Source organism: Ambystoma mexicanum, chromosome 2p, assembly GCF_040938575.1.
Source record: "Ambystoma mexicanum isolate Mex_15411 chromosome 2p, UKY_AmexF1_1, whole genome shotgun sequence".
In the NCBI taxonomy this organism is placed as follows: Eukaryota; Metazoa; Chordata; class Amphibia; order Caudata; family Ambystomatidae; genus Ambystoma; species Ambystoma mexicanum.
The window spans coordinates 536565523-536637611 of NC_090923.1; positions in this window are offsets into that span (position 1 = coordinate 536565523).

Genomic DNA, 72089 nt, shown 5'->3' on the forward strand with positions numbered 1-72089 from the left:
AACATTTTTATCAAAATACGAGCAGACCGACTTCTGCCGTATATGCAGACGCTGGTCCTCCGGATCAGGTGGGCTTCATCACAGGTAGGTCCGCCCAGAATGTCAGGTGTATCGACCCACGTTCAAGTTATTATGCTGCAACATTTGGTGCTGTGGGCTTAGAAAATCCAAGATGGCTGAAAAACCCACATTTGCACCAGAACCCAGGAAAACCGTGCAGTTTTTGCGCACACCAAAATGGTCGCCTGACCTGCCACCCACCAGTGCGAGCGTGATGGGCCAGAAGCGCCATGAGCGAAATCAGTGCAAAGGAATATGGTGCTGTTCAAAATCTGTTTTAATTAATGTCAAAAATTGATAAAATCATGGGCACGAAACCACCAAACAAAAATCCAACTTCTGGTTGGGTGATCTACATTACTCCACTGCAGAATCCACATCAATGCAATGTTAGCAAGGATCATATGTAATCAAGTAAAATCCCGTTTTTGAACTGGATTAATTCAAGACAGCTCCCAAAAATGGGTGCAGTACCGGTGTTTGACACTAACCGGCGCTAGCGGTCTAAACTCTGACAGGAGGCCTGTATTTCAGGAGCTGACAAGGAACCTGAGTTAGCTGGAAACTTCAAAGCCTTGCTGGTTAATGAGAATTCTTAACAGCTACTGTTCCCAGGCCCCACATCAGAAGGCAGTCTGATCTAATTAAAAGTTCAAGAGGCCTCTGTTCATGGAAAGCATTCACACCTGCCCTTACCAGCAACATCACAAGGAAATCACAGGTTTCTGTTAACCAGATGCAGAGTGGCACCCTGCTCTGCTGACCTCAGTCAACACAGTAGAATCTTCAGGTGAATAGGATATGCTGATTTGAGGTGTAATTGTCAACAGTTGCTCTGGGGGAAGGAAGTCATTTGATCTCTGAGTCAAGCCAAGCTCCTGGGGGCGGACCCAGACTCAGATGTGAATTCCATTAAGGGCAAATGTATGTTTATTAAATTGCTTATAAAATATTGTATCTCCTATACAGAAATGTACAATTTGGAGATTCTTTATATGAAAAATGTACCTACAATTTGAGACTAACTTTAACTCTGTGTGATGTTCTGAGACCGAACCCTGCGATTTATTAATCTTGCAGACACTGGGTTTATGCTAGAGACATGATAACTTATATTAATATGCTCAGGGAGAGGGTGCAGGTCTGTGTAAATTTTGAGGAAAAACCAAAATGGCGAAAGTCACTAAAAAGCGCAAAATGTTGTTGTTTCTAAACCCAAACTCGTAGAATCATGTGCCTTGAACCAAACTGTACCTTAAGCAATCTGTGATGTGTACATGTAATTTCAACGACGTGTGTATCTGGGAAATCTGTTAGTTATGAAAAATTCATTTTCTAAGTAAAAGCAAAGGAGCGTTTCTTCAATAGATTGTAAAATGTAGCAACACTCTGACTCACAACTCTGTTCTCCAGTGAGAGCACAGAAAATCCTTTAACCTATCAGGATCCTCAGAGGGTTGGGTAGAAAGTCAGCCTTCCCACCCACTTTCAAAAGACATAAAAAGAGCCACTGAGACCCAGGTAGAGACATTCACTTCCCACTTCAAACTGATTTCTTGCGAAGGACTTTGATGGACAACTTCAAATTCAGGCAATATCCAGAGACCCAAACTTAGAAAACCAGACTCCAGACTTCAAATCCAGACAGATCCTGAAATCCAGAACTTAGACTCCAGAACTTAAAGCAGAGGGACCAATCCACAAGCTGAATCCTTTTCAGCAGGCCTCAAAATCTTTTGCAACCTGATATTCAACAGCTGTTTGATTCTGGCTAGAACCCTGTGCCAGAACCCAGAAAGCAGAGCTGTATCCAGACCGCCGTGCAGTGCCGATAGAAGACCAGACCCAGACCAGACCGCTGTGCAGTGCCAGAACTTTTGCCAGAACCAGAGATCCAGACCAGCAGAGCAGAGAGAACCACAGCTAAACCTGTTGACCAGATCTGTGACAAGGCCCATTCCTTCCAAAATTAGGAGTGAGTATCCAGCCAGAGCTGTGCAAACCAATCTCTTAGTTTAAAAAAATCTAATTCAAACCATTTCCACCAATTTAGAACTGCATAGAAATTGTGTGTCCATTCTGTGATTTCAAACCTGTGAAAGTGTAATTTGTCACTTGAATCTTACTTTATTTCTGAGAATCTACCTCCACTAAATTGTCCGTATCTTTTGAACCACACGTCCTAGGAAGGAGATTTAACTGTCATCTTAAAGCTAAGAATCTAAGCGTTCCAAAAAGCCGACTTTCTACTCCTTATAGTTTTTCCGTAATCGCACTCGACACACTCAGAAAAAGTGCCGCGAATTGCAATTTGACTCAAACGTCTTCACCTGTCAAAAATAGCTGTCTCTTGCTTGCATTGCTGAAATTCGTTTTCAACCTGATAATCCCTCATGAATCATTGCTAGTGTTGACCTGAACTGATTCAAAGTAACTGTCACCTACCCTGAATCTCCTATAGGGAATTAAAATCATTTTAGCATATTTTTCACTTCATTGCACATCACATTTAAAAGTATTTCTGCCTGTTTAAAAGCATACCGGTTGCTCTAGGCTTGCTAGGGGGGGAACCGGAAATTGTATTGCATTTGATTGTCTTCCTGAAAACTGTGTGCTCTTCTTCCATCTCTTTATATTGCATAGGGGAGGAGTGAATTGCCACAGGGGAAAAGTGATTGTATTATCTCTTGTTGAAATCATCTCAGTTTATTTCTGTGCTGCCTTCTTTTTCATCATTGCATTTCCTTGAAACCATAAAAGTATTCTCTGCTACCTTATCCTTTCTATATCAACTCCTAAGTAATTAAAGAAGTGTGCTAGGGTAATATTATCCATTGTTGATCACTGTCATATTCATAAGTGTGCTATCAAATAATAATTTATTTATAAAAGTGTGATATATATATATTGTTTAACTTTTCCAATAAACCTTTTTAATTTGCAAAACAAACCTACTTCTTGGCTCAGTGAGGTCAGGGGGATTCAAAGAGAGGGGCGTTATATAAGGGTTTATCATCCAGATCTATGAACTTGTCATATAAATATATGCCCTTGGGCATCCCAGACTAGGCATTGACTTAGTTGGAGTGCTGAATTGGAGTCACTTAACAGAGTGGGGGTTCGAGCCGGGACATCTGGATTAGAGCTACCACTTGTGCAGCTTAATAGAGTGTGCTAACTGACAGGATACATAAATCCTGTTGGATCACCACGCTGTGTTACACTGTAAAAGCATCCCTCAAAAGAAGGACGCCCTTAGGAGACGGTCTGTTTTGCATAATAAATTACTAACTTCTGTAAGTCAGGAAGAAAATCAATTTCCAGAATTGGTAGATATCAAAATAGCCAGAGAGCACCTCTTACATAAGATATTTGTGAGAGGCGAATGGACGGAACAGGACCAGACGGTGTGGTTGCAGGCAATCGCACCCCAGATCACTGCAACAGGGTCAGACAAATGGAGAGATCAGGGTCCATTACATGTGGCCCTGAGTGAACTATATATGGCCCCTGAAGCCAAAGATGAGCACGACAAGATTGTCAGGATAGCGGCATATTTATATTTATATATGGCAGCCATACAGGACAAATGTGCTGAAGGCCAAGATCTGGCGAATAGGCAACAGATGGCATTAGAGAAGGCCCAATCTGACCTGGTCTCTTCCGAGCAGAGGCTGCAGAGGAGCCAGGAGTCCGAAAATAATAGTAGGCAGTATATCATTAAAATAAAAGAGGATATGGGTATCCTGCAAGAGGAAAAGTCTGACCAGGATACCAGATTTCTGGCCTTGCAGAAGGAGTACCAAGAAGGTTTGGACGCCCTACTGCAGAACCAGAAAAAGCTGGAGCAACAACTGGACTTCAATAGGGCATGCGCAGAGCAGGTAGTCACCCTGAAAAGCCACCTAGATAGGGAGAAGGCAGAGAGCAACAAACTGATTCTGAAATACCTGGATACCCAGACAGAATTTGAGGAAGAGTGCCAGAAAGCTGGTGCCCTTAAAAGGCAGAGGGACGACCTGGCAGCACAGATGCAGGCTCTTAGTCAGGAAAGGGACACCTTAGGCCAGGAAGTCTCCCAATTAAAAGAAAAAATTGAAGAAAATCACTTGGCCCTCCAGGGACTGGGTGACCGCCAAAAAGAGCATCAGAACTTGTTAGAGCACACAAGGAGGGTGGAAGATGCTCTGGCAAGAAAGGAGCAGGCCAGTAGGGATGGGACTCAGGAGGTAAGCCTCCTGCAGCAAAGACTGGCCCAGTACTCCAAGACTAACCAGGAAGAACACAGAGAGAATGAGGCTCTCTGCCAGGACAATGATAGGCTCCAGCAACAGGTAGCCATGCAGGAGAGACTGATAGAGTCTAGTAAGGCCTTGACTGAGGAACTGAAAGCACAGGCTCTTGCATTGCAACAGGGAGCAGGGGCTGATAGAGATGAGGTTAGCTGGGAAAGGGAAATACCTGAGCATAACCTCAGGAGCCCTAGTACCAGAGGCCTTCATCTCTCCCGGTCCCTGGACTCTGCCACTCCCATGTCCCCTGGCGCACATAAGCACAAGGCCACAGGGATGGCAGATTACTATCCAGCCAAAAGTATGGGGCTCATAGGCCAGTACCACCCAGGAATGGATGGGCGGGCACCTAAGTACAGTGCAATTTAGTGGGGAACCCCAGGAGAGTAGGCCCACTAAGGGCATCCTGAAAACCTCTGCCCAGTTAGGTCAGTGGGGGGGTACCCATCAAATCCTGGCAGCAAGGAGGGATCTGAAGTCTACTCTGAGCATCACAGGACACAGGAGACCAGGTCCCCACATTCTGCTAGCCATTCCCAGGCTCGCAGAATCCGGGAAAACCTGGAAGATCAGACGGGCACCTCTGGGAGCAGTGCTTCTGAGTCAGAGGATGAATGGACCAGGGTTACCCGAACCAAAAAGGCCAATAAGGCAAAAAGGGCCTTGCTTAAGGACCCCTTAAAACAGATTAAGGCAATGAGGAGTGTCATCACCCCTTATCACAAGAACACCAAGTATTCTGTTTGGGAACACTTGGAGCTTTACAAGCAAATGATGGAGACTTTCCATTTGAAAGACAGCAGGAACTGCATTCAGTATGTAAAATGGACATTCTCCCCAGAATACTCCAGTTTCTTTACAGGGCTGGATGACCAAAACCATTCAAGATGGTCCACATATAGGGCGGCCATCTTGAAACATTTTTCTGTTCACAGAAATCCCCAAGAGGCTCGCAAGGCCGCCTACAATTTGCAATGTGGGAGGATCAGGCCCCACAAGAATCTGTGCAGGAATTGAAGTGTGCCTTTGCGCAGACTACCAGAAGGGTGCGCACAGACAGTAAAGAGTTTGTAAATACTTTTTTCCATGCTTTGCCCAAATACATCATGACCCAGCTAGTGAGAGATTTTCACGAGAAAAGATCACTAGACTGGGTCATTGAACAGGCCATCCGGATCTATGAGGTGCAGAAACCCATAGAAAATAAAAATAATGCCCAGAAAAGCCCAACCCGACCAGCACCGCTGCTGCTGCCTAGGTGGCAGAGGTAAAGGTTGCCCCCATTTTAGATATGGAGATGGGGGGCCTAAAAACCTGCCTGCACTGAATAATTCTAACCCCAGAAGGCCCTGGGGCCAGTCACAGACAGGGAGTCAAGGAGGTAGTCCCACAAATGGGGTCCCTAACTCCCCAGACTATGTAAGTCCCCATTACAAGGGAAACCGCCCCATCCTGGGTTATGTGTGGACTCCTCCGGCCCAAGGGGGGGGATCCAGCCAAGCACCTAACCCAGGGAACTCCCCTACTAACTTCCCACAAAAGGGCAGAAATTCACCAAACCCTGGTCAGAACTTTTTCCCCAGGTATCCACCCAACTTCCAGCCACAAAATCATCCATCCTTCTTTCCCCAATTCACTGAGCCCAGACCACCTAATCCGGGAGAGGGGAGGCCAAGGGTGGAGGGGTACCCAATTCTTCCCAACCCGGGGTACTACCAGAGAAGGGATAGCTACCCTTCCCACGATCAGCCCAGGGGAGAAAATAGAACCCCGTATCAGCCTGAGCGGGTTTCACAGTTAGAGCGCCAGGTCCAAAATATGGCACGGCATCTGGGTCACATGCTGAGGGCTCAACAAAACCCTCAGATGAGCATGCCGACGCAGAATGCCCCAAACTCTGGGCCTGGTGCTCCAGAACAGTGACGGGGGCAGCACCCCGATAACCCACCGGTTCCCAGGGAGGAGACACAAGGGGAAGGGGGGTGCAAAGCCTTGGAGGAAGCTTCTTTCCCCACTTGTAAACAGCCCCTGGAAACCCAGGAACCGGAAACAAAATCTCCTACCCCTGAAAGTCTGCCACCCAAGGAGCAGAGAGGAGGTAGGAGAAACAAAGGACCCAAACAGACCCATTTTGACCCATTTTGTGGAGGAGGTACATTTCTTCCAATTTGAGGGAGAGGGATCCTCAGAGGATCCTGGGAAAAGGATCTTCTCCTTCAGAGATGGGGGAACGCCTCCCAAAGAAAAATGGGTCCCAAGGGATCCAAATCCAGACTGGGTAGATGTGGGGACTGAGCTAGCGCCGCCCATCATCTCATCCCAGAACCAACAGCATCAAAATCCCCTGGTTCAAACCCATCCTGGTGACTGCCTCCAAAAAGGGGGGGAGGCCCAGAACCAGAATCAGGGGAAACCAAATCGGCTCTGATTTCCAGTTGCCAACTTTTTCTTGCAGATTCCCATGACTCTCCACAGAATTCTGCCCAGATCTCTTCTCTCGCAATTTCCAAAACTAAAAAATTAGCCCACCAGTTGTCCAAAAATGTGCATTATCTGTGCCCCCTTGAGGAGAAGGAGGGAAGATTCTATGCCCCGGTACAAGTACAGGGGCAGGGTACAATTTTGGCACTGGTGGACACTGGATTCCAAGCTACCCTTTTGTCCAAAAGGGCCTTTGATGAACTAAATGCAGGAAGGGGGAGAATTACCGTATTCCTCTCACCTCTCTTCCTGAACAACTTCAGAACTTTGACGGGAAGGAAATTCCCGTCGAGGGGACTGCAGATTTGGACATCAAAATTGGGCGACACAAGGTGAAACACCCGGTCATAGTAGTGACTCCAGATGGCACCCCTTGTTTACTAGGGAATGACCTCCTGAGAAGGTTGTCACCCCTAATAGATTGCGTAAACAAGGTCCTCTGGACCCAGACTAGCCGACCAATAAAATTAAAACAGAGTGTCAACCATGTTAGTTTAAACGGCACATGCCACATGGTTGAACAAATATCTGACCAAGTAGAATTTCACTTCCAGAACAACCAAATTCCAGACGTGACAGTAATAGCAGTAGGACAACAGACCGGTGATGGGGGGTTCTCTCTATTTCTGAAAATCAACCTTCCTTCCAGTTTAAGGTGGTATTCCACACTGGAAGGAAACACTCTGAAATTCTTTACTAATCCACAATCAGACATTCCCACTCCAATAGTTCCGAAAGATGTGAAATCAGCTCAGAGCCTGGCTGATATTCAGCAAATTGGAGAGCAGTTGTTCATCCCTGTTCAGTTAAATGATGGGAAGCACTCTGTTCTCGCCCGAGTCTGTGTGTACAACGGTAAGAGCTTCATCAGCGAAGCCATGCTCTGCCAACTCCCAAAAGATCCAGCCATTCCCACATTCAAATTGATAGAAAAATGTGAAATGGATCTGGAAACACCCAATTCCAAACATCTCCTGCCAAGCAGGTGTATGCTCAAAATCTCCATTGGCAACAAGATCATAGTCCATAATTGTTGGGTCGTGCGAGAGGTCCCTGCCGCCTTTTACTTAGGCAGTGACATTCTCAATCGCTTTGCCATGAGTTTGGACCTAATAAACTTCAAAGCTTGGTCCCGATTAGCGGATAATCCCATGGGCTTTGATGATCCAGAAAAAGCATTTAGGTCAGCTCAATTGCTACCTTATGCAGTTGAAATTCAGATTAAAGAGGAAGTCACCATCCCAGAAAGGACCCGACAATTCTCCCTGGAAGTGAAAGTTAAAAGAGGACAAAAATTGAAAAACCCTGATGCTTATATTCATCTAAATGCTTCTCTCCAACAGCAAGGGTTGGGGGTAAACCCAACACCATTAGTCAACATAGAACATGGCACCATTCCAATAGAGGTGGATAACAGCGACTTAAAGAGTATTACTCTAGCCGCAGGCATCATTATTGGAATGGCGGTTGATGACCGACATTTTTCCATTGATTTAGGAAATTAACTGTTAGGACCAATCCCCAAGGACTGTTTTGACGTGACAGTGATGACAACACAACACCAGACTGGATCTTTACCCGGCATGGGGGGAACTTCCTGGTGTACACTTCCTGCCCTTATGGTTAGGAAGATGTGACTTGTGACTTCAGAAGGGATGAGGTGATTTTCCAGGTCCATGAGGGCTGCCTTTCCCACCTGAAGCCTCCAGCACAAATCAGCACTCTGACCCGGGACTTCTCCACCCAGCTGGAGGAGGCCGCTGAGATAGCAAAACCAGAAGTCTTTCCGGTCTTCAGGCAGATGGTTGAAGAGAGGGTCAACCTAGCTGATGCCTGTGTGACTCTGGAACAGAAGCAAAAGTTGAAACAGGTTTTCTTGGATTTCCAAGATCTCTTTGCGGTAGACTCATATGACTGTGGTCCCACCGACATCCACACAACAACAATTCCCACGGACCCTGACATGACTCCAGTGTTTGTGAAGCAATATCGCTTGCCTCTCGCATCCATGGAGTCCCTTACTGAAATAATTAAGAACCTTGAGTCCCGGGGAATAATCCGTCCAGTACGCAGCACCTTCAATAATCCGGTGCTGGGAATATTGAAGCCAAACGGCCAGTGGAGACTCTGCGCCGACCTTAGGGAGCTCAACAAATGGGTCCATACTTCCCGATAGCCTCTTCCCTACATTGACCAAGGGCTGGCCCAGATCCAGGGGTCCCAGGTATTCACTGCAATAGACCTGACCAACGGATACCGGACCTTGCCTGTCAGTAGGGATGACCAATACAAACTGGCTTTTACCTTTGGGGGCCAGCAGTACACATGGACCCGGACTCCCTTCGGATACCTCAACTCCAGCAATGAATTCAACATTTTCCTACATATGGCCAGGCCCGACCTAGGTGCGAGGGATAACCTGGCTTATGTAGATGATGTCCTCATCAAAAGTTCATCTGTGGAGGAACACATAGCGGAGATCCGTTATGTTCTGACACAGTTGAGGGCCGCCGGAGTAAAAGTTTCCTTTCAGAAAGCACAGTGGTGTAGAACCCGTGTTAATTTCTTGGGGCATGAGATTACTCCTCAGGGTCTCTGTCCCCAGGAAAACAAAGTGGAAGCACTCCAGAAACTGAAAGACCCCACAACTCTGCGCGAACTAAGGAGCCTCCTTGGACTGACTAATTACAGCAGAAAGTTCATTGAGGGCTATGCAGAGATCACCAGACCCCTGATTCATCTCTTGAAGGGGGGGTCAAGTGGGAATGAGGTCCAGAACAATCTGAGGCAGTAAGACAGCTCAAAGGCAGCCTCTCACAAGCGCCCTGCCTAGCTTACCCTGTCAGAAACAAGGAGTTTTTCTTGGAGACAGGGTTCTCTAATACATGCTTGACTGCCGTATTATATCAAAAGCATGACAAGGTCAATAAAGTAATCTCCTGTGCGAGAAAAACTTTATCCCCTGTGGAGGAAAACTTCAACGATTGTGAGAAGGCACTCCTGGCAACGGTGTGGGCATTGAAGAATTACCGCCCGTATATCCAGGGGGAACACATCATAGTGGAGACTCCACACCAGTCTCTGCAATATCTCCAAAGTGACAGAATCCGGCCCGGAAATGTGAGTAATTCCTAAATTACTTCCTGGATTCTGTGAATGCAAGGCTTTCCTGTGGAGGTCAGATATGGCCAAAACAAGAAGAGTCCCCTCGCGCAAGGTCTGGCTGACTTGCATGATTGTGCCAGAGAAACCTGTCTTGAGGACGAAAGTCTAAAAATCAAGGACAACATGGAGTCATACCTTAATTCCCCCACAAATTCTTTGAAGATGACAAGTGTGAGGGAATGCCCACGGTCTATGTGGATGGATGCTCTTACCATGTTGACAACAACGGGGAAAAAGAACTTGTGGCCGGCGTGGGGAATGCATGGGTGAATGAGTCCCCAGAACCCTCCTCTGGGTACAAAATTGGTCCCCGAAGTAGTCAGGTGGCAGAGTTGATGGCTGTGCATCAAGCCATCCTCACTGCTGTCCGACATCAACTCCACGAACTGGTCATAATCACAGATTCAGATTATGTCCGGAACGGGTTCGTGGAGCACCTGGTTAATTGGAAAACCAGAGGCATGTTATGTGCTAATAACAAACCCTTGAAAAATGGGAAGTTAATTCAAAACATTGATGATCTGGTCACCGTGAATGGGATGACCATCTACTGGAAAAAGATCAAGGGTCATTCCAAATTAGAGGGACCAGACAAAACTGGAAATGACTTAGCTGATCAGCTGGGCAAAACCGGGGCCATCCAAGGGGATCTAATAGAGATTGAGTCCCTGTTGGGGGAAATCCAGGTAACTGCTATCACTAGGTCCCTGACAAATGCTCACAATGATCTTTCAACTGCGCAATGGAGTAAGTAGACACCAGATGCTGATTTGATTACGGCTCAGAAGGGGGATCCACTAATTGGTAAGTTTTACCAACACATTGAGGACCCTGAGAACTTTCCCCTGACGGATACCAATTACAACGGGAAAGGGGACCTTAGAGTGTTGATGAAATGTCCAAAAAATGTTCCGAATCCAAGACGGTTTGTTGGTAAGGAAATCCCAAGCTGGCCTTGATCAGTGGGTGGTTCCTACCTCATTCCGAAGCCTGATGTTAAGTCACGCCCATGATGCGGCCACCACCGGTCATAGGGGTTTCATACAACACTTGAGATTTTAAGAGAGGTTGCATACTGGCCACACATGGGGCAGGAGTTCGACCAATACTTGAAGGGGTTTCTTGTGTGTGCACAATTTCAGCCAACATCCCTCACACACCGTGCGTCTCTCCAAAAGAGGGGTATGACACTGCCATGGTCAGATTTGCAAGTTGACTTCATAGGCCCCGTGATTCGCTCCTCTAGGGGAAATAAGTACATGTTGACGGTGACATGTTTATTTACTAAATGGGTGGAATGTCTCCTGGCCCCAAACTGCAAGGCAGAAACAGCAGCTGCCCTGATGATCAATCACATCTTTTTGCGTTTTGGACTACCCCAAAGGATTGAGTCAGACAGAGGTAGCCATTTCACCAGCGAAGTAATGACAAAGATGTGGCAAATACTGGGGGTTAAAAGGAAGCTACACATTGCTTACCGACCAGCTTCTTCTGGTGCAGTAGAACGTTACAACCGAACCATTGTGAGCATCTTAAAAAAGTTTGTGGCAGATTCTGGGCCAAGTTGGGATATCCGATTACCTCTGGTCCTAATGGCCATCAGATCTACCCCTTCATCTGCAACTAAAATGTCACTGTTTGAGCTGATGACTGGACGCAGGATGGTGTTTCCCCAGCATTTGCTTTACAGGACCCAAGAGCAAACATTGATCAATGCCTCCATAACGCATGAGTATGTTGAAAATTTAAGGAAACACCTCCAACATGCTTTTGCCTATGCTCAGCGAAACCTAGAAAGATCAGCCGATGGCATGAAGACTCACTATGATTTGTAGACTACTAGGAAAGAATACACTGTAGCAGACCGGGTCTATCTGTACAATTTCCAAAGGAACCAGGCCAAACAGCAGAAATTTCTGCCTACATGGAAGGGACCTTTTGAAATTGTAGACAAGATCTTCCCAGTCGCCTACAAGATCTGCATCCCCAAAGGCAGTTTGGCGGAAGGGGAAGACAAGTGGGTCCATATAAATCAGTTAAAATGTTGCCATCCCAAGCACACTCAGCAGCAACTGGAGGAGTCCTCTGCAATCCCAGAGGGGGCAGCTCCAGATTAATACAAGTCCAACCCTAAAATATTCCACATATAGCCTATAAAATCCTATGATTCTTGAATGCAAAGGTCTCCTGATGTATAAAATGTATATGTTCGCCCCACCATTAATAGTGGTGGGGAAATGTCTACGAATATGTTTCTGCCGCTTTGCTTTGTCATCCTAGGAGAGATGAACCCATGTAGACTGACCAAGGAGGACGACCCGGGGACCGGGAGCAAAGATCCGAGGGGCCCAGGGTACCGCCCAATACTTCCATCGGGACCGGCAAGTAGAACTGATCGATCCACCCTGATGGAGGAAAAGATGCTGAACTGTTCCATCTGCCGAATTGGAAGAAGATGATGCGGACATCCCAGCGCGTGGATAAAAACATCCTTTGCACCCGACTCCCGCTCGACTCAAAATCAAAGTGCAGTTGGGCGGGGGGGCTTGTCAGGTGTATCGACCCACGTTCAAGTTATTATGCCGCAACATTTGGTGCTGTGGGCTTAGAAAATCCAAGATGGCTGAAAAACCCACATTTGCACCAGAACCCAGGAAAACTGCACAGTTTTTGCACACACCAAAATGGTCGCCTGACCTGCCACCCACCAGTGCGAGCGTGATGGGCCAGAAGTGCCATGAGCGAAATCAGTGCAAAGGAATATGGTGCTGTTCAAAATCTGTTTTAATTAATGTCAAAAATTGATAAAATCATGGGCACAAAACCACCAAACAAAAATCCAAATTCTGGTTGGGTGTTCTACATTACTCCACTGCAGAATCCACATAAATGCAATGTTAGCAAGGATCAGATCATATCTCATCAAGTAAAATCCCCTTTTTGAAATGGATTAATTCAAGACAGCTCCCAAAAATGGGTGCAGTACCGGTGCTTGACACTAACCAGCGCTAGCGGTCTAAACTCTGACAGGAGGCCTGTATTTCAGGAGCTGACAAGGAACCTGAGTTAGCTGGAAACTTCAAAGCCTTGCTGGTTAATGAGAATTCTTAACACCTACTGTTCCCAGGCCCCACATCAGAAGGCAGTCTGATCTAATTAAAAGTTCAAGAGGCCTCTGTCCATGGGAAGCATTCACACCTGCCCTTACCAGCAACAGCACAAGGAGATCACAGGTTTCTGTTAACCAGATGCAGAGTGGCACCCTGCTCTGCTGACCTCAGTCAACACAGTAGACTCTTCAGGTGAATGGGATATGCTGATTTGAGGTGTATGTGTCAACAGTTGCTCTGGGGGAAGGAAGTCATTTGATCTCTGAGTCAAGCCAAGCTCCTGGGAGCGGACCCAGACTCAGATGTGAATTCCATTAAGGGCAAATGTATGTTTATTAAATTGCTTATAAAATATTGTATCTCCTATACAGAAATGTACAATTTGGAGATTCTTTATATGAAAAATGTACCTACAATTTGAGACTAACTTCAACTCTGTGTGATGTTCTGAGACCGAACCCTGCGATTTATTAATCTTGCAGACACTGGGTTTATGCTAGAGACATGATAACTTATATTAATATGCTCAGGGAGAGGGTGCAGGTCTGTGTAAATTTTGAGGAAAAATCAATATGGCGAAAGTCACTAAAAAGCGCTAAATGTTGTTGTAACTAAACCCAAACTCGTAGAATCATGTGCCTTGAACCAAACTGTACCTTAAGCAATCTGTGATGTGTACATGTAATTTCAACGACGTGTGTATCTGGGAAACCTGTTAGTTATGAAAAATTCATTTTCTAAGTAAAACCAAAGGAGCGTTTCTTCAATAGATTGTAAAATGTAGCAACACTCTGACTCACAACTCTGTTCTCCCTCTCTCAGAGGGTTGGGCATAGAAAGTCACCCTTCCCACCCATTTCAAAAGACATAAAAAGAGCCACTGAGACCCAGGTAGAGACATTCACTTCCCACTTCAAACTGATTTCTTGCAAAGCACTTTGATGGACGACTTCAAATTCAGGCAATATCCAGAGACCCAAACTTAGAAAACCAGACTCCAGACTTCAAATCCAGACAGATCCTGAGATCCAGAACTTAGACTCCAGAACATAAAGCAGAGGGGCCAATCCACAAGCTGAATCCTTTTCAGCAGGCCTCAAAATCTTTTGCAACTTGATATTCAACAGCCGGGCAAGCTGTTTGATTCTGGCTAGAACCCTGTGCCAGAACCCAGAAAGCAGAGCTGTATCCAGACCGCCGTGCAGTGCCGATAGAAGACCAGACCCAGACCAGACCTCTGTGCAGTGCCAGAACTTCTGAAAGAACCAGAGATCCAGACCAGCAGAGCAGAGAGAACCGCAGCTAAACCTGTTGACCAGATCTGTGACAAGGCCCATTCCTTCCAAAATTAGGAGTGAGTATCCAGCCAGAGCTGTGCAAACCAATCTCTTAGTTTAAAATAATCTAATTCAAACCATTTCCACCAATTTAGAACTGCATAGAAATCGTGTGTCCATTCTCTGATTTCAAACCTGTGAAAGTGTAATTTGTCATTTGAATCTTACTTTATTTCTGAGAATCTACCTCCACTAAATTGTCTGTATCTTTTGAACCACACGTCCTAGGAACGAGATTTAACTGTCATCTTAAAGCTAAGAATCTAATCGTTCCAAAAAGCCGACTTTCTACTCCTTATAGTTTTTCCGTACTCGCACTCGACGCACTCAGAAAAAGTGCTGCGAATTGCAATTTGACTCAAACTTCTTCACCTGTCAAAAATAGCTGTCACTTGCTTGCATTGCTGAAATTCGTTTTCAACCTGATAATCCCTCATGAATCATTGCTAGTGTTGACCTGAACTAATTCAAAGTAACTGTCACCTACCCTGAATCTCGTATAGGGAATTAAAATCATTTTAACGTATTTTTCACTTCATTGCCCATCACATTTAAAAGTATTTCTGCCTGTTTAAAAGCATACCGGTTGCTCTAGGCTTTCTAGGGGGGGAACCAGAAATTGTATTGCATTTGAGTGTATCCCTGAAAACTGTGTGCTCTTCTTCCATCTCTTTATATTGCATAGGGGTGAATGAATTGCCACAAGGGGAAAAGTGATTATATTATCTCTTGTTGAAACCATCTCAGTTTATTTCTGTGCTGCCTTCTTTTTCATCATTACATTTCCTTGAAACCATAAAAGTATTCTCTGCTACCTTATCCTTTCTATACCAACTCCTAAGTAATTAAAGAAGCGTGCTATGGTAATATTATCCATTGTTGATCACTGTCATATTCATAAGTGTGCTATCAAATATTAATGTATTTATAAAAGTGTGATATATATATATATATATATTGTTTAACTTTTCCAATAAACCTTTTTAATTTGCAAAACAAACCTACTTCTTGGCTCAGTGAGGTCAGGGGTATTCAAAGAGAGGGGCGTTATATAAAGGTTTATCTTCCAGATCTATGAACTTGTCATATAGATATATAAATAAGGGCTTCCCTTGGGCATCCCAGACTAGGCATTAACTTAGTTGGAGTGCTGAATTGGAGTCACTTAAAAAGAACAACCTGAAGTGTCTGTTCTCGCCTATGTATAATGTTAATCCTGAAGTCCCAATTGTGGTGGCCGCACTGGCCTCAGAGAAGGCTTTCGACTCCATTGAGTGGCCATTCCAGTTCGAGGTCCTTTGTCGCTCCAGTCTGGGTCCTACTTTCTTGTAATGGGTTTGATTGCTGCACACAGCGCCTAGAGCTGCGATATGCACTAATGGGATGACCTCCTAATATATCTACCCAACACACGGGACAAGACAGGGTTGCCCTTTGTCCCTAATCCTATTTGCCTTAGCTGTTGAGCCTCTTGCGTGCTGTATACGCAAGTATCACTCCCACCGGGGCATCAAAATCCATTCGCACCTCTCTATCATCTCCCTATATGCAGATAATGTACTGCTATATGTGAAGCACACTGGACGGAATCTGCAGCCTTTGGTGCACGAGGGCCTCTCCGGGGCTGCCGATAAACTGGTCCAAATCTGAGGTACTTCCCTTAACCCCAGTGGTGCAGCAGCCAGATATATGGGAGGGATTCAGATGGTGCCTTCAGGGTAGTCGGTATCTGGGTATTCACGTGACCCTGTCCACAGGAGAGCTAAATAGGGAAAATGATGTGAAAACACTCGAGATAATAGAACATAGAGTTGGCTCCTGGACACATCTACCCATATCCCAGGCTGCCCGGATATCACTGGCCCCGATATCCCTGGCCAAAATGATGATTCCCCCAAACTAATATACATATTTAATAATGTAGTCACATGGCCCCCAGTGACCTTCTGGACCCGTCTAAAAGCTGTGATGGTCTGACGTGCCTGGGTGGGTAAACATGCGAGGGTCTCTTATGACACGCTGGTTCTTCCCTATGAGCGTGCTGGGATGGAATACCCTGATCTGTATACTTATTTCTTGGTGGCACAAATACAGTACTCCATTTGGTGTTGGTCTCCTACCGCAGAACTCCCGCACCCGCAAGTGGAAAGAGTAATAACTTACCCAGATGACTTGAAGGGGCTATTGTGGGGAGACTCAGAGAGAGTGGGGCACCTGGAGACTCATCCGGTAGAAAATACATGCAAAGTCTGGGCCCAGGTAAGCAAGCTGACAGGGTGGGGGTTATGTTACTCCCCCAAATTGCCCTTGTTTTAGGTTCAGGGCATCCCTATCACTCACAAAAAAATATGACAGGCCCACTTTGATAGGCTGGGGATCGTGACTCTGGGGGATCTGATGAAGGATGGGGAATTCATCACTAAGGACACTCTAAAAGCCAGGGGGCAGCGGTGAGTGGTGACCATGCTGCTGTACTTCCAATTACGGGAGACCTTGAAATCAAAATGGCCGGTGTTCCCGTGGCCCCCGGTCCCTTCTGCAATTTTACAATACGTCATTACTCCACCATCCACTAGAAAACTGGTTTCCTCCATACACAAGCTGATCCGAGCACAGAAAGAGTGTAAAGTGGGGAACTATAGAAATAGGTGGGAGCTGGCACTGGGAAAGATACTAACTGAAGTGGAAGTCCATCTGCATGCAAACCCGGCACATGTCACTGAATAATCGTTTCCGCTTGACCCATTTTAAATGTCTATGGTCTTTGGGGAAACACAGAGAGCCATGCTCCCAGCAGTGGCAGAATACTATGAGTCTATGTGAAAAGAGAGAATCACAATACGCAGCACGACTGCCAGCCACCAGCAGACAGTAGGAATACTGGGGTCTCTTTACGAACTACATGACCGAAAGAATGCGGCTCTCACCCTCCCCATCGGGAGGCCTTGGAGCCGGGTGCTCCTATCCTCATGAACTTGTATAGCACTACGGCTATCCTGCCCCTACATGCTGGTATTAATCGGGCCACAGCCCCTGGGACCTAGTATACACCAGGTCGAGCTGTCATTGGTGCGTGATGGAGTCAGACCTTCTGTTGATATCTATGCTTATGCCTCCTTGGTGGATCCTTGATTTAAAAGTTGATGTGCCAATGGTCAATTGCCACAGGCCTAAACTGCACTGTGCTGTGGGTTTGTTTGAGGGGGGGGGGGGCTAAACACCTTCCTGGGGTTTTGTCATTGTTACCTGTGTTATGAAACCAAGAAAGAAAGTTTAAAAAAAGAAATGTAAGCCAGCAAACCAGTCGCTGGCAATCCTTCAGGAACAGTAAGTTTCACCTTGCTTCTATGAACTGTGGGCTGATTCGGAGCTATAACATTAGCACAGCAGACTTCAGCACACATTACACCTTGGGTCATCCTGTAACGGAACCAGCATAGCATGGGCACATTTCTCATGACAGTCCTATGCCACAGATATGACACCTGGTTTGGGTGGCACTGGGAATCAGACATCTCCGGATCACCGGGCAGGCCCCTGCGTGTGTCGGGAGCAACCGACAGAGACCAGATGAGCTACGGTCACGCAGCGGATGAATGAGTGGGGGTCATCCCACCCGCTCCAGATCACTGGAGGAGTCCACGTGGCTGAGGTCAACCAGCACACTGTGGCCCCGGCTCTGGGGGCACCCAGGCCGGGGTCGCACCACCAGCCATGGTCACATGGCACTAGGATTCCCATGGGACGGAGTTGCCCAGCAGGGGCACCGTCCACGTGCTGGGTGTGGCACCAGCATGGTGCAAAGCAAGAATGACACCGGAGCCTCTGATGGAGTGACTGATGAGCCGGAAGCGGCTCATGTTATTTATTAAGTTGGTCACGTGGCTCCTGCCACGTGACCCATTACCACATCATGGGAGCTACCATGCTCCCAGGAGGGGTGCCATGCAACACATACCTGCGGGTCACTGTGACCAAAGCATCCAGCCCACACAGAGACATCAAGGGGACGTTGTCACGCCACGCCTGCACTGTCCTTTAGCTTTCAACCCAGTGACCACCCTCCTCCACTGAAGCCCCTGCTCATGGCTTTTACCTAAGCCTTTCCTGTCTTCCATAACTCCTCGCTCCTCACACTGTACTTATCTGCACAACTTTAGCCATTAATCCACTATCCCAATTCATGTTTATTTCTTTATTTAATATGATATGATCGTTGTATATATCAAAATTCATGTTGTGCCAATATAAGTAAATAAAATATAAAACAAACTATTAATCTGTATGTGTTCCGTCTCCGTACCAGGGTCAGGCCTGTGGGAAATGAATAGTGGAAGTGATAATACTGCATCCATTTGGTATGGTGAGTCCCTATTTCTGTACTGGAGGTTGGGTCTTTAATGACTTACTAAAGCCCTTGTTGTTTAGTGTTGTTTGAATTATTATTATTTCCCATTTGTTTTTCCATACAGATTTCTGAAACATTTCTCCTCTCAACCCAACTTCCACCTTCTCTCTTGGCGACAGAGGAAATAAGTGCAGCTAGTTTCTATTTAGACCTTTTGGTAATGGGGTAAGAGAAATACATGTGTCAGGGGCTGCTCGCCGAGATAAAGGGCCTCATTACAAACTTGCCAGTCCGGATACAACGGTACCGGTAAGCTTGCCGGTACCGTTGTATCCGGATCGGCAAACTTCGAGTTTGGCGGAATGAAAGGCACCCGCGAGCACAGCATGCCTGTGGAACAGGCACCGTTATGAACAGTGCCGGTGCTACAGGCATCCCCATTCCCATTGAGCACTATGGAGCTCAATGGGAATGGAGATCAGCTGATTCCGGCACCCACGAAAGGGCAATTACCGGGTCCGGCGGGGCCAGAATACCCTGGTAATTGCCCCTTCTCATGTGCCCGACTTTCTTGCAAGTTTGGAGGTAGCCTTGCCGGTTTTATTACCTCCAACCTTGTAATGAGGCCCTTAAGAGTCTTTTGTCATGGAAAAGGTTGGATCATGTGTTGGCCTATATTACAAATGTCAGCAATAAGCATTGTAGTATGTAAATTGCTGGTATGTGTGCACACAGCACGTGCTCAAAAACCATAGATGCAAATATTGAAATGAACAATATAAAAATTATTCAAGTATTTTTCAAATAAATCTCTCCCATGAATGCATACACCTCTGACCTCAAAAGCAAAACCCTCCTCTCCAATTGATATGCTTTCTTCATATGAAAGTCGCCAGCATTGTCTCATGAAATGTATTACCTAAGAGGTTCTCACCAATGGGAACAACAGTGGGTTCATTGCTAGACAGAGATGGAGAAGGCGTGCAATGGCACTTTGAACTCCATCCAAGCATAGCATGCTCAGACAGGCATAGCACTAGGGTTGCTCCACTGCAGATGGTATGTGTTTGCTATATCTCCACAACTCCATGTACGTTAGGACACTAAGGGCTTGATTTACAAAAATGTTTTAAGATGGGAAAGTCCATTTGAACACTTGGTTGTAAATCAGGCCCTAATTCCCTTTACTCCTACAATGACTATCCTTACTTCCCAAGAGAACTGGGATAACGTTCATGGGGTCTTTTTGTGTATTTTACCTTTTCATTTTTTGCTACAGCAAATTTTCGTGCCCACCAAGGCGCAATAGCGTCACAAAGGGGGAGCTGCAAGTCTGCTTTGCTTTCCTCCTCTGTCCTGGGAGAGCACCAAGTTTTAGACTTTTATGCAGGCGTAGAACCACTGGGTTCCTATGGAATAGGCTTTGGAATTGCACCTAATAATACGCAGGTTGATTTCACAGGAATCCTTTAGTATGTGTTGCTGGCAAAGCGCAATTTACAAGCAACGTTTACTTTTTTGCAAAACAGAGTCTAAAAGTAAAAGTAAAGGTAATTTTGCCGTTTACTCTTCATTATTACACTCTTCCTGTGAGTGTTTAAAAGTGCATTGCAGGGACCCAACAGCACATAAGTGCAAACGCTGGTTGTCCCGTGCATGCACTTTTCACTTTTAAGAAAATGGCACCTATGATTTTCAAAATACCTATAGAATCCATTCTTTTTTTTTCTGATTCTATACGCTACCAACATATCGGGAGACACTGATTTGCAATTACAGTGGTGTAGTGGCTAAAAATAACTACACATCATATGAACTACAGGTCGTTCTATTATAGTTTATTAACATTGGCAATACATATTTACTTATTGGCACGGTGTACCATAGACGGGTGTCAAAAAAATGATTGGAAGTCTTGTCACTGCTGTAGAGCTTTTCCAAAGAGTTCCTATTCCACTTTCCACTGAGTACATTTTATGAGTGACTACCTGGGTCCTCATTACAGACTTTTTGCACCGTTTCAAGTGCAATCTTGTGATGTATTAGTATCACAAAAAAACATGTTGAACTTAATTCTTTACAGCAAGCCTTTAAGGTTGGTCTTGATGCAATCATGTTCCTTCAGGTTTTGTAAGCTCCAAGTAGCTAATTTGCTGGACGGACGTAGATGACGGTTAAGTCTAGGGCTCAAGTGACCATAAATAACACCCAGAGTGTGATTTATAAAGTTTATGCATCTATGAATCTCACTCTACATTTATTTTTATTTTTGAGGAAATTACCCCCGCTTTGTCTAGTCCACCTTGAGTGAAAATGAGTGTAGGGAGACACATAAATGTAGGATTTGTAAACCTCTATTCCACTCAAAAAGTGTACTCCAGTGTCAGGTTCAGAGCACCTTGGCTCTGGTTACGTTTGTCAATGAGTCCAACTTAAATCAAATGTATGGTATAATTCTTATCCTACATACCAGCATCATAAATTTCACTCCCTGGGATAGAACTCGTTTTCAAGCATTGATTATATCTTCGTAATCACTAATATGGTTAACCATGTGTCTAGGGTAGAGATTGACAAGTAAGCAATCTGAGGCCATAATAATGTATGACTATATGCCCTACTTGGGCACTGCCAAATTGGGAGACCCAGGTGATCTCTGCACCCTGATTGGTTGCGGCCCCTTTGATAGTGGCAGTATTTATAAAGTCTTGGGTATTTAAATAGACTGCCTCAAAGTTTCACTTGCAGGTCCTATCCCACTATAATGACATAGCTGTATGGACCAGGTGAGGTGGAGACATCCCTAGCACCAGGCCATTCCACCAGGTGAGTTTTTTTTTCAGTCTGTCCCCCACTTTCCATCAGCTATATCCAAGGGGATACCTCATTGAGCTCTTCTCCTATTGGACAAGCTTTCTTCCTTTAATGCAGAAAATTAGAATTGGACAGGTTCTTTCATGGATTCTTTTCACTCACTGACATCCACCAGAATCCTCCTCTTTGATTTAATTGGGCCAAAGTATTTTGCAAATCTTAATGGGTTGTATTTCACTGTGGGTTAGCCCTTCCCCTCAGTAGTTATGATCAAATTAGACAGAAGTATGTATTTCCCTTATATTTTCATTTATGGCCTGTGCTATTCTTGATGCTATATATTCAGAATCGCAATCAAATTCGGAATTCACACACATTCATCAGGTTCTTGTAGTTGCAAGCATAATACAATTATTAAATATGTGATTTTAAAAAAATGCACAAACATAAATATATCCTTTTTATATGTTTTGTGATGGGGGCGCTTAGCTAAATGCAAATCTAGTCTTGTTTTTTTTAATTAAGCAAAGGGTTCAAAAGTGAAAGCTAATAATGTCTTTTCATTATTGTGTGACTTTTAATACATTTGTTTCCATGTTGGATATTACACGTTTTGGTTTAGCTTTGAAATTAACTGAAATATATCCTGACAGATGTCCTGTGAACAAAGGTTATATTTAATAGGCTACCTAACATAAAGCAGGCACATAATGGATGATGGTGTATTGCTCTTCTGCATCAGGTTTCAGAGCTTTATGTGGACATCTGTTCTTTTGAATGGGCCAGTCACTGGATAACCATACTTCTGAACTCTGACCCTGCTTCCCTCATACAATGTCATATTCCACTGATTTGAGCCCAACTCCACTTTGTATCTCATATGAAACATTATTTTTCTTGCTTTTTCAAACACCGCGTATAGTTCTGAGTACCCACGTCCGTGTCTATACACCTCTTCCAATGGATTAGGCACTGATTAAAGGTGAGGTCTGTTTTATATGAAGCTTACCTCAGCAAACTCAGCCCTGAATAAACACATCTCAGGTTTACAAGCATTCTGCTAATTCGCCATGTTTAAGTTACATGTAGAAAACACATTGTTCTTTGCTATTCTACTGGTAATGACATTTTGACAAATGTAGGTCTTATCAACAAATGCACTCAATCTGTATAACTCACAAGGCACATCAACCTGTCATCTTCTCGGCAAATAATAAAATATAATGAGTACATGTATGCAGGCTTTTCCTATAGATGGCTGCACAAGCAAACAGTTTTTGCATCAGGTATTTTTCTAAGAAAAGGAACAATTCTTCCCGTTTAACATTAAGCTACATAATTCAAAATGCACATTGTTAATGAAATTCATCGCATTTGTTCAAAGAATGTCGACAACAAGGTAATTCTCAAAACAGCTCATGATGTGCAGCTTTGTGAACATGAGATTTCTCCACAGCTAGCATGAGAACATCTCTTGAAATGGTATTGAAATAATAACATGGCTGTTAATATAGTACACACAACAAACTGAAGTGTATGATAGCACCCACCCAGATCAAACACATGTATTATGTTAACTAGGAGGGTAGGATAAAGGCTAAGACAAGTTTGCACAGGATATACATCTCTTCATACCTGTCACACCAGAGAACGTGCTTATGCTTGAACCAGATATTCTTTTTCACTAGTGCCACTACAGCAATAATGCACACCAATGACTGAATATGATCAGTGATTTTGTATGATAGCTAACTCAATTATGATCAATGACTTGGAATCAGAGTAGGTCAGGACCATCAGTAACTGAGTATCATCAGTGGATCAATATCATCACTGGCTTGATATCCTCAGGGGTTGTGTTTCATCAGTGGACTAATATTATGTGTTACATTAGTGGAAAAGTATTATTAGTAGCTTGAAATTGGCTTAGTATTAACAGTATCCCAATATTGTCAGTGGCTTACTGTTATCAATGGATTAGCAAAAGTAGTGTAACTGCATTATCATTGGTTCAGTAGCAGTGGCATATTATCATTAGAGCCTTAGTATCACAGTCTCAGTATCCTTAATGGTTCAGTAATACAAGCCCCTCAGTATCATCAATGCTTCAGTACAATTAAAATGTGAATAACGCCTTTTATCACAATACTTAAAAGATGTAGGAATCTGGCTTGAAGCTCAATACAAGAACATAAAACATTAGTATTATTACATATGTGATACAGTACCCCTCTATCATATGTTGTAAGGATATTGCAAGTCACCAAGGAGTTCTGTGACCAAATAGAGGAAGAAGGACAAAGGCTGAATTCATTAATAAGGTCATGGAACTCCAAGTTGAATTTCAAATATCCTTTTTGATGTACAGTAGGGGGTATTTTAGTCCTTATAATACATGGCCACACACTGACATCTTCTTTACTACCTGCCCCTTGTGTAATCTAATGTAAGAGATCCTCCATTTGCTGTTCCACATAATTTATGGAGAATGTATATGGATTTGAAAAAGCTAACAAGCAGCTTATAATGTTTTGATGAAAAAAAGTTTGAGCGGTTTAATAAAATAAATCGGAAAAACGTTCTTATTTTCTGCTATAAAAAAGTAAAAGCCTGCTGATTCTTGCTGATTCTTGCTCACACATGTTAAACTCCTGATGTACTGTCTGTAAAGTGTCACAGAAAACTATTTTGCAAGCACAGACTTTGAAAAGCTCGTCAAGGCTTTAAGTGCAGCAGTGACAGCTGGCTCAAGCAGCAAGCATTATGACATCACAACTGGTGCGTGCAAACTGATAACAGAGCATGTGATGTCATTTTATTACAGGTCCGTTGTGATGCCTATAATAAGAACATTATTTCCAGGCTTTCATATTGCAGGCTGCCGTGTATTATTATCATTATTATTTGTTCTATTAGTAATCGTAGTAGCAGTAGCAGTAACTCAGTGGGGCCCAGTTTCTACAGAAGTTCATCTCACCAGGCCTCTGTGGCAGGCGAATCAGCTCACTAAGGGTGTAGTATCATCAATACTTCATCCCGGCGTCAGAGCTCGTGGCGGAGTTCTCCAGTGAAGCACGTCACAATGCGAGACGTCGGATGGAGCGAGCGAGAGTGAACATTCAAATACAAACGATGCTCGGCAGCTGGTGGAGCCTGAAGCATACATCTAACGTTCCCATATTAATATATATATATACTCTTAATAAAGTACATAAAGCCACTTACCTGTCACTTGCCGTTCCTGACACTTCACGTGGCGACGAGGATTCGGGCTCCACCGCCTCCTTATACCTGCGCGTCCCGTTTACAGTCTTCTTACAGCCTGAGGAACCGGGCCGCTCCGCTCTACTTCCCGAGCGTGGTAGTGGCCCACTACAGACCACAAGCCGCTCCGTTCCCACGAACGTAGCAGCAGCCACCGCGAAATTACACTGCTGCCGAGCCAAGTAAGTGTAATTGTGTTTCCGGGTCTATTTTCTGCCGTAAATCTACCCAGACTGTCGTGTGTGCATACGAGAGACAAGTACCGTATAACACGGTATAGAGGGGCAAGTGCTACATTTCAGCACATTACATGTTATAAAGTGACATTACATGTTATAAAGTGGCAAGTGAAATTAACACGACGCTCAGTGCATGTCAAGGAGAGCACGAATAATTAATTTTAGATGAGACAGGATTCCAAGGACATTACAGTAACGCACAACCATTACTGTGCACAATTCGAAGTATCTGAAATAAAACAAACAAAGTATTTTCGTCATGGCTTTCAGTGGTGTTCCACCTCCCATGTTTTTTTTAACAGATGTAGGGGAACCCTCGATACCCTGGAAAAGGTGGATCAAGGCATTCGAACACTATGCAGGAGTAGTGTGTGGCCAGAATTGTAGTGTAGAAAAGAAAAAATCTCTTTTGTTACACTGTCTAGGGCCAGCTGGCCAAGAGAAATTTGAGGATTTGCCAGACCTATCACCTGAAGAAAGTGCTGAGTTAAATGACTATGAATGTTCAGTAAAGAAAATGGGCAAGCATTATGAAAAGAAGATAAGCACTATCCTGGAACGGTACAAATTTGGGAAGAAAGTTCAAGAAGAGGGTGAAAGTGTTGAACAGTATATAACCAGTTTAAGGAAATTGGCCAGAACGTGCAATTTCAATGCACAATTGGATGAGAGACTACGAGATCAATTCATGTTAGAGTGCAGAAGCAGCAAAGTGAGGGAAAAATTATGGACTGAAGATGATCCACCCCTTGACATAGTTCTCAGGATAGCCAAAGAAGTAGAACATACCGAAAAATGTGTTCATGAACTGGAAAGCAGAATGCAGTCTATGGAAATTAAACAAGAAATCCCAAAGAACATTAGTAATATGAATGTAAATAAAAGCAATGAATCTGTAGCCCAGGTGATGGAAGTAAATGGCGGTAAGGATAAGCCGGAAAAATATCGCAGGTCGTCATGGAATGAGAGCAGAAGAAGCAGGGGTGGACCCAGAGCATATGAAAAAAGGAGAAGTCCAAGAAGACAAAGAGCTAATACAAGAAGAAAGAATGATGGAAGATGTTTTAGATGTGCCGGCACTGACCATTGGGCTGATAATCCGGAATGTCCAGCCTTAAAGATCATATGTGGCAAGTGCAAAGGCAAAGGACACTATGCCAAGTGTTGCAGAGCATCGAATACCTCTATGAACTGGATTGGCAGTGACAATTACAGTGATGCTGATGATGAAGAGTGCGTGTTTGTCATATCGGATGAAGAACACGAAGAAGAAATGGAGAGTCCCAAAGCCACAGTGGGCATAGATGGAGTAGATATGCGAATGATGGTGGATTCCGGTGCAAAATACACACTTATACCACAAGGTATGTGGGACAAAAGTAAACATGAATACTTACATGAACCCGATATTCGACCCAGAGCCTACGGGGGGATAAAAATAGATATCATCGGATGGTTTTGGGGCACACTCAAGTTTAAAAACAGAAAAGCAAATGGGAAGATCTACATTACAAAAACTGGAAGAATTCCTTTGTTAAGCTGGACCCATCAAAGCAAACTTAAAGTGAAGTTGGATGCGAGTGCTGATGAATCAGTGATGAATATTGAGAGTGATACAGCAAAGAAACAATTAACACGTAAAGAGATGGAAGGAGTGATGAAGAAAGTTTTCAAGAATGAAATTGGATGTTTACGTGGGTTTTCCCATAAAATTAAAATGAAATCAGGATGTGTTCCAGTGGCACAGAAAATGCGCAATGTTCCTCTTTCTATGAGAGAAGAAGTAAAGACAGAGATAAAGAATCTAAGTGAGCAAGGTATCATAGAAGCCATTGATGCTAGCGAATGGGTGTCCCCGTTAGTTGTCTTGAGGAAGAAATCTGGGAAATTAAGAATATGCGTCGACATGCGAGAATTGAATAAATGTGTAATTCCGGACAGACACCCACTTCCGAACATTCAAGAAATAGTTTCTACGATTGGTCCCTCGAAGCGATTCTCGACCCTTGATTTGACCTCAGCCTACCATCAAGTGAAATTACACAAAGAATCTAGATGTATGACGGCATTTATCACACCTGACGGCCTGTATCAGTACAAGAGACTACCTTTTGGACTTGTATCAGCTGCATCTGTCTTCCAGAAAATCATGCATAATTTATTCAAAGGAGAACACGGCATTATATGCTTCCAGGATGATATATTGATACATGCTGTTGACCAAAAGACACATGATGAGAAATTGCAATATGTGTACAAGAAACTATGTGAAGTTGCCATGACTTTGAGTAAGGAAAAATGCAAGATAAATTGTGATACAATTGAATATTTGGGACATACCATTTCGGCTGAGGGAGTAAGACCCAAGAAACAACTGTTGGATGCGATAGGGAATATGCCAAGGCCAAAGTCTAAGGAGGAAGTGCGTACTTTTATAGGCATGGCAGAGTATTACTCGAAATTCATGCGTAATTTTGCTATGCACACTGTTCCTCTCCGGGAAGTATTGAAGAAGAAAACGTTTACATGGGACACAGAATGTGAAGAAGAGTTCACATGGATAAAACGTGAATTGAACAAAGCTCCGTCGTTGAAGAATTTCATAAATGGGGAAAAGACCATTATCACAACAGATGCCAGTAATGTGGGTCTTGGTGCAGTCGTGACGCAAGGAATTGAGGGTAAAGAGAGATTAGTAGCCTTTGCATCCAGATTGCTGAAAGGAGCCGAGAAAACTTATGCAGCTATTGAGAAAGAAATGTTGGCTATTAAATGGGCTGCAGGAAAATTCCGGAATTTCATCTGGGGCACAGAGGTGGAGTTCCGCACGGATCACAAGCCATTAGTCCATGTCATAATGAATAAAGGACTGGACAATGTCTCGAATCGTATGAAAAGATGGGTCATACTTCTGCAAGAATACAATTGTACAGTGAAATATGTCCCGGGCATGAAAAATCGCGCTGCTGACTGTCTTTCAAGGCTCACTAATGTCTCTGAGGTAGATGATGTTGAGGATATGGAATCCGAAGTTGTATTAAATATTGAAGGATTATCTATATCAGAGAAAGAATGGAATGAAGCAGAGGATTCAGATGACACATTCAAAAAGTTGAGACGTGTCATTTTGGATGGTGGTTCATTAACAAAAGCAAAATATGAGGAAAATGGACTATTAGAATATTGGAAAGTTGCGAATGAACTCAAAGTGGAGAATGACAGAATCATGAGAAATGATAGGATTGTTCCACCTATAAGCGTACGTCAAAAGATAATTGAGTTAGGGCATGAAGGCCATCAAGGAATTGTAAAGACGAAGAGAAGAATACGGGACGAATTTTGGTGGCCAGGATACGACCTGCAGGCTGAAAGAGTTATACGAGATTGTATCCTTTGCAAAGAGAGTGATAAGAATTGTGTGAATGAGAAATACCCCATGGTAGTGACTGAACTCCCAGGTAATATTTGGGAAGACCTTGGTATGGATATAGTAGGTCCCATTTACAGTGAGGGTAAACAACAATATTGTCTAGTGATTATTGACCTTTTGACTAGATGGGTGGAAGTCACAATCAAACCATGTATGACAGCGAAAATGGTGGTTGAATTTTTAAAAGAAGTCTGTGGAAGGGAAGGTTTGCCCAAAAGTATACTAACAGACAATGGTGTTCAGTTTCGTTCAAGAGAAATGCAGAAATTTTGTGTGGATAATTCCATTGTACACAAGAAAAGTGCTATATATCACCCGCAAACCAATGGTGTGGTTGAGCGTTTTAATAGAGTGCTTAAGGGTGCTGTGCGATGGGCTTGGGCAAATGGTGTGAAATGGGAAGAAGCTGTTAAACAAAAGATCAATGCACACCGTTTTACAACGCACTGCACGACTGGCCTGTCACCATTTGAAATGAGTAGAGGTCGGAAAGCAAACACTAGGTTAACACCATCCTGGTTGAAGAGAATGACTGTGATAAGGAAGGATTTCGGAGATGCATGTCAGAACATAAGAACCATGCAATTGAGGAATAAGAGGGCTCATGATAGATCTGTAGGCAATAAGGGGAGTAGACCACCGTTGGAAGTTGGAGGACGAGTGAGAATTAAACTTCCGCCAGTTTTAAGAGATGGTCCATGCAAATGGTCCAAACCTGTTGGAGTCATTGAAGTGTTTAAACACGCAGTGAGGGTAGAAGACGGAAGAGTGTGGAATATGGAGAGAATATGTGTGTGGGACACTCCTACAATGAACGCATCTAAACATGAAGATCGTGAGAAACCTAAATTGAGTATGAATGCCAATAATGCTAGTGTTGTTGAGAAATGTCAGAGAGATGTGATGCGAGCAAAAGAATCATCAGTAATTTCCTTGCCAAAACCGAAAACAGATAGTTCACGCACTTCGAAAAGAGGAAGAGTCATTCGTAATCCTAGTGGATTGAAAGACTTTGTGTGGAAACACTAACTTTCAAAATTTGTGTAAATAGTTAGAATATTTGTGCCATCAATTAATGTGAGAAAGGGAGATGTGTAGTATCATCAATACTTCATCCCGGCGTCAGAGCTCGTGGCGGAGTTCTCCAGTGAAGCACGTCACAATGCGAGACGTCGGATGGAGCGAGCGAGAGTGAACATTCAAATACAAACGATGCTCGGCAGCTGGTGGAGCCTGAAGCATACATCTAACGTTCCCATATTAATATATATATATACTCTTAATAAAGTACATAAAGCCACTTACCTGTCACTTGCCGTTCCTGACACTTCACGTAAGGGCTAGGCGACACCAGCTAGTAGTGTTGTAACAATACCCTGCCAGTCAGCACGACTACTGAGTGCCATCTAACATGAAATAGGAGAGCCATCATTCCCAGCATTTCAGAATTTCCAGCACAGGCCTAAACACTGCAATCACCAACTGAGCAAATGAAATACCAGCCTGACCACCGCCCCTGCTCCCGGTTTCTGGAATCGCCTATAAATAGTTGATGAGCATTTCAAACAATGCAAAAGCTTAATAAGGTAGCAAATTATAGAAGAGCGTGGTGAAAATGGTCCAGAGAGAGAGAAGGCATGTTCCCCCCTATCTCTAATTTCATTCTACTAAACTTTTTCTGTTCTGCCTGGTCTTTTCTCGTATTGACTACTTCTCTTCTCTTCTTCTTGGCTTTCCTGCCTCACATCTTCTTTCTCTCTGATCTGTTTATAATATTTTGGTTCGTCTTCTCTTCTCTTGACCTTTTTGCTCATCTATCACATCTTCTTTACTGTTTATTTCACTGCTTCCCATTCAATCACATCTTCTCTACCATTGTCTTTCTTTTGTTTTCAAATGTACTGACGGCTTGGCTCCTCCTTATCTTTCTTCGCTACTCTCATTCTATTCTCCCCCTCAAACTCTCGGGTCACAGAATCTGTTTCTTCTCGCTGTCTCCAAACCCCCTGTGCTTCTTCCCATTTCCGATCTTTTGCCCACATAGCCCCTAAACACTGGAATTCTGTCTCTCTCTCTCTATCCGCTCTGCTTCATCGCTTTGTATTTTTCAATCTAACCTGAAAGCTCACCTTCTCTCCCTTCTTTCTACTTAGCGACTTTCTGTTTCTCTCCCCCTCCTTCTGTTTTTAGCAGTTTTTTGCATTATCATGTACATTGTACCTTTTTCTAATATTTTGTAATAGCGATTTTTACGAAAGGTGCTGTATAACTTCAATAAAAGAAATTAAATAAAATTTTGGCCGAGGTTTGAAAAGTTTTCCAAAAAGTGCATTTTGATAAGAAAACTGGCAAAGGATGAAAGCATGGAGCCAAATACCACTCAAATGGGAATTTTAATAAGAAAACTGGCAAAGGATGAAAGCATGGAACTAAACACCTCTCAAATGGGAGGGCTGGTAGAGAAGTCAAAGCAGGAAGAGGAGGACTGATAAATATCGAAAAGGAAGATTGCCACAACATAAAAAAATAAGGATCCTTACTCGCAATTCTTTTCCCTGGCACAGTAGCTGGGACAGGATTAGTTATATGTTTTCCCACAGCAGCATGCATAAGATAACCATTATTTGTCTGCTCTTTATTTATGGGTTCGACCAGGCACCTGCCTTTCTACTGGGTATATACATATGTGTTTTTAGGTGATGAATGCAAGTCCCTGCACGCTCACACCAGAGAGAATACAACCTGCTAGGGAAGAAAGACCCAAGTCGATCTTGTAAGGATAATACATTTTAATCTCATACACAGATGAGCGCCACATCAAAGAACTCTGCTGCCAAGAAAGTTCTGCCGAAAAGTAGAACAAGCAGATTCTTATAAATAAAAACATTGTCACTTATGACGCAACATATACAATAGAAACACATGTGGCTGATTGGTGTGCACCTATACATGATCTGCTTACTCCATAAGAGATGCCAGGTCATTGGTTCCAGCCCAGTCAGTCTGTCTTCCATCATGTGGGTGCTGCAGTGATCCTCTTCTTCTCAGTCGAAGGTCAAAAAACAAATTAACTACACTCCTATCACAATGCTACTTTGTCATTATATTGTGCAACAGACCGATTTTAGGTCTCGCTCAAAGGAGGTTCTGGGGCACTCTTATTTATTCGGATTTGGAGCGCGCACGTCAGCCCGGGGGCATCGTGGCGCTTGTTACAGATATATCTTAGTTGCATATACAAGTATAATACAATATTCACACTCTGCCCTCCACCCACACATCTCACTCACTCCCTTCCGCACCATCCGGCTCCCAGGTCTCCACCCTCATTTTGAACTATAATTTATCCCTCCCGCACATCGCAATACAAATCACATGATTGTATTTCAAAGAGATACAATGTCTGTACTATTTGAACAAAACAAAAACAAAGAGGTGATAGCTGGAAGGTTTAGAATGAATCTTAACCACTGGCATTGCTCTGGGCAACCCTCCAGACAATTGTTCTTCGCCTGCCAAGCCATTACAGAAGGGGAAAGACCATATGCAAATCAGGCTTGGTCCCACCACAAAAGGAGCAGTCCAGCCCGAAATGCTAGGTCACATCCCTTCTGCACGAGACCACAAACATCCCCAAACATGTTTCGGCCTTGTTGGGTCTCATCAGTGAGGAGTAGTTTGGGTCTCTAGGCCCGGCAGACTCGGGACCCACGTCTGGGTATACCCGTCCCACTCGTGGTGACAAAGCAAAAACAAAGAGGTGATAGCTGGAAGGTTTAGAATGAATCGTAACCACTGGCATTGCTCTGGGCAACCCACCAGACCATCGTTCTTCGCCTGCCAAGCCATTACAGAAGGGGAAAGACCATATGCAAATCAGGCTTGGTCCCACCCCAAAAAGGGGCAGTCCAGCCCAAACTGCTAGGTCACATCCCTTCTGCGCGAGACCACAAACATCCCCAAACATGTTTCGGCCTTGTTGGGCCTCATTAGTGAGGAGTAGCTTGGGTCTCTAGGCCCAGCAGGCACGGGACCCACGTCTGGGCATACCCGTCCTACTCGGGGTGACAAAGCAAAAACAAAGAGGTGATAGCTGGAAGGTTTAGAATGAATCTTAACCACTGGTATTGCTCTGGGCAACCCTCCAGACCATCGTTCTTCGCCTGCCAAGCCATTACAGAAGGGGAAAGACCATATGCAAATCAGGCTTGGTCCCACCCCAAAAGGGGCAGTACGTGGGTCCCGAGTCTGCCAAGCCTGATTTGCATATGGTTTTTCCCCTTCTGTAATGGCTTGCCAGGCTGAAAAACGACGGTCTGGAGGGTTGCCCAGAGCTTTGCCCGTGGTTATGATTAATTCAAAACCTTCCAGCCATCACCTTTCTGTTTTGCCAAAGTCACCCCGAGTGGGACGGGTATGCCCAGACATGGGTTCCAGTCTGCCGGGCCTAGAGACCCAAGCTACTCCTCACTGATGACGCCCAACAAGGCTAAAACATGTCTGCGGATGCTTGTAGTCTCGTGCAGAAGGGATGTGACCTAGCAGTTCGGGCTGGACTGCCCCTTTTGGGGTAGGAGCAAGCCTGATTTGCATATGGCTTTTCCCCTTCTGTAATGGCTTGCAGGCTGAAAAACGATGGTCTGGAGGTTTGCCCAGAGCTTTGCCCATGGTTATGATTAATTAAAACCTTTCAGCCATCACCTTTCTGTTTTGCCAAAGTCACCCCGAGTGGGACGGGTATGCCCAGACGTGGGTCCCGAATCTGCCGGGCCTAGAGACCCAAGCTACTCCTCACTGATGACGCCCAACAAGGCTGAAACATGTCTGGGGATGCTTGTGGTCTCGTGCAGAAGGGATGTGACCTTGTGGAATCTGATAAAATGAAATGCCTGGAATTGTTATTGTTAGACTCATCATTAGAATCAATAGAGAATCATAAGAGAGAATTAGCACTCTTTGTTACAGAACCAATACCCATTATTACCCATTGATAGAGAAGCATTACTCATTGTTACCCAGTATTATCCCTTTAGGCATGATTGCATCATGGTTAGTTATCCATTATTGCATCCAGTTCTGAGTAGTTCATGAAGACGTAGCATCATTATAATTATCCACATATTAGACTGCCACTTTATTCATTAGCCATTGACATGTTATGCATTTGAAGAGAGAAATAGGCCCTGTTTTATGAAGGGTTTGCTTTTAGAATTATATGTTTGCATTAGAATATAGCGCTTGCCATTGGGAGAGAAACATGCTAGACACTAGAGTTTGCAATAGCATGACACTTGCACTGTCGTATGTAGTGCTTTAGAGACACAGTATATTTGCAGCATGACATGTAGAGAAGATATTATGTATTTTGCATTGTAGCGCTTAGGCTGAGAGAAACGTATTGTTTGCAGGAGGGAGAACGAAGTAGGCCCGGAAAACACACACAGTCATATTTGAAAATACCATGAAGAGCCATTTAGTATGATGGCACATGTATGCTTTGTAGAGACACATGAAGAGACTGTCATGTACGTATGTATGCCTGTTGGATGTGCACTTAGAATGAGTTTGTATATAGTTAGCGCTTGCATTGCGAGAAGAATAGCGTAAACGCTAGGAAGCATTAAGCACGAGGCCTATAAGCCATTTCTGATGGAGACACACAGAAGTTGTTTGCACTGGGCTCAGTGCGGGGAAGATTGTTATGAGTTAACAGTGTACCAGGAATTTGTAAACAGTTTTGGTTGATAAGAGGTCGCCTTTGTCTGAGTGGAGACGGCCTGGCTAATCAGCATTGCTGGTGTGCCGCAGAGACAACCAAGGTGGGGGCATGAGCGACATGGGGAGAGAGGAGGGAAGCCTTTCCACACAAGGAGTTGCTTTGAAAACGGGCACTAAGAGAGCATTTTGTAATGCAGACAGAGCCAACAGTGGAGTGAATGCAGAAATAGATGGAATTAGATGTTGTTTTGCACTGCAGACACGGAAGGCCAAGGTAGAGATATGATGTTCTATGTCACACTGACAGAACATGCAGTGAAAGTACACGCAAACACAGACTGGCAGGCATTGTTAATGCTGACACAAAGGGAATAGACATTCTTATTAGGGAATGTAAGTAACCATAGAAATGAGTGCGTCATTGGAAACTATAACCGGAGGTGAAGAGAGAGGAGAGTGCCTAGTTCCAGGTAGTTGCTGTTAATTGCCCATAGTTGCTGTAGTTTTTGCTGGTTGCTGAGAGTCTGTTGGAAAATGGGGTTAGAAACTGATGGAGTTCGTTCGAGCTAATTGCTGATGGAGTTTGGATGGATGCAGTCCTGAGAATGAGGGAGAAATGTCTTGGTGCAGCAGAATCCGATGGCTTTGGGGCAGAGAGCTTGTCAGAGCTTGGCATAAGCAGTCATGTGACCAGATCTTAAGGAGCCTGCCACCAATGACTGACTGATTGCAGAGAGTAGTGGGAAGAGGAGAGACCTGGCTTGACAAATACAGAGCTGGAGAGGAGAGAGATACACAAGCAAATGGGAAGCATGGTTCATGGCTCGACAAACTGATTGATTACATTTAGTAGGGTAACTTTGTTGATGGGTTTGGGAAGGACATAGCATCTGAAGGGGAGGAGCCTGAGCCAAAATGCATGGGGACAGAATGGTGTGCCATGGAGGTTGGGGGACGGGCATCCCTGTCCACCCCCCGCCCCCAGAATTACGCCCATGATTAGAATGTGACACCATCTAGTTTTTGCTCAGACACTCACACAAACAGTTTTTAGTTTGGGAAAGGGGAGATTATACAGGGATTGTTTTAAGAGAGTGAGTGTGAAGCATGGTGTGGATTGGATTTGAGAGGTTTGATTCTGTTTGAAGGAGAGGATTGCTGGATGTTTTGGGCTTGCATTAGACTGCATTAGAAACACAGTCTTACTTTAGACTGCATTAGAATCACAGGCTTGCCACACAGGCTTGCATTACAGGCTTGCATTAGGAACCTGAAAGGCTTATAGTTATTGCATGGTAGATTTGCACCAGAAGCACAAAAGGTTTCGTATTAAATTAAAAAAATGTATTCCATTGTAATAAATTGAATCGATTCATGTGTTTTTTTTTTGTGTCTTGTGATTCGTGTCCACAGTAGTAAGATAGGTGTGTGTTGTTAGAAGTAAGTTAGAAGTAACACAGTGCACATAGGGCCTGAGATATGAGAGCAAGGGGGGTGTAGGGATCCACACACCCCCCCTAGGGGATTGTCAAAGATTGTCTGAGACCGGATCATGCTTGCCCGGGGGGGGCAAGACGATGGTTAGGGGTTTTGTTTTCGAGACTGACAACCTAGCAGTTCAGGCTGGACTGCCCCTTTTGGGGTAGGACCAAGCCTGATTTGCATATGGTTTTTCCACTTCTGTAATGGCTTGGCAGGCTGAAAAACAATGGTCTGGAGGGTTGCCCAGAGATTTGCCCGTGGTTATGATTAATTCAAAACCTTCCAGCCATCACCTTTCTGTTTTGCCAAAGTCACCCCGAGTGGGACGGGTATGCCTAGACGTAGTTCCCGAGTCTGCCGGGCCTAGAGACCCAAGCTACTCCTCACTGATGACGCCCAACAAGGCTGAAACATGTCTGGGGATGCTTGTGGTCTCGTGCAGAAGGGATGTGACCTAGCAGTTCGGGCTGGACTGCCCCTTTTGGGGTAGGACCAAGCCTGATTTGCATGTGGTTTCTCCCCTTCTGTAATGGCTTGGCAGGCTGAAAAACTATGGTTTGGAGGGTTGCCCAGAACTTTGCCCGTGGTTATGATTAATTCAAAACCTTCCAGCCATCACCTTTCTGTTTTGCCAAAGTTACCCCGAGTGGGACGGGTATGCCTAGATGTGGGTCCCGAGTCTCCCAGGCCTAGAGACCCAAGCTACTCCTCACTGATGACGCCCAACAAGGCTGAAACATGTCGGGGGATGCTAGTGGTCTCGTGCAGAAGGTATGTGACCTAGCAGTTCAGGCTGGACTGCCCCTTTTGGGGTAGGACTAAGCCTGATTTGCATATGGTTTTTTCCCCTTCTGTGATGGCTTGGCAGGCTGAAAAACAATGGTCCGGAGGGTTGCCCAGAGCTTTGCCCGTGGTTATGATTAATTCAAAACGTTCCAGCCATCACCTTTCTGTTTTGCCAAAGTCACCCCGAGTGGGACAGGTATGCCCAGACGTGGGTCCCGAGTCTGCCGGGCCTAGAGACCCAAGCTACTCCTCACTGATGATGCCCAACAAGGCTGAAACATGTCTGGGGATGCTTGTGGTCTCGTGCAGAAGGGATGCGACCTAGCAGTTCAGGCTGGGCTGCCCCTTTTGGGTAGGACCAAACCTGATTTGCATATGGTTTTTCCCCTTCTGTAATGGCTTGGCAGGCTGAAAAACAATGGTCCGGAGGGTTGCCCAGAGCTTTGCCCGTGGTTATGATTAATTCAAAACCTTCCAGCCATCACCTTTCTGTTTTGCCAAAGTCACCCCGAGTGGGACAGGTATGCCCAGACGTGGGTCCCGAGTCTGCCGGGCCTAGAGACCCAAGCTACTCCTCACTGATGATGCCCAACAAGGCTGAAACATGTCTGGGGATGCTTGTAGTTTCGTGCAGAAGGGATGTGACCTAGCAGTTCGGGCTGGACTGCCCCTTTTGGGGTAGGACCAAGTCTGATTTGCATATGGTTTTTCCCCTTCTGTAATGGCTTGGCAGGCTGAAAAACAATGGTCCGGAGGGTTGCCCAGAGCTTTGCCCGTGGTTATGATTAATTCAAAACCTTCCATCCATCACCTTTCTGTTTTGCCAAAGACACCCCGAGTGGGACGGGTATGCCCAGTCATGGGTCCCGAGTCTGCCGGGCCTAGAGACCCAAACTACTCCTCGCTGATGACGCCCAACAAGGCTGAAACATGTCTGGGGATGCTTGTGGTCTCGTGCAGAAGGGATGTGACCTAGCAGTTCGGGCTGGACTGCCCCTTTTGGGGTAAGACCAAACCTGATTTGCATATGGTTTTTCCCCTTCTGTAATGGCTTGGCAGGCTGAAAAACAATGGTCTGGAGGGTTGCCCAGAGCTTTGCCTGTGGTTATGATTAATTCAAAACCTTCCAACCATAAACTTTCTGTTTTGCCAAAGTCACCCCGAGTGGGACGGTTATGCCCAGACGTGGGTCCCGAGTCTGCCGGGCCTTCAGACCCAAGCTACTCCTCACTGATGACGTCCAGCAAGGCTGAAACATGTCTGGGGATGCTTGTGGTCTCGTGCAGAAGGGATGTGACCTAGCAGTTCAGGCTGGATTGCCCCTTTTGGGGTAGGACCAAGCCTGATTTGCATATGGTTTTTCCCCTTCTGTAATGGCTTGGCAGGCTGAAAAACAATGGTCCGGAGGGTTGCCCAGAGCTTTGCCCGTGGTTATGATTAATTCAAAACCTTCCAGCAATCACCTTTCTGTTTTGCCAAAGTGACCCCGAGTGGGACGGGTATGCCCAGACGTGGGTCCCGAGTCTGCCGGGCCTAGAGACCCAAGCTACTCCTCACTGATGACGCCCAACAAGGCTGAAACATGTCTGGGGATGCTTGTGGTCTCGTGCAGAAGGGATGTGACCTAGCAGTTCGGGCTACACTGCCCCTTTTGGGGTAGGACCAAGCCTGATTTGCAGATGGTTTTCCACTTCTGTAATGGCTTGGCAGGCTGAAAAACGATGGTCCGGAGGGTTGCCCAGAGCATTGCCCGTGGTTTTGATTAATTCAAAACCTTCCAGCCATCACCTTTCTGTTTTGCCAAAGTGACCCCGAGTGGGACGGGTATGCCCAGATGTGGGTCCCGAGTCTGCCGGGCCTAGAGACCCAAGCTACTCCTCACTGATGATGCCCAACAAGGCTGAAACATGTCTGGGGATGCTTGTGGTCTCATGCAGAAGGGATGTGACCTAGCAGTTCAGGCTGGACTGCCCCTTTTGGGGTAGGACCAAGCCTGATTTGCATATGGTTTTTCCCCTTCTGTAATAGCTTGGCAGGCTGAAAAACCATGGTCCGGAGGGTTGCCCAGAGCTTTGCCCATGGTTATGATTAATTCAAAACCTTCCAGCCATCACCTTTCTGTTTTGCCAAAGTCACCCCGAGTGGGACAGGTATGCCCAGACGTGGGTCCCGAGTCTGCCGGGCCTAGAGACCCAAGCTACTCCTCACTGATGACACCCAACAAGGCTGAAACATGTCTGGGGATGCTTGTGGTCTCGTGCAGAAGGGATGTGACCTAGCAGTTCGGGCTGGACTGCCCCTTTTGGGGTAGGACCAAGTCTGATTTGCATATGGTTTTTCCCCTTCTGTAATGGCTTGGCAGGCTGAAAAACAATGGTCCGGAGGGTTGCCCAGAGCTTTGCCCGTGGTTATGATTAATTCAAAACCTTCCATCCATCACCTTTCTGTTTTGCCAAAGACACCCCGAGTGGGACGGGTATGCCCAGATGTGGGTCCCGAGTCTGCCGGGCCTAGAGACCCAAGCTACTCCTCACTGATGACGCCCAACAAGGCTCAAACATGTCTGGGGATGCTTGTGGTCTCGTGCAGAAGGGATGTGACCTAGCAGTTCGGGCTGGACTGCCCCTTTTGGGGTAGAACCAAGCCTGATTTGCATATGGTTTTTCTCCTTCTGTAATGGCTTGGCAGGCTGAAAAACGATGGTCTGGAGGGTTGCCCAGAGCTTTGCCCGTGGTTATGATTAATTCAAAACCTTCCAACCATCACCTTTCTATTTTGCCAAAGTCACCCCTTGTGGGTCGGGTATGCCCAGACGTGGGTCCCGAGTCTGCCGGGCCTAGAGACCCAAGCTACTCCTCACTGATGACGCCCAACAAGGCTGAAACATGTCTGGGGATGCTTGTGGTCTCGTGCAGAAGGGATGTGACCTAGCAGTTAGCGCTGGACTGCCCCTTTTGGGGTAGGACCAAGCCTGATTTGCATATGGTTTTTCTCCTTCTGTAATGGCTTGGCAGGCTGAAAAAAGATGGTCTGGAGGGTTGCCCAGAGCTTTGCCTGTGGTTATGATTAATTCAAAACCTTCCAACCATCACCTTTCTATTTTTCCAAAGTGGGTCGGGTATGCCCAGACGTGGGTCCCGAGTCTGCCGGGCCTAGAGACCCAAGCTACTCCTCACTGATGATGCCCAACAAGGCTGAAACATGTCTGGGGATGTTTGTAGTCTCGTGCAGAAGGGATGTGACCTAGCAGTTCGGGCTGGACTGCCCCTTTTGGGGTAGGACCAAGTCTGATTTGTATATGGTTTTTCCCCTTCTGTAATGGGTTGGCAGGCTGAAAAACAATGGTCCGGAGGGTTGCCCAGAGCTTTGCCCGTGGTTATGATTAATTCAAAACCTTCCATCCATCACCTTTCTGTTTTGCCAAAGACACCCCGAGTGGGACGGGTATGCCCAGATGTGGGTCCCGAGTCTGCCGGGCCTAGAGACCCAAGCTACTCCTCACTGATGACACCCAACAAGGCTGAAACATGTCTGGGGATGCTTGTGGTCTCGTGCAGAAGGGATGTGACCTAGCAGTTCGGGCTGGACTGCCCCTTTTGGGGTAGGACCAAGCCTGATTTGCATATGGTTTTTCTCCTTCTGTAATGGCTTGGCAGGCTGAAAAATGATGGTCTGGAGGGTTGCCCAGAGCTTTGCCCGTGGTTATGATTAATTCAAAACCTTCAACCATCACCTTTCTATTTTTCCAAAGTCACCCCTTGTGGGTCGGGTATGCCCAGACGTGGGTCCCGAGTCTGCCGGGCCTAGAGACCCAAGCTACTCCTCACTGATGATGCCCAACAAGGCTGAAACATGTCTGTGGATGCTTGTAGTCTCGTGCAGAAGGGATGTGACCTAGCAGTTCGAGCTGGACTGCCCCTTTTGGGGTAGGACCAAGTCTGATTTGCATATGGTTTTTCCCCTTCTGTAATGGCTTGGCAGGCTGAAAAACGATGGTTTGGAGGGTTGCCCAGAGCTTTGCCCATGGTTATGATTAATTTAAAACCTTCCAACAATAACCTTTCTGTTTTGCCAAAGTCACCCCGAGTGGGACGGGTATGCCCAGTCATGGGTCCCGAGTCTGCCGTGCCTAGAGACCCAAACTATTCCTCACTGATGATGCCCAACAAGGCTGAAACATGTCTGGGGATGCTTGTGGTCTCGTGCAGAAGGGATGTGACCTAGCAGTTCAGGCTGTGCTGCCCCTTTTGGGGTAGGACCAAGTCTGATTTGCATATGGTTTTTCCCCTTCTGTAATGGCTTGGCAGGCTGAAAAACAATGGTCCGGAGGGTTGCCCAGAGCTTTGCCCGTGGTTATGATTAATTCAAAACCTTCCAGCCATCACCTTTCTGTTTTGGCAAAGTCACCCCGAGTGGGACAGGTATGCCCAGACGTGGGTCCCGAGTCTGCCGGGCCTAGAGACCCAAGCTACTCCTCACTGATGATGCCCAACAAGGCTGAAACATGTCTGGGGATGCTTGTAGTTTCGTGCAGAAGGGATGTGACCTAGCAGTTCAGGCTGGACTGCCCCTTTTGGGGTAGGACCAAGTCTGATTTGCATATGGTTTTTCCCCTTCTGTAATGGCTTGGCAGGCTGAAAAACAATGGTCCGGAGGGTTGCCCAGAGCTTTGCCCGTGGTGATGATTAATTCAAAACCTTCCATCCATCACCTTTCTGTTTTGCCAAAGACACCCCGAGTGGGACGGGTATGCCCAGATGTGGGTCCCGAGTCTGCCGGGCCTAGAGACCCAAGCTACTCCTCACTGATGACGCCCAACAAGGCTGAAACATGTCTGGGGATGCTTGTGGTCTCGTGCAGAAGGGATGTGACCTAGCAGTTTGGGCTGGACTGCCCCTTTTGGGGTAGGACCAAGCCTGATTTGCATATGGTTTTTCTCCTTCTGTAATGGCGTGGCAGGCTGAAAAACGATGGTCTGGAGGGTTGCCCAGAGCTTTGCCCGTGGTTATGATTAATTCAAAACCTTCCAACCATCACCTTTCTATTTTGCCAAAGTCACCCCTTGTGGGTCGGGTATGCCCAGACGTGGGTCCTGAGTCTGCCGGGCCTAGAGACCCAAGCTACTCCTCACTGATGACGCCCAACAAGGCTGAAACATGTCTGGGGATGCTTGTGGTCTCGTGCAGAAGGGATGTGACCTAGCAGTTCGCGCTGGACTGCCCCTTTTGGGGTAGGACCAAGCCTGATTTGCATATGGTTTTTCTCCTTCTGTAATGGCTTGGCAGGCTGAAAAACGATGGTCTGGAGGGTTGCCCAGAGCTTTGCCCGTGGTTATGATTAATTCAAAACCTTCCAACCATCACCTTTCTATTTTTCCAAAGTCACCCCGTGTGGGTCGGGTATGCCCAGACGTGGGTCCCGAGTCTGCCGGGCCTAGAGACCCAAGCTACTCCTCACTGATGATGCCCAACAAGGCTGAAACATGTCTGGGGATGCTTGTAGTCTCGTGCAGAAGGGATGTGACCTAGCAGTTCGGGCTGGACTGCCCCTTTTGGGGTAGGACCAAGTCTGATTTGCATATGGTTTTTCCCCTTCTGTAATGGGTTGGCAGGCTGAAAAACAATGGTCCGGAGGGTTGCCCAGAGCTTTGCCCGTGGTTATGATTAATTCAAAACCTTCCATCCATCACCTTTCTGTTTTGCCAAAGACACCCCGAGTGGGACGGGTATGCCCAGATGTGGGTCCCGAGTCTGCCGGGCCTAGAGACCCAAGCTACTCCTCACTGATGACGCCCAACAAGGCTGAAACATGTCTGGGGATGCTTGTGGTCTCGTGCAGAAGGGATGTGACCTAGCAGTTCGGGCTGGACTGCCCCTTTTGGGGTAGGACCAAGCCTGATTTGCATATGGTTTTTCTCCTTCTGTAATGGCTTGGCAGGCTGAAAAATGATGGTCTGGAGGGTTGCCCAGAGCTTTGCCCGTGGTTATGATTAATTCAAAACCTTCCAACCATCACCTTTCTATTTTTCCAAAGTCACCCCTTGTGGGTCGGGTATGCCCAGACGTGGGTCCCGAGTCTGCCGGGCCTAGAGACCCAAGCTACTCCTCACTGATGATGCCCAACAAGGCTGAAACATGTCTGGGGATGCTTGTAGTCTCGTGCAGAAGGGATGTGACCTAGCAGTTCGAGCTGGACTGCCCCTTTTGGGGTAGGACCAAGTCTGATTTGCATATGGTTTTTCCCCTTCTGTAATGGCTTGGCAGGCTGAAAAACGATTGTTTGGAGGGTTGCCCAGAGCTTTGCCCATGGTTATGATTAATTTAAAACCTTCCAACAATAACCTTTCTGTTTTGCCAAAGTCACCCCGAGTGGGACGGGTATGCCCAGTCATGGGTCCCGAGTCTGCCGGGCCTAGAGACCCAAACTACTCCTCACTGATGACGCCCAACAAGGCTGAAACATGTCTGGGGATGCTTGTGGTCTCGTGCAGAAGGGATGTGACCTAGCAGTTCGGGCTGGACTGCCCCTTTTGGGTTAAGACCAAACCTGATTTGCATATGGTTTTTCCCCTTCTGTAATGGCTTGGCAGGCTGAAAAACAATGGTCTGGAGGGTTGCCCAGAGCTTTGCCTGTGGTTATGATTAATTCAAAACCTTCCAACAATAAACTTTCTGTTTTGCCAAAGTCACCCCGAGTGGGACGGTTATGCCCAGACGTGGGTCCCGAGTCTGCCGGGCCTTCAGACCCAAGCTACTCCTCACTGATGACGTCCAACAAGGCTGAAACATGTCTGGGATGCTTGTGGTCTTGTGCAGAAGGGATGTGACCTAGCAGTTCGGACTGGACTGCCCCTTTTGGGGTAGGACCAAGTCTGATTTGCATATGGTTTTTCCCCTTCTGTAATGACTTGGCAGGCTGAAAAACGATGGTCTGGTGGGTTGCCCTGAGCTTTGCCCGTGGTTATGATTAATTCAAAACCTTCCAGCCATCAACTTTCTGTTTTGCCAAAGTCACCCCGAGTGGGACGGGTATGCCCAGTCGTGGGTCTCAAGTCTGCTGGGCCTAGAGACCCACGCTACTCCTCACTGATGACGCCCAACAAGGCTGAAACATGTCTGGGGATGCTTGTGGTCTCGTGCAGAAGGGATGTGACCTAGCAGTTCAGGCTGGATTGCCCCTTTTGGGGTAGGACCAAGCCTGATTTGCCTATGGTTTTTCCCCTTCTGTAATGGCTTAGCAGGCTGAAAAACAATGGTCCGGAGGGTTGCCCAGAGCTTTGCCCGTGGTTATGATTAATTCAAAACCTTCCAGCCATCACCTTTCTGTTTTGCCAAAGTGACCCCGAGTGGGACGGGTATGCCCAGACGTGGGTCCCGAGTCTGCCGGGCCTAGAGACCCAAGCTACTCCTCACTGATGACGCCCAACAAGGCTGAAACATGTCTGGGGATGCTTGTGGTCTCGTGCAGAAGGGATGTGACCTAGCAGTTCGGGCTAGACTGCCCCTTTTGGGGTAGGACCAAGCCTGATTTGCAGATGGTTTTCCCCTTCTGTAATGGCTTGGCAGGCTGAAAAACGATGGTCCGGAGGGTTGCCCAGAGCATTGCCCGTGGTTTTGATTAATTCAAAACCTTCCAGCCATCACCTTTCTGTTTTGCCAAAGTGACCCCGAGTGGGACGGGTATGCCCAGATGTGGGTCCCGAGTCTGCCGGGCCTAGAGACCCAAGCTACTCCTCACTGATGATGCCCAACAAGGCTGAAACATGTCTGGGGATGCTTGTGGTCTCGTGCAGAAGGGATGTGACCTAGCAGTTCAGGCTGGACTGCCCCTTTTGGGGTAGGACCAAGCCTGATTTGCATATGGTTTTTCCCCTTCTGTAATAGCTTGGCAGGCTGAAAAACCATGGTCCGGAGGGTTGCCCAGAGCTTTGCCCGTGGTTATGATTAATTCAAAACCTTCCAGCCATCACCTTTCTGTTTTGCCAAAGTCACCCCGAGTGGGACAGGTATGCCCAGACGTGGGTCCCGAGTCTGCCGGGCTAAGAGACCCAAGCTACTCCTCACTGATGACACCCAACAAGGCTGAAACATGTCTGGGGATGCTTGTGGTCTCGTGCAGAAGGGATGTGACCTAGCAGTTCGGGCTGGACTGCCCCTTTTGGGGTAGGACCAAGTCTGATTTGCATATGGTTTTTCCCCTTCTGTAATGGCTTGGCAGGCTGAAAAACAATGGTCCGGAGGGTTGCCCAGAGCTTTGCCCGTGGTTATGATTAATTCAAAACCTTCCAACCATCACCTTTCTATTTTGCCAAAGTCACCCCTTGTGGGTCGGGTATGCCCAGACGTGGGTCCCGAGTCTGCCGGGCCTAGAGACCCAAGCTACTCCTCACTGATGACGCCCAACAAGGCTGAAACATGTCTGGGGATGCTTGTGGTCTCGTGCAGAAGGGATGTGACCTAGCAGTTCGCGCTGGACTGCCCCTTTTGGGGTAGGACCAAGCCTGATTTGCATATGGTTTTTCTCCTTCTGTAATGGCTTGGCAGGCTGAAAAAAGATGGTCTGGAGGGTTGCCCAGAGCTTTGCCTGTGGTTATGATTAATTCAAAACCTTCCAACCATCACCTTTCTATTTTTCCAAAGTCACCCCGTGTGGGTCGGGTATGCCCAGACGTGGGTCCCGAGTCTGCCGGGCCTAGAGACCCAAGCTACTCCTCACTGATCATGCCCAACAAGGCTGAAACATGTCTGGGGATGTTTGTAGTCTCGTGCAGAAGGGATGTGACCTAGCAGTTCGGGCTGGACTGCCCCTTTTGGGGTAGGACCAAGTCTGATTTGTATATGGTTTTTCCCCTTCTGTAATGGGTTGGCAGGCTGAAAAACAATGGTCCGGAGGGTTGCCCAGAGCTTTGCCCGTGGTTATGATTAATTCAAAACCTTCCATCCATCACCTTTCTGTTTTGCCAAAGACACCCCGAGTGGGACGGGTATGCCCAGATGTGGGTCCCGAGTCTGCCGGGCCTAGAGACCCAAGCTACTCCTCACTGATGACGCCCAACAAGGCTGAAACATGTCTGGGGATGCTTGTGGTCTCGTGCAGAAGGGATGTGACCTAGCAGTTCGGGCTGGACTGCCCCTTTTGGGGTAGGACCAAGCCTGATTTGCATATGGTTTTTCTCCTTCTGTAATGGCTTGGCAGGCTGAAAAATGATGGTCTGGAGGGTTGCCCAGAGCTTTGCCCGTGGTTATGATTAATTCAAAACCTTCCAACCATCACCTTTCTATTTTTCCAAAGTCACCCCTTGTGGGTCGGGTATGCCCAGACGTGGGTCCCGAGTCTGCCGGGCCTAGAGACCCAAGCTACTCCTCACTGATGATGCCCAACAAGGCTGAAACATGTCTGGGGATGCTTGTAGTCTCGTGCAGAAGGGATGTGACCTAGCAGTTCGAGCTGGACTGCCCCTTTTGGGGTAGGACCAAGTCTGATTTGCATATGGTTTTTCCCCTTCTGTAATGGCTTGGCAGGCTGAAAAACGATGGTTTGGAGGGTTGCCCAGAGCTTTGCCCATGGTTATGATTAATTTAAAACCTTCCAACAATAACCTTTCTGTTTTGCCAAAGTCACCCCGAGTGGGACGGGTATGCCCAGTCATGGGTCCCGAGTCTGCCGGGCCTAGAGACCCAAACTACTCCTCACTGATGACGCCCAACAAGGCTGAAACATGTCTGGGGATGCTTGTGGTCTCGTGCAGAAGGGATGTGACCTAGCAGTTCGGGCTGGACTGCCCCTTTTGGGGTAAGACCAAACCTGATTTGCATATGGTTTTTCCCCTTCTGTAATGGCTTGGCAGGCAGAAAAACAATGGTCTGGAGGGTTGCCCAGATCTTTGCCTGTGGTTATGATTAATTCAAAACCTTCCAACCATAAACTTTCTGTTTTGCCAAAGTCACCCCGAGTGGGACGGTTATGCCCAGACGTGGGTCCCAAGACTGCCGGGCCTTCAGACCCAAGCTACTCCTCACTGATGACGTCCAACAAGGCTGAAACATGTCTGGGGATGCTTGTGGTCTCGTGCAGAAGGGATGTGACCTAGCAGTTCGGGCTGGACTGCCCCTTTTGGGGTAGGACCAAGTCTTATTTGCATATGGTTTTTCCCCTTCTGTAATGACTTGGCAGGCTGAAAAATGATGGTCTGGAGGGTTGCCCAGAGCTTTGCGTGTGGTTTTGATTAATTCAAAACCTTCCAGCCATCACCTTTCTGTTTTGCCAAAGTGACCCCGAGTGGGACGGGTATGCCCAGACGTGGGTCCCGAGTCTGCCGGGCCTAGAGACCCAAGCTACTCCTCACTGATGACGCCCAACAAGGCTGAAACATGTCTGGGGATGCTTGTGGTCTCGTGCAGAAGGGATGTGACCTAGCAGTTTGGGCTGGACTGCCCCTTTTGGGGGAGGACCAAGCCTGATTTGCATATGGTTTTTCTCTTTCTGTAATGGCTTGGCAGGCTGAAAAACGATGGTCTGGAGGGTTGCCCAGAGCATTGCCCGTGGTTTTGATTAATTCAAAACCTTCCAGCCATCACCTTTCTGTTTTGCCAAAGTGACCCTGAGTGGGACGGGTATGCCCAGACGTGGGTCCCGAGTCTGCCGGGCCTAGAGACCCAAGCTACTCCTCACTGATGACGCCCAACAAGGCTGAAACATGTCTGGAGATGCTTGTGGTCTCGTGCAGAAGGGATGTGACCTAGCAGTTTGGGCTGGACTGCCCCTTTTGGGGTAGGACCAAGCCTGATTTGCATATGGTTTTTCCCCTTCTGTAATGGCTTGGCCTGCTGAAAATCAATGGTCCGGAGGGTTGCCCAGAGCTTTGCCCGTGGTTATGATTAATTCAAAACCTTCCAGCCATCACCTTTCTGTTTTGCCAAAGTGACCCCGAGTGGGACGGGTATGCCCAGACGTGGGTCCCGAGTCTGCCGGGCCTAGAGACCCAAGCTACTCCTCACTGATGACGCCCAACAAGGCTGAAACATGTCTGGGGATGCTTGTGGTCTCGTGCAGAAGGGATGTGACCTAGCAGTTTGGGCTGGACTGCCCCTTTTGGGGTAGGACCAAGCCTGATTTGCAGATGGTTTTTCCCCTTCTGTAATGGCTTGGCAGGCTGAAAAACGATGGTCCGGAGGGTTGCCCAGAGCATTGCCTGTGGTTTTGATTAATTCAAAACCTTCCAGCCATCACCTTTCTGTTTTGCCAAAGTGACCCCGAGTGGGACGGGTATGCCCAGATGTGGGTCCCGAGTCTGCCGAGCCTAGAGACCTAAGCTACTCCTCAATGATGATGCCCAACAAGGCTGAAACATGTCTGGGGATGCTTGTGGTCTCGTGCAGAAGGGATGTGACCTAGCAGTTCAGGCTGGACTGCCCCTTTTGGGGTAGGACCAAGCCTGATTTGCATATAGTTTTTCCCCTTCTGTAATAGCTTGGCAGGCTGAAAAACCATGGTCCGGAGGGTTGCCCAGAGCTTTGCCCGTGGTTATGATTAATTCAAAACCTTCCAGCCATCACCTTTCTGTTTTGCCAAAGTCACCCCGAGTGGGACGGGTATGCCCAGACGTGGGTCCCGAGTCTGCCGGGCCTAGAGACCCAAGCTACTCCTCACTGATGACGCCCAACAAGGCTGAAACATGTCTGGGGATGCTTGTGGTCTCGTGCAGAAGGGATGTGACCTAGCAGTTGGGGCTGGATTGGCCCTTTTGGGGTAGGACCAAGCCTGATTTGCATATGGTTTTTTCCCCTTCTGTAATGGCTTGGCAGGCTGAAAGACGATGGTCTGGAGGGTTGCCCAGAGCATTGCCCGTGGTTATGATTAATTCAAAACCTTCCAGCCATTACCTTTCTGTTTTGCCAAAGTCACCCCAAGTGGGACGGGTATGCCCAGTCATGGGTCCCAAGTCTGCCGGGCCTAAAGACCCAAACTACTCCTCACTGATGATGCCCAAAAAGGCTGAAACATGTCTGGGGGTGCTTGTGGTCTCGTGCAGAAGGGATGTGACCTAGCAGTTCGGGCTGGACTGCCCCTTTTGGGGTAGGACCAAACCTGATTTGCATATGGTTTATCCCCTTCTATAATGGCTTGGCAGGCTGAAAAACAATGGTCTGGAGGGGTGCCCAGAGCTTTGCCCGTGGTTATGATTAATACAAAACCTTCCAACCATAACCTTTCTGTTTTGCCAAAGTCACCCCGAGTGGGACGGGTATGCCCAGTCGTGGGTGTCAAGTCTGCCGGGCCTTCAGACCCAAGCTACTCCTCACTGATGACACCCAACAAGGCTGAAACATGTCTGGGGATGCTTGTGGTCTCGTGCAGAAGGGATGTGACCTAGCAGTTCAGGCTGGATTGCCCCTTTTGGGGTAGGACCAAGCCTGATTTGCATATGGTTTTTCCCCTTTTGTAATGGCTTGGCAGGCTGAAAAACGATGGTCTGGAGGGTTGCCCAGAGCATTGGCCGTGGTTTTGATTAATTCAAAACCTTCCAGCCATCACCTTTCTGTTTTGCCAAAGTGACCCCGAGTGGGACGGGTATGCCCAGACGTGGGTCCCGAGTCTGCCGGGCCTAGAGACCCAAGCTACTCCTCACTGATGACGCCCAACAAGGCTGAAACATGTCTGGGGATGCTTGTGGTCTTGTGCAGAAGGGATGTGACCTAGCAGTTCGGGCTGGACTGCCCCTTTTGGGGGAGGACCAAGCCTGATTTGCATATGGTTTTTCTCTTTCTGTAATGGCTTGGCAGGCTGAAAAACGATGGTCTGGAGGGTTGCCCAGAGCATTGCCCGTGGTTTTGATTAATTCAAAACCTTCCAGCCATCACCTTTCTGTTTTGCCAAAGTGACCCCGAGTGGGACGGGTATGCCCAGACGTGGGTCCCGAGTCTGCCGGGCCTAGAGACCCAAGCTACTCCTCACTGATGACGCCCAACAAGGCTGAAACATGTCTGGAGATGCTTGTGGTCTCGTGCAGAAGGGATGTGACCTAGCAGTTCGGGCTGGACTGCCCCTTTTAGGGTAGGACCAAGCCTGATTTGCATATCGTTTTTCCCCTTCTGTAATGGCTTGGCAGGCTGAAAATCAATGGTCCGGAGGGTTGCCCAGAGCTTTGCCCGTGGTTATGATTAATTCAAAACCTTCCAGCCATCACCTTTCTGTTTTGCCAAAGTGACCCCGAGTGGGACGGGTATGCCCAGACGTGGGTCCCGAGTCTGCCGGGCCTAGAGACCCAAGCTACTCCTCACTGATGACGCCCAACAAGGCTGAAACATGTCTGGGGATGCTTGTGGTCTCGTGCAGAAGGAATGTGACCTAGCAGTTTTGGCTAGACTGCCCCTTTTGGGGTAGGACCAAGCCTGATTTGCAGATGGTTTTTCCCCTTCTGTAATGGCTTGGCAGGCTGAAAAACGATGGTCCGGAGGGTTGCCCAGAGCATTGCCTGTGGTTTTGATTAATTCAAAACCTTCCAGCCATCACCTTTCTGTTTTGCCAAAGTGACCCCGAGTGGGACGGGTATGCCCAGATGTGGGTCCCGAGTCTGCCGGGCCTAGAGACCCAAGCTACTCCTCACTGATGATGCCCAACAAGGCTGAAACATGTCTGGGGATGCTTGTGGTCTCGTGCAGAAGGGATGTGACCTAGCAGTTCAGGCTGGACTGCCCCTTTTGGGGTAGGACCAAGCCTGATTTGCATATGGTTTTTCCCCTTCTGTAATGGCTTGGCAGGCTGAAAAACCATGGTCCGGAGGGTTGCCCAGAGCTTTGCCCGTGGTTATGATTAATTCAAAACCTTCCAGCCATCACCTTTCTGTTTTGCCAAAGTCACCCCGAGTGGGACGGGTATGCCCAGACGTGGGTCCCGAGTCTGCCGGGCCTAGAGACCCAAGCTACTCCTCACTGATGACGCCCAACAAGGCTGAAACATGTCTGGGGATGCTTGTGGTCTCGTGCAGAAGGGATGTGACCTAGCAGTTCGGCCTGGATTGGCCCTTTTGGGGTAGGACCAAGCCTGATTTGCATATGGTTTTTCCCCTTCTGTAATGGCTTGGCAGGCTGAAAGACGATGGTCTGGAGGGTTGCCCAGAGCATTGCCCGTGGTTATGATTAATTCAAAACCTTCCAGCCATTACCTTTCTGTTTTGCCAAAGTCACCCCGAGTGGGACGGGTATGCCCAGACGTGGGTCCCGAGTCTGCCGGGCCTAGAGACCCAAGCTACTCCTCACTCATGATGCCCAACAAGGCAGAAACATGTCTGGGGATGCTTGTGGTCTCGTGCAGAAGTGATGTGACCTAGCAGTTCGGGCTGGACTGCCCCTTTTGGAGTAGGACCAAGCCTGATTTGCATATGGTTTTTCTCCTTCTGTAATGGCTTGGCAGGCTGAAAAACGATGGTCTGGAGGGTTGCCCAGAGCTTTGCCCGTGGTTATGATTAATTCAAAACCTTCCAACCATCACCTTTCTGTTTTGCCAAAGTCACCCCAAGTGGGACGGGTATGCCCAGTCATGGGTCCCAAGTCTGCCGGTCCTAGAGACCCAAACTACTCCTCACTGATGATGCCCAACAAGGCTGAAACATGTCTGGGGGTGCTTGTGGTCTCGTGCAGAAGGGATGTGACCTAGCAGTTCGGACTGGACTGCCCCTTTTGGGGTAGGACCAAACCTGATTTGCATATGGTTTATCCCCTTCTATAATGGCTTGGCAGGCTGAAAAACAATGGTCTGGATGGGTGCCCAGAGCTTTGCCCGTGGTTATGATTAATTCAAAACCTTCCAACCATAACCTTTCTGTTTTGCTAAAGTCACCCCGAGTGGGACGGTTATGCCCAGACGTGGGTCCCGAGTCTGCCGGGCCTTCAGACCCAAGCTACTCCTCGCTGATGACGCCCAACAAGGCTGAAACATGTCTGGGGATGCTTGTGGTCTCGTGCAGAAGGGATGTGACCTAGCAGTTCGGGCTGGACTGCCCCTTTTGGGGTAGGACCAAGTCTGATTTGCATATGGTTTTTCCCCTTCTGTAATGGCTTGGCAGGCTGAAAAACGATGGTCTGGAGGGTTGCCCTGAGCTTTTCCCGTGGTTATGATTAATTCAAAACCTTCCAGCCATCACCTTTCTGTTTTGCCAAAGTCACCCCGAGTGGGACGGGTATGCCCAGTCGTGGGTCCCAATTCTGCTGGGCCTAGAGACCCAAGCTACTCCTCACTGATGACGCCCAACAAGGCTGAAGCATGTCGGGGGATGCTTGTGGTCTCGTGCAGAAGGGATGTGACCTAGCAGTTTGGGCTGGATTGCCCCTTTTGGGGTAGGACCAAGCCTGATTTGCATATGGTTTTTCCCTTTCTGTAATGGCTTGGCAGGCTGAAAAACAATGGTCTGGAGGGTTGCCCAGAGCTTTGCCCATGGTTATGATTAATTCAAAACCTTCCAACAATCACCTTTCTGTTTTGCCAAAGTCACCCCGAGTGGGACGGGTATGCCCAGTCATGGGTCCCGAGTCTGCCGGGCCTAGAGACCCAAACTACTCCTCACTGATGACGCCCAACAAGGCTGAAACATGTCTGGGGATGCTTGTGGTCTCGTGCAGAAGGGATGTGACCTAGCAGTTCGGGCTGGACTGCCCCTTTTGGGGTAGGACCAAACCTGATTTGCATATGGTTTTTCCCCTTCTGTAATGGCTTGGCAGGCTAAAAAACGATGGTCTCGAGGGTTGCCCTGAGCTTTGCCCGTGGTTATGATTAATTCAAAACCTTCCAACCATCACCTTTCTGTTTTGCCAAAGTCACCCCGATTGGGACAGGTATGCCCAGTCGTGGGTCCCAAGTCTGCTGGGCCTAGAGACCCAAGCAACTCCTCACTGATAACGCCCAACAAGGCTGAAGCATGTCTGGGGATGCTTGTGGTCTCGTGCAGAAGGGATGTGACCTAGCAGTTCGGGCTGGATTGCCCCTTTTGGGGTAGGACCAAGCCTGATTTGCATATGGTTTTCCCCTTTCTGTAATGGCTTGGCAGGCTGAAAAACGATGGTCTGGAGGGTTGCCCAGAGCATTGCCCGTGGTTATGATTAATTCAAAACCTTCCAGCCATCACCTTTCTGTTTTGCCAAAGTCACCCCGAGTGGGACGGGTATGCCCAGACTTGGGTCCCGAGTCTGCCGGGCCTAGAGACCCAAGCTACTCCTCACTGATGATGCCCAACAAGGCAGAAACATGTCTGGGGATGCTTGTGGTCTCGTGCAGAAGGTGTCATGATCTCTGCTTCCAAAGGGTCAGGACTTACCCAACTCCCTTGGAAGCAGACCCATAACCCCGGTTCCGGGTGCCGGCCAGTCCCAATTGGGACCTTTTGGACCCTGTCCTGGCGCCAGTGGCACCAGGCTCATAAATATGCCCAGTCCCGGTGCTGGAAGCGCCGGGCTCATAATGCTTGGGTGGACTTACCTGCAGCAGACCATGCTGCTTACTTACCTGCCAGTTGAGCCCCTGATCCTCTTCTGTTTGGGACTACTTTTCCTGTTGGGTGGGGCAGGAGCCACTCCCTAGGTTCAGAACACTGGAACTCTTCTGGAAAGCAGGAACTCTTTTTCTTACCTAGGCGAGGCCGTGGAAGGAGACACCTAAGCACTACAGGAGGCTATTTAAACCACACCCGATGGATGAATCTTGCTTTGCGTTATTCTGCATTCTCTGCAGCAGAACGCTCACCGTGTCTTCTGATCCTGTGCCTAAGGGAACAAAGGCTTACCATCCTGGAATCCAGTCTTCAGCAGCACCTTTAAAGACAAAGAAAGAACAGGTTAGCACTACGGTCTTCAGTGGCAACGCATCTCTTACCTGGTCCAGCGGCTGTCACCAACGCCTCGCGCTGCATACCTGCATCTGAAAGACAAAAGCTTACCGACTCTTCGCACGCTCCGGAGGTCTTCGCGCTGCATTCCCGCATCTGAAAGACAAAAGAAGGTGCGTCTAGAGACATTGGGCAACTTTACTACTGACATGCCATCACTCCTTCCCACGCCGAAATCAGCGGGTATCCCAGCACCCTTCAGCTTCTCTAAAGCTCCGAACTTGTACCTGCAAGGTAAAAGAGACAGTTAGTGCGCATCGTGAAGCAGGCAACAAACGCTCACTTACGTGCTTCCAAGCGCTTCTATTCCTCACGCGGGTTCGATCCTCAACTCTCTTCAGCCCGCCATCCGCCATCGCCGGAACCCTGCAAAACAAGAGGTATCATTACAAAAGAACTTTACATAAGTCAAAAGCCATACTCACGTGCTCCTCGGCACCGCTCCACAGCAGCTACGCCTTACGCACTTAAAGACTTTTAAGATATTTGAAGTGCCCAGAACTTACCGTTCGTGCAGTAAACGACGGACAGCAGTCCTCTGAGGTCAAGAGGCCTGCACCCTTATCCAGTGAAGAAACTGGTTACGGCACCCTGCCCCCGAGGCAGATGGAGAGCTCGGCGTTCACCTACCTAAGGTGAGATCGTTAACCTGTGGGGTCCTACAGGAGAAGAGAAAGGGAAGAGGAGAGAGGCACCCAATAACCCCAGTTCATTAATCCCATATTTTCTATCTGCAGACATCTTACTCTCCGAGTCAGACACACAGTGCACAGAGGTCCAGCCCGAGGAACCAACCGTGTGTTACACATCACCTTTGAAGACACGGCATTCACCCAGTCACGACCGGCGCCTCTGCGGGAATCAGGTGAGCGTTACAGAACGCAAAGCCCACCGCAAAACTCCCACCCAGGCGCTATGGAAACCTCGGATACCGACCAGCTAGCCCAGTTACTTGGGGAACTAAGAGCAGAAGTGCATGCAGCCCGCCAGGAAACGAATGCTCTAAGAAGGGAACTGATTATTTCCAAGGAGCGAACAGATGATCTCGCTAGACAATTGCTACAGTCACAAGCCGGACAAAGTCAGTTGCCCGCATCAGGGGCAAATCATCCTTCAACATCCCCTACGAACCCAGTGCAGATCAACCTACCCGGGAATGTGCCTCTGGCTCCGCCCGAACGATTTTCTGGTGACCCAAAGAGGTTTGCAGTATTCATTAATCAGTGCCGCTTGCACTTCTTATGCCGGCCAGCAGCCTTCCCAACAGATCAAGCTAAGGTAGCTTTCGTGCTTTCGTACCTCAGTGGCAGTGCGGCAGATTGGTCGATCCCTCTAGTTAATCAGGATGATCCGGTTCTCCATGATTTTCAAGCTTTTCAGCTCAGCATGGAAAAACTGTTCGCAAGACATTCACTGGGGCAGGCCTTGGACAATGAGCTCCTTTCATTACGACAGGGTAATCAAGACCTTTTGGCTTATATTGCGTCTTTCAACAGACTGATAGTGGAAACCCAATGGCCTGAGGACAAAAGGATTACGCTGTTTTATAGCGGTCTACGTGGAGAGCTCAATGTTGTGTTAGCCCAAGTAGTGAATCCCCCGCAAGACTGCTCGGACTATATTGACTTAGTCGTTCAAATAGACCACAGACTACAGAACAGGAAGGCCGATCGTTCCAAGTTTGATGCTCGAGTGTTTTCCAAACCACCCACTCCTATCAAAGGAGCAGACTCCGGGGAACCCATGCAAATAGGGGGCCTGAAAGGACCACTAACCCAAAAGGAGCGGGAAAGGAGAAAACAGCTGCAATTATGCCTCTATTGTGGAAACTCAGGGCACTTTCTTCGAGACTGTCCGGTGAAACCAGCCAAGAAGGCAGTAGGAGCTGCAGTTACCAGGGTCACAAACTCTGAGCAGGGAAACGACCTCGCCTGACAAGAATAGAGGTCCTCTTGCCGAGCGTTAAAACCAGTTCCGTGACCTCGCATTTCGTGATACCTATGGTCCTCATTAGCCCTGAACGTCTGGATCGATTACATGCGATTGAAGCTTACGTCGACAGCGGTGCCATCGGCAATTATGTGGATCATGAAATGGTATTGAGGATGAATCTGACTCTTTGTCCAAAGGCTGTAAAGGACGTCATTACTACGGTGGATGGTACGGAGATAGCTTCCGGACCAGTAACGCATACCACCCAAGAAGTGACGTTAGTAAGTCAAGATGGACACTATGAGAAGATCGTGTTCGATGTGATCAAGGCCCCTCAGTTCCAGATTATTCTAGGAATTCCTTGGTTAGAGAAGCACAATCCTCAGATCGATTGGCGAGCAAGAACGGTTCAGTTTCCAGAATGTGTCTCCATTTGTTACCCTCGATCTGATGTTGCACTGGCAGCAATTTTTTCGGAGGTTCCCCAGTTACCTCCCGAATACCTAGAATTCCAAGATGTCTTCCGGAAGGATCAAGCTAACTCTCTACCTCCTCATAGGTCTTATGACTATCAGATAGACCTGATACCTGGATCTACCCCTCCTTGTAGTAGAATTTATGCCCTCACCGAGCCTGAGAATCTTCACCTCCGACAATACCTGGATCAATACCTAGCGAATGGGTTTATCCGTCCTTCCAAGTCCCCTGCTTCCTCAGCTTTGTTCTTCGTTCCAAAAAAAGAAGGGGACCTTAGAACTTGTATAGATTATCGCGCCCTGAACCAGATCACTGTTAAGAATAGATATCCGTTACCTTTGATCCCTGAACTCCTGGACCAAGTCAGAAAAGCATGCATATATACAAAGCTGGATCTTAGAGGAGCCTACCACTTGGTACGAGTAAAAGAGGGCGATGAATGGAAGACGGCCTTCCGCACCAAGTATGGGCTATTTGAATATCAGGTCATGCCCTTCGGACTTTGCAATGCCCCGGCCGCCTTTCAATATTTTATGAACGACGTCCTCAGAGAGCTCATAGATGTGTGTGTCGTTGTCTATATTGACGACATCCTCGTTTATTCTTCATCGGAAACTGAACATCGGAAACACGTGAAAATGGTCCTCGAGAGGTTGCGTCAACACAAACTTTTCGCTAAGTTGGAAAAATGTGTTTTCAACGTGACTGAAGTTGAATTCTTGGGATTCATATTATCACCTAGCGGAGTGCATATGGATTCAAAGAAGGTCGATGCAATTCTCAAGTGGCCTTCGCCATCCTTCGTAAAAGGTGTTCAAAGCATGTTAGGCTTCGCTAACTTTTACCGCAGGTTTATCCCCGAATTCTCTCGAATAGTCCAGCCCATCACCACCCTGTTAAAGAAAAACAAACGTTTTGAATGGTCTACCGAGGCGGAACAAGCTTTCCAGAATTTGAAGACTAAATTTATCTCTGCACCGATCTTAAAACATCCTCGCCCAGAAATCCCCTACATTGTTGAAACTGATGCTTCGAGTCTTGCCATGGGAGCAGTTTTATCACAAAAGGACCCAGTAACCAATCAGTTGCATCCTGTGGCATTTTGGTCCCGCAAATTCTCACCTCCTGAAATCAATTACACTATTACTGATAAGGAACTTCTGGCTTTCAAGTCCGCCTTTAAGGCTTGGCGGCATTATCTTCTGGGGGCCCGACACACCGTTACTGTGATCACAGATCACCGTAACCTGCAATATTTGAAAACCGCGAAAGCTCAATCCTCTAGGCAACTCCGTTGGGCACTATTCTTTGCCGAGTTTGACTTCATAATTACCTACCGACCTGGTACGAAAAACAGTAAAACTGACGCCCTTTCTCGGATGGGAGTGGAAGAACACTTGATCAATCCTAAACCTGTACCTATCATTCCCGAACAAAGAATTCTGGGTGTAATCGCCACACAATCCATTGAAGAAGTTAAGGATAAGGCCAGGCAACTGGTAACTCCAGCAGACATACAGAATTGGCATCTGCAGGGAAAGGACTTTACGGTGAAGGACAATCTATTGTATTTCCAAGGACGGTTATACCTGCCCAGCACAGATTTACAGAAAAAGGTAATCTCCTGTTATCACGATTCTTTAATGGAAGGACATCCCGGTATGGCCAAAACCTCGGAAAAGATCAAGCGCTACTTCTGGTGGCCGTCTTGGAAAAAAGATATCAGAGACTTTATAATGTCCTGTGGAGTATGCGCCCAAAACAAGAGTCAAAAGGAAAAACCAGCCGGCCTCTTACGCCCTATTGACATCCCACCTCGCCCTTGGCATACGCTTTCTATGGACTTCATCACCGATCTACCTCCATGCTCCGGATACAATACGATCTTAGTAATCGTGGACCTATTCTCCAAGATGGCGCACTTCATTCCACTCAAAGGCTTACCATCAGCAGCAACTCTGGCCCGAGAATTTCTCAAAAACATCGTCCGACTGCACGGTTTTCCTTCGGATCGAGGAAGTCAATTTATTTCTCATTTTTGGCGAAGTTGCTGTCGGTCGGCTCAAATTGATGTGAGACTTTCGACCAGCCACCACCCCCAAACCGACGGACAAACCGAGAGGACCAATCAAACTCTGGAACAGTATTTACGCTGCATGCTGTAACAAACTGAAAAAACTTGGAAAGATATCCTTTGGATAGCCGAATATGCCTACAATAACTCTGTCCACTTGGGAACCGGGAAGACCCCGTTCTTTCTTTTATACGGTAGTCACCCTCGAACCTCGGATTTGGATCCACTCCAAGATCTTGGAACACCAGCAGTAGACCACCTGCATTCTACTATCACCCAAGCCTTTAAGGAAGCCGTTTCTCACCTTCAAAGGGCTAAAGAACAATACAAGAAAGGAGCAGACCAACATCGGAAGGAAGCCCCCCAATATCAAGTAGGAGATCAAGTCTGGTTATCCACCAAATATCTACCTCTAAAAGGACCACGCACATTCAACCCAAGATACCTTGGTCCCTATTCAATCACTACCATAGTAAATCCGGTAGCGGTCAAGTTGGACTTGCCCCCTCACATGAAGATACACCCGGTCTTCCACGTCTCTCTACTAAAACCCGTGCAACCTAAAACCCGACTAACTAAATCTCCAAAACCTATCATAGTTGATGGAGAACTCGAGTTTGAAGTCAAAAGTATCCTGGATTCTAAGATCTCCAAATCTAAACTATTTTACCTGATTGACTGGAAAGGTTACGGCCCCCAAGAAAGGTCCTGGGAACCTGCAGAATATGTCCACGCGCCTCGTCTAATCAAAAGATTTCATCGAACATTTCCTAACTAGCCCAAACCCCCGGAGAAGCCCGGTTTGGGAGGGGCCTTGAGGGGGGGTGCTGTCATGATCTCTGCTTCCAAAGGGTCAGGACTTACCCAACTCCCTTGGAAGCAGACCCATAACCCCGGTTCCGGGTGCCGGCCAGTCCCAATTGGGACCTTTTGAACCCTGTCCTGGCGCCAGTGGCACCAGGCTCATAAATATGCCCAGTCCCAGCGCTGGAAGCGCCGGGCTCATAATGCTTGGGTGGACTTACCTGCAGCAGACCATGCTGCTTACTTACCTGCCAGTTGAGCCCCTGATCCTCTTCTGTTTGGGACTACTTTTCCTGTTGGGTGGGGCAGGAGCCACTCCCTAGGTTCAGAACACTGGAACTCTTCTGGAAAGCAGGAACTCTTTTTCTTACCTAGGCGAGGCCGTGGAAGGAGACACCTAAGCACTACAGGAGGCTATTTAAACCACACCCGATGGATGAATCTTGCTTTGCGTTATTCTGCATTCTCTGCAGCAGAACGCTCACCGTGTCTTCTGATCCTGTGCCTAAGGGAACAAAGGCTTACCATCCTGGAATCCAGTCTTCAGCAGCACCTTTAAAGACAAAGAAAGAACAGGTTAGCACTACGGTCTTCAGTGGCAGCGCATCTCTTACCTGGTCCAGCGGCTGTCACCAACGCCTCGCGCTGCATACCTGCATCTGAAAGACAAAGGCTTACCGACTCTTCGCACGCTCCGGAGGCATTCGCGCTGCATTCCCGCATCTGAAAGACAAAAGAAGGTGCGTCTAGAGACATTGGGCAACTTTACTACTCACGTGCCATCACTCCTTCCCACGCCGAAATCAGCGGGTATCCCAGCACCCTTCAGCTTCTCTAAAGCTCCGAACTTGTACCTGGAAGGTAAAAGAGACAGTTAGTGCGCATCGTGAAGCAGGCAACAAGCGCTCACTTACGTGCTTCCAAGCGCTTCTATTCCTCACGAGGGTTCGATCATCAACTCTCTTCAGCCCGCCATCCGCCATCGCCGGAACCCTGCAAAACAAGAGGTATCATTACAAAAGAACTTTACATAAGTCAAAAGCCATACTCACGTGCTCCTCGGCACCGCTCCACAGCAGCTACGCCTTACGCACTTAAAGACTTTTAAGACATTTGAAGTGCCCAGAACTTACCGTTCGTGCAGTAAACGATGGACAGCAGTCCTCTGAGGTCAAGAGGCCTGCACCCTTATCCAGTGAAGAAACTGGTTACGGCACCCTGCCCCCGAGGCAGATGGAGAGCTCGGCGTTCACCTACCTAAGGTGAGATCGTTAACCTTTGGGGTCCTACAGGAGAAGAGAAAGGGAAGAGGAGAGAGGCACCCAATAACCCCAGTTCATTAATCCCATATTTTCTATCTGTAGACATCTTACTCTCCGAGTCAGACACACAGTGCACAGAGGTCCAGCCCGAGGAACCGACCGTGTGTTACACATCACCTTTGAAGACAAGGCATTCACCCAGTCAAGACCGGCGCCTCTGCGGGAATCAGGTGAGCGTTACAGAAGGGATGTGACCTAGCAGTTCGGGCTGGACTGCCCCTTTTGGGGTAGGACCAAGCCTGATTTGCATATGGTTTTTCTCCTTCTGTAATGGCTTGGCAGGCTGAAAAACGATAGTCTGGAGGGTTGCCCAGAGCTTTGCCCGTGGTTATGATTAATTCAAAACCTTCCAACCATGACCTTTCTGTTTTGCCAAAGTCACCCCGAGTGGGACGGGTATGCCCAGACGTGGGTCCCGAGTCTGCCGGGCCTAGAGACCCAAGCTACTCCTCACTGATGACGCCCAACAAGGCTCAAAAATGTCTGGGGATGCTTGTGGTCTCGTGCAGAAGGGATGTGACCTAGCAGTTTGGGCTGGACTGCCCCTTTTGGGGTAGGACCAACCCTGATTTGCATATGGTTTTTCCCCTTCTGTAATGGCTTGGCAGGCTGAAAAACAATGGTCTGGAGGGTTGCCCAGAGCTTTGCCCGTGGTTATGATTAATTCAAAACCTTCCAACCATAACCTTTCTGTTTTGCCAAAGTCACCCCGAGTGGGACGGTTATGCCCAGACGTGGGTCCCGAGTCTGCCGGGCCTTCAGACCCAAGCTACTCCTCACTGATGACGCCCAACAAGGCTGAAACATGTCTGGGGATGCTTGTGGTCTCGTGCAGAAGGGATGTGACCTAGCAGTTCGGGCTGGACTGCCCCTTTTGGGGTAGGACCAAGCCTGATTTGCATGTGGTTTTTCTCCTTCTGTAATGGCTTGGCAGGCTGAAAAACGATGGTCTGGAGGGTTGCCCAGAGCTTTGCCCGTGGTTATGATTAATTCAAAACCTTCCATCCATGACCTTTCTGTTTTGCCAAAGTCACCCCGAGTGGGACGGTTATGCCCAGACGTGGGTCCCGAGTCTGCCGGGCCTAGAGACCCAAGCTACGCCTCACTGATGACGCCCAACAAGGCTGAAACATGTCTGGGGATGCTTGTGGTCTCGTGCAGAAGGGATGTGACCTAGCAGTTCGGGCTGGACTGCCCCTTTTGGGGTAGGACCAACCCTGATTTGCATATGGTTTTTCCCCTTCTGTAATGGCTTGGCAGGCTGAAAAACAATGGTCTGGAGGGTTGCCCAGAGCTTTGCCCGTGGTTATGATTAATTCAAAACCTTCCAACCATAACCTTTCTGTTTTGCCAATGTCACCCCGAGTGGGACGGTTATGCCCAGACGTGGGTCCCGAGTCTGCCGGGCCTTCAGACCCAAGCTACTCCTCACTGATGACGCCCAACAAGGCTGAAACATGTCTGGGGATGCTTGTGGTCTCGTGCAGAAGGGATGTGACCTAGCAGTTTGGGCTGGACTGCCCCTTTTGGGGTAGGACCAAGTCTGATTTGAATATGGTTTTTCCCCTTCTGTAATGGCTTGGCAGGCTGAAAAACGATGGTCTGGAGGGTTGCCCTGAGCTTTGCACGTGGTTATGATTAATTCAAAACCTCCCAGCCATCACCTTTCTGTTTTGCCAAAGTCACCCCGAGTGGGACGGGTATGCCCAGTCGTGGGTCCCAAATCTGCTGGGCCTAGAGACCCAAGCTACTCCTCACTGATGACGCCCAGCAAGGCTGAAACATGTCTGGGGATGCTTGTGGTCACGTGCAGAAGGGATGTGACCTAGCAGTTCAGGCTGGACTGCCCCTTTTGGGGTAGGACCAAGCCTGATTTGCATATGGTTTTTCCCCTTCTGTAATGGCTTGGCAGGCTGATGAACAATGGTCCGGAGGGCTGCCCAGAGCTTTGCCCGTGGTTATGATTAATTCAAAACCTTCCAGCCATCACCTTTCTGTTTTGCCAGAGTGACCCCGAGTGGGACGGGTATGCCCAGTCGTGGGTCCCGAGTCTGCCGGGCCTAGAGACCCAAGCTACTCCTCACTGATGACGCCCAACAAGGCTGAAACATGTCTGGGGATGCTTGTGGTCTCGTGCAGAAGGGATGTGACCTAGCAGTTCGGGCTGGATTGCCCCTTTTGGGGTAGGAACAAGCCTGATTTGCATGTGGTTTTTTCCCCTTCTGTAACGGCTTGGCAGGCTGAAAAACGATGGTTTGGAGGGTTTCTCAGAACTTTGCCCATGGTTATGATTAATTCAAAACCTCCCAGCCATCACCTTTCTGTTTTGCCAAAGTTACCCCGAGTGGGACGGGTATGCCTAGATGTGGGTCCCGAGTCTGCCAGGCCTAGAGACCCAAGCCACTCCTCACTGATGACGCCAAACAAGGCTGAAACATGTCTGGGGATGCTTGTGGTCTCGTGCAGAAGGGATGTGACCTAGCAGTTCAGGCTGGACTGCCCCTTTTGGGGTAGGACCAAACCTGATTTGCATATGGTTTTTCCCCTTCTGTAATGGCTTGGCAGGCTGAAAAACAATGGTCCGGAGGGTTGCCCAGAGCTTTGCCCTTGGTTATGATTAATTCAAAACCTTCCAGCCATCACCTTTCTGTTTTGCCAAAGTCACCCCGAGTGGGACAGGTATGCCCAGACGTGGGTCCCGAGTCTGCCGGGCCTAGAGACCCAAGCTACTCCTCACTGATGACGCCCAACAAGGCTGAAACATGTCTGGGGAGGCTTGTGGTCTCGTGCAGAAGGGATGTGACCTAGCAGTTCGGGCTGGACTGCCCCTTTTGGGGTAGGACCAAGCCTGATTTGCATATGGTTTTTCCCCTTCTGTAATAGCTTGGCAGGCTGAAAAACCATGGTCCGGAGGGTTGCCCAGAGCTTTGCCCGTGGTTATGATTAATTCAAAACCTTTCAGCCATCACCTTTCTGTTTTGCCAAAGTCACCCCGAGTGGGACGGGTATGCCCAGACGTGGGTCCCGAATCTGCCGGGCCTAGAGACCCAAGCTACTCCTCACTGATGACGCCCAACAAAGCTGAAACATGTCTGGGGATGCTTGTGGTCTCGTGCAGAAGGGATGTGACCTAGCAGTTCGGGCTGGATTGGCCCTTTTGGGGTAGGACCAAGCCTGATTTGCATATGGTTTTTCCCCTTCTGTAATGGCTTGGCAGGCTGAAAAACGATGGTCTGGAGGGTTGCCTAGAGTATTGCCCGTGGTTATGATTAATTCAAAACCTTCCAGCCATCACCTTTCTGCTTTGCCAAAGTCACCCCGAGTGGGACGGGTATGCCCAGACGTGGGTCCCGAGTCTGCCGGGCCTAGAGACCCAAGCTACTCCTCACTGATGATGCCCAACAAGGCAGAAACATGTCTGGGGATGCTTGTGGTCTCGTGCAGAAGGGATGTGACCTAGCAGTTTCGGCTGGACTGCCCCTTTTGGGGTAGGACCAAGCCTGATTTGCATATGGTTTTTCTCCTTCTGTAATGGCTTGGCAGGCTGAAAAACGATGGTCTGGAGGGTTGCCCAGAGCTTTGCCCGTGGTTATGATTAATTCAAAACCTTCCAACCATCACCTTTCTGTTTTGCCAAAGTCACCCCGAGTGGGACGGGTATGCCCAGACGTGGGTCCCGAGTCTGCCGGGCCTAGAGACCCAAACTACTCCTCACTGATGACACCCAACAAGGCTGAAACATGTCTGGGGATGCTTGTGGTCTCGTGCAGAAGGGATGTGACCTAGCAGTTCGGCTGGACTGCCCCTTTTGGGGTAGGACCAAACCTGATTTGCATATGGTTTTTCCCTTTCTGTAATGGCTTGGCAGGCTGAAAAACAATGGTCTGGAGAGTTGCCCAGAGCTTTGCCCATGGTTATGATTAATTCAAAACCTTCCAACCATAACCTTTCTGTTTTGCCAAAGTCACCCCGAGTGGGACGGGTATGCCCAGTCGTGGGTCCCAAGTCTGCTGGGCCTAGAGACCCAAGCTACTCCTCACTGATGACGCCCAACAAGGCTGAAGCATGTCTGGGGATGCTTGTGGTCTCGTGCAGAAGGGATGTGACCTAGCAGTTCGGGCTGGATTGCCCCTTTTGGGGTAGGACCAAGCCTGATTTACATATGGTTTTTCCCTTTCTGTAATGGCTTGGCAGCTGAAAAACGATGGTCTGTAGGGTTGCCCAGAGCTTTGCCCATGGTTATGATTAATTCAAAACCTTACAACAATCACCTTTCTGTTTTGCCAAAGTCACCTCGAGTGGGACAGGTATGCCCAGTCATGGGTCCCGAGTCTGCTGGGCGTAGAGACCCAAACTACTCCTCACTGATGACGCCCAACAAGGCTGAAACATGTCTGGGGATGCTTGTGGTCTCGTGCAGAAGGGATGTGACCTAGCAGTTCGGGCTGGCGGCCCCGTTTGGGGTAGGACCAAACCTGATTTGTATATGGTTTTTCCCCTTCTGTAACGGCTTGGCAGGCTGAAAAACGATGGTCTGGAGGGTTGCCCTGAGCTTTGCCCGTGGTTATGATTAATTCAAAACCTTCCAGCCATCACCTTTCTGTTTTGTCAAAGTCACCCCGAGTGGGACGGGTATGCCCAGTCGTGGGTCCCTAGTCTGCTGGGCCTAGAGACCCAAGCTACTCCTCACTGATGACGCCCAACAAGGCTGAAGCATGTCTGGGGATGCTTTTGGTCTCGTGCAGAAGGGATGTGACCTAGCAGTTCGGGCTGGATTGCCCCTTTTGGGGTAGGACCAAGCCTGATTTGCATATAGTTTTTCCCTTACTGTAATGGCTTGGCAGGCTGAAAAACGATGGTCTGGAGGGTTGCCCAGAGCATTGCTGTGGTTATGATTAATTCAAAACCTTCCAGCCATCACCTTTCTGTTTTGCCAAAGTCACCCCGAGTGGGACGGGTATGCCCAGACGTGGGTCCCGAGTCTGCCGGGCCTAGAGACCCAAGCTACTCCTCACTGATGACGCCCAACCAGGCTGAAACATGTCTGGGGATGCTTGTGGTCTCGTGCAGAAGGGATGTGACCTAGCAGTTCGGGCTGGACTGCCCCTTTTGGGGTAGGACCAAGTCTGATTTGCATATGGTTTTTCCCCTTCTGTAATGGCTTGGCAGGCTGAAAAACGATGGTCTGGAGGGTTGCCCAGAGCTTTGCCCATGGTTACGATTAATTCAAAACCTTCCAACAATCACCTTTCTGTTTTGCCAAAGTCACCCCGAGTGGGACGGGCATGCCCAGTCATGGGTCCCAAGTCTGCTGGGCCTAGAGACCCAAACTACTCCTCACTGATGACGCCCAACAAGGCTGAAACATGTCTGGGGGTGCTTGTGGTCTCGTGCAGAAGGGATGTGACCTAGCAGTTCGGGCTGGACTGCCCCTTTTGGGGTAGGACCAAACCTGATTGGCATATGGTTTATCCCCTTCTGTAATGGCTTGGCAGGCTGAAAAACGATGGTCTGGAGGGTTGCCCTGAGCTTTTCCCGTGGTTATGATTAATTCAAAACCTTCCAGCCATCACCTTTCTGTTTTGCCAAAGTCACCCCGAGTGGGACGGGTATGCCCAGTCGTGGGTCCCAATTCTGCTGGGCCTAGAGACCCAAGCTACTCCTCACTGATGACGCCCAACAAGGCTGAAGCATGTCTGGGGATACTTGTGGTCTCGTGCAGAAGGGATGTGACCTAGCAGTTCAGGCTGGATTGCCCCTTTTGGGGTAGGACCAAGCCTAATTTGCATATGGTTTTTCCCTTTCTGTAATGGCTTGGCAAGCTGAAAAACGATGGTCTGGAGGGTTGCCCAGAGTTTCGCCCATGGTTATGATTAATTCAAAACCTTCCAACAATCACCTTTCTTTTTTGCCAAAGTCACCCCGAGTGGCACGGGTATGCCCAGTCATGGGTCCCGAGTCTGCCGGGCCTAGAGACCCAAACTACTCCTCACTGATGACACCCAACAAGGCTGAAACATTTCTGGGGATGCTTGTGGTCTCGTGCAGAAAGGATGTGACCTAGCAGTTCAGGCTGGACTGCCCCACTTGGGGTAGGACCAAACCTGATTTGCATATGGTTTTTCTCCTTCTGTAATGGCTTGGCAGGCTAAAAAACGATGGTCTGGAGGGTTGCCCTGAGCTTTGCCCGTGGTTATGATTAATTCAAAACCTTCCAGCCATCACCTTTCTGTTTTGCCAAAGTCACCCCGAGTGGGACAGGTATGCCCAGTCGTGGGTCCCAATCTGCTGGGCCTAGAGACCCAAGCAACTCCTCATTGATGACGCCCAACAAGGCTGAAGCATGTCTGGGGATGCTTGTGGTCTCATGCAGAAGGGATGTGACCTAGCAGTTCGGGCTGGATTGCCCCTTTTGGGGTAGGACCAAGCCTGATTTGCATATGGTTTTTCTCCTTCTGTAATGGCTTGGCAGGCTGAAAAACGATGGTCTGGAGGGTTGCCCAGAGCTTTGCCCGTAGTTATGATTAATTCAAAACCTTCCAACCATGACCTTTCTGTTTTGCCAAAGTCACCCCGAGTGGGACGGGTATGCCCAGACGTGGGTCCCGAGTCTGCCGGGCCTTCAGACCCAAGCTACTCCTCACTGATGACGCCCAACAAGGCTGAAACATGTCTTGGGATGCTTGTGGTCTCGTGCAGAAGGGATGTGATCTAGCAGTTCGGGCTGGACTGCCCCTTTTGGGGTAGGACCAAGTCTGATTTGCATATGGTTTTTCCCCTTCTGTAATGGCTTGGCAGGCTGAAAAACGATGGTCTGGAGGGTTGCCCTGAGCTTTTCCCGTGGTTATGATTAATTCAAAACCTTCCAGCCATCACCTTTCTGTTTTGCCAAAGTCACCCCGAGTGGGACGGGTATGCCCAGTCGTGGGTCCCAATTCTGCTGGGCCTAGAGACCCAAGCTACTCCTCACTGATGATGCCCAACAAGGCTGAAGCATGTCTGGGGATACTTGTGGTCTCGTGCAGAAGGGATGTGACCTAGCAGTTCGGGCTGGATTGCCCCTTTTGGGGTAGGACCAAGCCTGATTTGCATATGGTTTTTCCCTTTCTGTAATGGCTTGGCAAGCAGAAAAACGATGGTCTGGAGGGTTGACCAGAGTTTCGCCCATGGTTCTGATTAATTCAAAACCTTCCAACAATCACCTTTCTTTTTTGCCAAAGTCACCCCGAGTGGCACGGGTATGCCCAGTCATGGGTCCCGAGTCTGCCGGGCCTAGAGACCCAAACTACTCCTCACTGATGACACCCAACAAGGCTGAAACATTTCTGGGGATGCTTGTGGTCTCGTGCAGAAAGGATGTGACTTAGCAGTTCAGGCTGGACTGCCCCACTTGGGGTAGGACCAAACCTGATTTGCATATGGTTTTTCCCCTTCTGTAATGGCTTGGCAGGCTGAAAAACGATGGTCTGGAGGGTTGCCCAGAGCTTTGCCCATGGTTATGATTAATTCAAAACCTTCCAACAATCACCTTTCTGTTTTGCCAAAGTCACCCCGAGTGGGACGGGTATGCCCAGTCATGGTTCCCGAGTCTGCCGGGCCTAGAGACCCAAACTACTCCTCACTGATGACGCCCAACAAGGCTGAAACATGTCTGGGGATGCTTGTGGTCTCGTGCAGAAGGGATGTGACCTAGCAGTTCGGGCTGGACTGCCCCTTTTGGGGTAGGACCAAACCTGATTTGCATATGGTTTTTCCCCTTCTGTAATGGCTTGGCAGGCTAAAAAACGATGGTCTGGAGGGTTGCCCTGAGCTTTGCCCGTGGTTATGATTAATTCAAAACCTTCCAGCCATCACCTTTCTGTTTTGCCAAAGTCACCCCGAGTGGGACAGGTATGCCCAGTCGTGGGTCCCAATCTGCTGGGCCTAGAGACCCAAGCAACTCCTCATTGATGACGCCCAACAAGGCTGAAGCATGTCTGGGGATGCTTGTGGTCTCATGCAGAAGGGATGTGACCTAGCAGTTCGGGCTGGATTGCCCCTTTTGGGGTAGGACCAAGCCTGATTTGCATATGGTTTTTCCCTTTCTGTAATGGCTTGGCAGGCTGAAAAACAATGGTCTGGAGGGTTGCCCAGAGCTTTGCCCATGGTTATGATTAATTCAAAACCTTCCAACCATAACCTTTCTGTTTTGCCAAAGTCACCCCGAGTGGGACGGGTATGCCCAGTCGTGGGTCCCAAGTCTGCTGGGCCTAGAGACCCAAGCTACTCCTCACTGATGGCGCCCAACAAGGCTGAAGCATGTCTGAGGATGCTTGTGGTCTCGTGCAGAAGGGATGTGACCTAGCAGTTCGGGCTGGATTGCCCCTTTTGGGGTAGGACCAAGCCTGATTTACATATGGTTTTTCCCTTTCTGTAATGGCTTGGCAGCTGAAAAACGATGGTCTGGAGGGTTGCCCAGAGCTTTGCCCATGGTTATGATTAATTCAAAACCTTACAACAATCACCTTTCTGTTTTGCCAAAGTCACCTCGAGTGGGACGGGTATGCCCAGTCATGGGTCCCGAGTCTGCTGGGCCTAGAGACCCAAACTACTCCTCACTGATGACGCCCAACAAGGCTGAAACATGTCTGGGGATGCTTGTGGTCTCGTGCAGAAGGGATGTGACCTAGCAGTTCGGGCTGGCGGCCCCGTTTGGGGTAGGACCAAACCTGATTTGTATATGGTTTTTCCCCTTCTGTAACGGCTTGGCAGGCTGAAAAACGATGGTCTGGAGGGTTGCCCTGAGCTTTGCCCGTGGTTATGATTAATTCAAAACCTTCCAGCCATCACCTTTCTGTTTTGTCAAAGTCACCCCGAGTGGGACGGGTATGCCCAGTCGTGGGTCCCTAGTCTGCTGGGCCTAGAGACCCAAGCTACTCCTCACTGATGACGCCCAACAAGGCTGAAGCATGTCTGGGGATGCTTTTGGTCTCGTGCAGAAGGGATGTGACCTAGCAGTTCGGGCTGAATTGCCCCTTTTGGGGTAGGACCAAGCCTAATTTGCATATAGTTTTTCCCTTACTGTAATGGCTTGGCAGGCTGAAAAACGATGGTCTGGAGGGTTGCCCAGAGCATTGCTGTGGTTATGATTAATTCAAAACCTTCCAGCCATCACCTTTCTGTTTTGCCAAAGTCACCCCGAGTGGGACGGGTATGCCCAGACGTGGGTCCCGAGTCTGCCGGGCCTAGAGACCCAAGCTACTCCTCACTGATGACGCCCAACAAGGCTGAAACATGTCTGGGGATGCTTGTGGTCTCGTGCATAAGGGATGTGACCTAGCAGTTCGGGCTGGACTGCCCCTTTTGGGGTTGGACCCAGTCTGATTTGCATATGGTTTTTCCCCTTCTGTAATGGCTTGGCAGGCTGAAAAACGATGGTCTGGAGGGTTGCCCAGAGCTTTGCCCATGGTTATGATTAATTCAAAACCTTCCAACAATCACCTTTCTGTTTTGCCAAAGTCACCCCGAGTGGGACGGGTATGCCCAGTCATGGGTCCCAAGTCTGCCGGGCCTAGAGACCCAAACTACTCCTCACTGATGACGCCCAACAAGGCTGAAACTTGTCTGGGGGTGCTTGTGGTCTCGTGCAGAAGGGATGTGACCTAGCAGTTCGGGCTGGACTGCCCCTTTTGGGGTAGGACCAAACCTGATTGGCATATGGTTTATCCCCTTCTGTAATGGCTTGGCAGGCTGAAAAACAATGGTCTGGAGGGTTGCCCAGAGCTTTGCCCGTGGTTATGATTAATTCAAAACCTTCCAACCATAACCTTTCTGTTTTGCCAAAGTCACCCCGAGTGGGACGGTTATGCCCAGACGTGGGTCCCGAGTCTGCCGGGCCTTCAGACCCAAGCTACTCCTCACTGATGACGCCTAACAAGGCTGAAACATGTCTTGGGATGCTTGTGGTCTCGTGCAGAAGGGATGTGATCTAGCAGTTCGGGCTGGACTGCCCCTTTTGGGGTAGGACCAAGTCTGATTTGCATATGGTTTTTCCCCTTCTGTAATGGCTTGGCAGGCTGAAAAACGATGGTCTGGAGGGTTGCCCTGAGCTTTTCCCGTGGTTATGATTAATTCAAAACCTTCCAGCCATCACCTTTCTGTTTTGCCAAAGTCACCCCGAGTGGGACGGGTATGCCCAGTCGTGGGTCCCAATTCTGCTGGGCCTAGAGACCCAAGTTACTCCTCACTGATGACGCCCAACAAGGCTGAAGCATGTCTGGGGATACTTGTGGTCTCGTGCAGAAGGGATGTGACCTAGCAGTTCGGGCTGGATTGCCCCTTTTGGGGTAGGACCAAGCCTGATTTGCATATGGTTTTTCCCTTTCTGTAATGGCTTGGCAAGCTGAAAAACGATGGTCTGGAGGGTTGCCCAGAGTTTCGCCCATGGTTATGATTAATTCAAAACCTTCCAACAATCACCTTTCTTTTTTGCCAAAGTCACCCCGAGTGGCACGGGTATGCCCAGTCATGGGTCCCGAGTCTGCCGGGCCTAGAGACCCAAACTACTCCTCACTGATGACACCCAACAAGGCTGAAACATTTCTGGGGATGCTTGTGGTCTCGTGCAGAAAGGATGTGACCTAGCAGTTCAGGCTGGACTGCCCCACTTGGGGTAGGACCAAACCTGATTTGCATATGGTTTTTCCCCTTCTGTAATGGCTTGGCAGGCTGAAAAACGATGGTCTGGAGGGTTGCCCAGAGCTTTGCCCATGGTTATGATTAATTCAAAACCTTCCAACAATCACCTTTCTGTTTTGCCAAAGTCACCCCGAGTGGGACGAGTATGCCCAGTCATGGTTCCCGAGTCTGCCGGGCCTAGAGACCCAAACTACTCCTCACTGATGACGCCCAACAAGGCTGAAACATGTCTGGGGATGCTTGTGGTCTCGTGCAGAAGGGATGTGACCTAGCAGTTCGGGCTGGACTGCCCCTTTTGGGGTAGGACCAAACCTGATTTGCATATGGTTTTTCCCCTTCTGTAATGGCTTGGCAGGCTAAAAAACGATGGTCTGGAGGGTTGCCCTGAGCTTTGCCCGTGGTTATGATTAATTCAAAACCTTCCAGCCATCACCTTTCTGTTTTGCCAAAGTCACCCCGAGTGGGACAGGTATGCCCAGTCGTGGGTCCCAATCTGCTGGGCCTAGAGACCCAAGCAACTCCTCATTGATGACGCCCAACAAGGCTGAAGCATGTCTGGGGATGCTTGTGTTCTCATGCAGAAGGGATGTGACCTAGCAGTTCGGGCTGGACTGCCCCTTTTGGGGTAGGACCAAGCCTGATTTGCATATGGTTTTACTCCTTCTGTAATGGCTTGGCAGGCTGAAAAACGATGGTCTGGAGGGTTGCCCAGAGCTTTGCCCGTAGTTATGATTAATTCAAAACCTTCCAACCATGACCTTTCTGTTTTGCCAAAGTCACCCCGAGTGGGACGGGTATGCCCAGACGTGGGTCCCGAGTCTGCCGGGCCAAGAGACCCAAGCTACTCCTCACTGATGACGCCCAACAAGGCTCAAACATGTCTGGGGATGCTTGTGGTCTCGTGCAGAAGGGATGTGACCTAGCAGTTCGGGCTGGACTGCCCCTTTTGGGGTAGGACCAACCCTGATTTGCATATGGTTTTTCCCCTTCTGTAATGGCTTGGCAGGCTGAAAAACAATGGTCTGGAGGGTTGCCCAGAGCTTTGCCCGTGGTTATGATTAATTCAAAACCTTCGAACCATAACCTTTCTGTTTTGCCAAAGTCACCCCGAGTGGGACGGTTATGCCCAGACGTGGGTCCCGAGTCTGCCGGGCCTTCAGACCCAAGCTACTCCTCACTGATGACTCCCAACAAGGCTGAAACATGTCTGGGGATGCTTGTGGTCTCGTGCAGAAGGGATGTGACCTAGCAGTTCGGGCTGGACTGCCCCTTTTGGGGTAGGACCAACCCTGATTTGCATATGGTTTTTCTCCTTCTGTAATGGCTTGGCAGGCTGAAAAACGATGGTCTGGAGGGTTGCCCAGAGCTTTGCCCGTGGTTATGATTAATTCAAAACCTTCC